At 41.4% G+C, this 72,089-nt stretch overlaps 2 long non-coding RNA genes across 2 annotated transcripts; both read left to right on the top strand.

Moving 5' to 3' along the window:
* The first annotated feature begins 54,638 nt into the window (after positions 1-54,638).
* Positions 54,639-56,027, top strand: LOC118215033. The gene is made up of 3 exons (XR_004762754.1): positions 54,639-54,916; positions 55,373-55,433; positions 55,894-56,027. It is a non-coding gene; the product is annotated as an uncharacterized LOC118215033 (long non-coding RNA).
* Positions 56,028-70,865: 14,838 nt separating this feature from the next.
* On the top strand, positions 70,866-72,080 carry LOC118215034. The gene is made up of 3 exons (XR_004762755.1): positions 70,866-70,980; positions 71,436-71,496; positions 71,957-72,080. It is a non-coding gene; the product is annotated as an uncharacterized LOC118215034 (long non-coding RNA).
* The last annotated feature ends 9 nt before the right edge of the window (positions 72,081-72,089 follow it).

Below are 72,089 nucleotides of genomic sequence, written 5' to 3'. Positions count from 1 at the left end.
TCAGCCGAAATTCCGTTTAAATACTCAGGGGGACAATTATGACTAGGACCTACTGATCAGGGGTCTAGTACAGCAAACGTCTTTAGTGGGGTTTTCAAGTTAGATAGGCAACCACAATCTGCCCGCTAAGGGATTGGTGGTATCGGTTCTGGTGTTGTTTGGCATAAGAGGACCCATGGGCGTTGTACGCCGGTTCTCTCCAAATTCGCCTTAAGGAGCCCGATAGATACGCACCGTCCTGGGCTCATAACTATCGATGCACTATCCATGTAAGCCAGGCATGGAAGGCATGTATTATTTTGGTCAGCCTCCTACCCTCTGGATTCTTCACCGAACTGAGATTTAACAATAATGCTAAACCCGGGAGCATATACTGAGGAATGATGGCACAAGATAGAGTCGAGTGTAACCACTCCCAAGTTCCACGTATAGTTAACCCCAAATTTTAAATTATCATATAAAATGGAGTCAGATTAACACGAGAGTAAAACATACTAACTGTTACGCTTTCTTGCTGTGGTCACGGATATATCTGTTGTGTTCCGCGTATTTGTGAATATTCTGATGCTCCCATTGGAATATTGACAGTCCGGCGATAGATCGGATATATCTCTGATGACAGCATAGTCCCGTTTACGAACGGAGAGTAACCAGAATGCTACTGATCCGTTTCAGGCCAGCTTTAAGCGGGATATGAAGCAGCGCCTTCATATCTAACCTGTGGCAACGGAACCAGTGCATTCTTAATTATAATTGTGCCCTGTTCTTACGAACAGAGGAAAATAACTAACATCTCCGTTTTGACTCACACCAGCCAAAGGAAAACACGTGGTGCCTTCCCCTCCAGCTACAAACCCTCATTGGTCTAGCTGTGAGGTGTTTACAGTTTTTATAGGGTATGTGGTTAGTGTGTATAAATAACCGTAGTTGTGTTGAAAATTAGTAAAAGCTTGCTAGGTAGCATGCTTGTGTTTTAATGTTGCAAACTAACTTCAACTAACTCATTACGGTAGCTAGCTAGTTAGCTACTGCTTTGAGAATGAGATTACACTGGATATTAAACTTTTCTTCTCACATGCAGTCAGGTTCAGAAGTCTGAGTCCACTACCAACTCCTTTGGTTTTTATCATTCATTAAGAACTAATGCAGTTTCAGTCATGTGGTATTTGTTACTCAAGAATGTCTTAAAATCAGTTAGCTAACTATATTTTGTGTTATGATGAGCAAATTACGTTTAACGTAGCTACGTTAGCCAGATAGCTTGTTAGTAAGCACATATTTGGACATTCAGTGTTGAAACTGCAGATGCACGTTTAGTTTAGTTGTTCATTGTAATTACAAAATGTATAGACGGGCATCGCGACAAGCCTACTTAAGATATATCAGCTCATTTAAAAATGTGTGGGTAGCTTTTATCAATGATGAAAACGAACAGCTCGGTAGTGAACTCAGACTTATGGACCCCACTGTACAGCGGTAAATTGCAAGCACGGTTAAGATAATGTTGATTGCTACTGTTTGCCTCGGTAAACATAATATGTCTGAAATTGATGTCAGGGATATTTACATTTTTCAGATACACTATGAAATTAGACTTAATCAGAAAATGCCATCAAATGTACAGGGAACTGAGTAAAACGTGACTGTCATTTGCTCAAGTATCCCCTGCCCCAAACTTTATTTTTGCTAAATTGGCAGGTGATTGAGTTTTTATTAGTTGCTTATTTTTCATTAGGTGCACTTGATAAGGCATTGGAGAGGATCAGGGAGTTGGAGAAGATGGTTTCACGCCTCACCCTCTCTGGGCCCCTCCTGGAGAGATGGTGTATTTCTGATGAAGACTTCAGGTACTTCACCAGGTTCCCATCAAAGCGCACATTTAATGTGTTTTGGGATTCCATTCAGCCATCTGCAGCACAGATAGTATATTGGTCCAAAGCGAGGAGAGTTGGCATTACCAACATGGAGAGGGAAGGAATTCATCCTAGCCCCACACGTAAGCTATACCTTATTGATGAATTTTTCATGTACCGCTTACGTGTAGCAACTGGCCTTTTGGAGAGGGTTTTGGCAGAGGTATTTGCGGTGAGCACATCAACAGTGAGCCGTGTTATCATCACATGGTCCAATTACCTGTACCTCATTTTGGGATCAATAACACCTGGCTCACCTCTCCTCTCCAGCCAATAACACCTGGCTCACCACCTCTCCTCTCCAGCCAATATCACCTGGCTCACCACCTCTCCTCTCCAGCCAATAACACCTGGCTCACCACCTCTCCAGCCAATAACACCTGGCTCACCACCTCTCCAGCCAATAACACCTGGCTCACCTCTCCTCTCCAGCCAATAACACCTGGCTCACCACCTCTCCAGCCAATAACACCTGGCTCACCACCTCTCCAGCCAATAACACCTGGCTCACCACCTCTCCAGCCAATAACACCTGGCTCACCTCTCCTCTCCAGCCAATAACACCTGGTTCACCACCTCTCCAGCCAATAACACCTGGCTCACCTCTCCTCTCCAGCCAATAACACCTGGCTCACCACCTCTCCAGCCAATAACACCTGGCTCACCTCTCCTCTCCAGCCAATAACACCTGGCACACCACCTCTCCAGCCAATAACACCTGGCTCACCTCTCCTCTCCAGCCAATAACACCTGGCTCACCTCTCCTCTCCAGCCAATAACACCTGGCTCACCACCTCTCCAGCCAATAACACCTGGCTCACCACCTCTCCTCTCCAGCCAATAACACCTGGCTCACCACCTCTCCAGCCAATAACACCTGGCTCACCACCTCTCCAGCCAATAACACCTGGCTCACCACCTCTCCTCTCCAGCCAATAACACCTGGCTCACCACCTCTCCTCTCCAGCCAATAACACCTGGCTCACCACCTCTCCTCTCCAGCCAATAACACCTGGCTCACCACCTCTCCAGCCAATAACACCTGGCTCACCACCTCTCCAGCCAATAACACCTGGCTCACCACCTCTCCTCTCCAGCCAATAACACCTGGCTCACCACCTCTCCTCTCCAGCCAATAACACCTGGCTCACCACCTCTCCAGCCAATAACACCTGGCTCACCTCTCCTCTCCAGCCAATAACACCTGGCTCACCACCTCTCCAGCCAATAACACCTGGCTCACCACCTCTCCAGCCAATAACACCTGGCTCACCTCTCCTCTCCAGCCAATAACACCTGGTTCACCACCTCTCCAGCCAATAACACCTGGCTCACCACCTCTCCTCTCCAGCCAATAACACCTGGCTCACCTCTCCTCTCCAGCCAATAACACCTGGCTCACCTCTCCTCTCCAGCCAATAACACCTGGCTCACCTCTCCTCTCCAGCCAATAACACCTGGCTCACCACCTCTCCAGCCAATAACACCTGGCTCACCTCTCCTCTCCAGCCAATAACACTTGGCTCACCTCTCCTCTCCAGCCAATAACACCTGGCTCACCACCTCTCCAGCCAATAACACCTGGCTCACCACCTCTCCTCTCCAGCCAATAACACCTGGCTCACCACCTCTCCAGCCAATAACACCTGGCTCACCACCTCTCCAGCCAATAACACCTGGCTCACCTCTCCTCTCCAGCCAATAACACCTGGCTCACCACCTCTCCTCTCCAGCCAATAACACCTGGCTCACCACCTCTCCAGCCAATAACACCTGGCTCACCTCTCCTCTCCTGGGTATGTAATTTTAAATAAAAACATTAATAAATGCAGAAATAAATGAATAATCATTAATAAATGTTTGGATTAAAAAAAATTGATTAAAGTTTGCTTCACTTTTTAGGGAGGTTTTGCCAACTGTAAAGGCAGCATAAGCCTACACTGAAGAAAGGTCTCTCTAAGAGGGCTCAAGGACAGCATCACATGCCAGGCATTTCTTGAAACTGGTACGTTCCAATTTTAACAAGATATGGAATTAGCTTATGCAGTATATTCAAATTAATTTCTAATCACTTTCTTATTTACAGTTGGGACAGTGTATAAAATGTAAATAAAAATAGAATGCAATGATTTCTAAATTTTCTTTTATATATATTTAATTGAAAAAAGTATTAAGAAAAGATGCCTGCTACATGTCCCAGAAAATTTGGGACAGGGGCATGTTTACCACTGTGTTATACATCACCTTTCCTTTAATTAACACTCAGTAATCTTTTGGGAACTGTTAATTTAAAAGTATAATACGTTTTTACTTCCCCTCTAGGAGAACTTTAATGAGCGTGCCAAAGTAAAAGGCATCAGCCTTGGCCTTGATGACTTCAATAAGCTCATCATCCCTCCACACTCTCTCCACAGTGAAATCAGTTTTTGTATCTGTGACAAAATCACACCAGGCAAGGCCAGTAATTCCAAGCTGGCCCTGGACTTGCCAGTAATGCTGGTGGCTTTTCCGAAGCTTTGTCTGACCCCTAGACAGTGCAATGTGCTTTGCCTCAATATCCGGGCACTTGACTTCCACCAGGCCATAGGGAGGATCCTCAGTTGGGTCCACTACTTTGCCATCAGGCCTGGCTCCAAGATGAGGAGCAACAGGGTGGATGATCAGACCACATCGATAGACATTCACATTAAAGGTATCAGCATACCGGCGAAGAACTTCTGGCTCCAGTTGTTGTCCCCTCTTCATTGCCTTGGTCTGATGGATACCCTTGATTATCCTTACTGCGAGTGACTTTGATGTGGACTCGGACCTCACGTGAGCAGCTTCATAAAACTTGCTGGCAGTAAGACGAAGGCGCCGCATGCTTACCCAGAGAGGGCATTTGGATTGATCCTGGGTTCCTTCCTCGATGATGACAGAAAGCTCGGGTGACACCTCCAGACTTTGCATGTGCAGGAGCTCTGCTAAGCTTCCAGGCACAAAGTGAAATTGCGGGAGTGTGTGGTGTGGAACAGGCAATGGTGGAAATCTCTGGGCATCTGGCTGTTTAATTACATCTTTGGGCAACACAGGGGGGCACTGGTAGGACAGTATTGAGCCTTTGGGGACATCTCCAAATTTTGATGGCACAAGACTCATTTCAGATATGCCATCAACAATTTTCGCTATAAGAGGCTGAGGTCTAAGGCAACTCAACGATGCTGCACCAGCAAGAACATATTGATCCGGTAACAGTCCTAAATAAAAAAAAATGTAAAAACATGTTTTTTTCTGTAAATGTGCATTAATTAGTGATATATAAATATTTTTGGATAAAAATTACCTCCATATGCTCTGTACAGTGTGGATTGCACACCGTTCCCACCAGATGCTTTAGGCTTGCGCACCTTAAGCTCATCTACTGGCTCAGGATTGATGCCCTGACAAACCAAATTTTTGGAAAGATTTGTAATTTTATCTCTGAGATGGCATACAAAATTACTGTATGAGCTCCAAGTTAGCTATCTAGTGTCATTCATTCTAAAGAACTTGTTATGAAGCCATTTGTTTTCTATTTTTACCTGGGTACGGGGCCGGTGCCAAGTCTGAGGCTTGCTTCTGCATGCAAGGGCAGCTGGAACATTTTTGATTCCCAGTGTGCAGAAATGGGCAGTCTGATACAGTAAGGTAACCAAATTGTTGCACAGGCACCTCCCAGCAGCACAAGAGCATGCATAGGCTGTCATCTCTGTCGGTAGCTTGGTAGTTTCGAGTGTGATCTGAGGGCACTGATATCAAAATTAGCTTAGCTCACCACATTAAAATAAAGAATGCTATGGTTATGACAGTTTTCCATAGGCCAGTAGTGTCAGGCATATGGCATACATTCCTGTATGGAATTCTGTTCCCGTTCCTGTCGGGGGCATGTGAAGATGGCGGCGCGACCGATGCTTGTGCCGGCCTGTCCTAGTACTAATACAGTGCCTTTACTTTTCTTATTTATTATAACTCAATTGCTGCTGACTGTTTTTTTACACTGAGTGTGCCTTCTAGTTTATATTTTTTTATCTACATTATTATTCTAGGCATATTGTCTATTTTTGCACTGTTTTGGACTGGAAGGAACAACATTTCATTTTTATGTATGCAAGTACACAAAAATGACAAATAAAGGAATCTTGAATTTATGCTGGTAGTCAGTAGTTTGTGTGACATTTATCTTCTATAAACCTCAAGCTGATGTGGCTCCTCACGTTTCCTCAAGGATCTGTAACACCTTGCCCTCACTATCACCTTCCCTGCAATGATGTTGGAGACTATAGACACATTTGTCCCCAAACACACACACACATACATACACGCACACATGCATACACGCACACACATAAACACACGAACAACACCATTACACAGGCGATTTGACAAGCGATATAAATCCTTATTAAGTACAGCGCAAACGTCACAAAATTAACGTTAATACAAAACTTAGTTCGGAGATGTTTGACTTCGTATAGCATAAGTAATTTTGTGGAGCCTAACACATTGTACTTACATAGCTTTGCCTCCCCTGCTGACCGTTACTGTTAACAGAATCGCTTTTCCTCACGGTTGTCAGGCTCCCTATTCATTCATTTTCGGGACCTCAGCGAACTTACAACCGAGAGGAACAGATGCTGTTAACGAACAGCAGATGTTGTTCACGGTACGAAAACAAAATGGAGTCGCCTCGAGAAAATAACTTATGTTATATCAAAGTGAAATATCTCTTTGATCGGCTAACTTGCTGTGGGTTAGCAAGCTAGCTATTTAGCTTTCTGGCGAACCAGAGCTAACGGTTATACTTACCTTCATAACTGAATATAAACTTCTCAAAAAATAATTTGTAGCCCTTGTCCATTTTAGACCTCTTTATGTTCACTGGCAATGTGTCCACAATGTGGCTAACATCCGACATAGTGAACTTAGGCAGAGCGATTATGGACTGTGAGAACACACGTCGCTGTTTAGGCTCCATTTTTCGCTGTCAGAAATAGACTTGGCGTCCGTAGCAACGGTAACCGGAAACAAAGTATCCCTACATCCGGTTTTGGTCGCCATCTTGTGAAATAGGCCTATGGCGGGCGCGGCCATGTTCTCGATTTGGAGCCAAAACCATAGAGTTAAGCGGTCAAGCGATTTTTACAATGTGATTGACAGTCCGGTGCGGAAAAGCCCATCAACCTGAACGAACGATCGCAGAACGAACTTGAGGCTAGCTGACTGTCTGCCGTTATGTTTTAAAATATATGATCAAATGTTTACGGAGTTTAATTTTCATCCGTGACTGTACTGTGTCATGTAATCACGTTATATGTATGACATTAATAATACAATTATGTTCAGTTATCTTCAATTTATGTTTCTCGGCAAAACGAATATGCTCAGCTAGCATATCAGCTTGCCAGTGAGCTAGGTAAGCTATCCGTGGTTAGCTCACGCATTAGCAATATTAACTACAGGGGAAGAACATCGACTGCACTGATGGTCAATCAATCAGAGATGTGTAGACTACTGGTGATTTGACTAGGCTAATTTTCATATAACTGTCTGGTAGACCTGCTGTTAAGCAAGCAAGTTATCGTCGTAGGTTTTCGCCACAGTCAGTTAATGAGCCATTAACTGCTACTACTCCATCGCCGTTTGTGGTGTTTACTTGCTGGGTGACGCTAGCTGACCGATCTTTCGCAAGTCACTTTTTACCGATTGAAAAATTAACACTGTCAGCGGTGATTAACAAATCTACCTAAGTATTTTAATAACTGATCTACAGGCGTGTAAATATGACAACGCACTTTGAAGAGCAAGTTTTCCACCTGTTGCATAAAGACAAAAATAATGTACATTGAATTTCTAATTATTATTATTTTCTTGCTAGCTTCTAGCTTTGTCACATTCGTGCAGCATAGCCCAGGTAGACTTTTACGGAATGTACACGACTGACAAGCCGTCAAACACGTTTGACAGATGGAATATTTGCCGGTTAGGGTTAGCTAGCTAGTCAAATGGCTTGGTAGCCAAAGTTGCGAACTGTTTTAGCATAGGCTACTGGACTACCACATATAGCAAATAAGCGTTAGCTGATTACGCTTTCTGCCAACTAATTATTTGGTTAAGTGGGCTAAAGGAAATAGTAAAAATGACTCGGCTACCGCAAAACTTCAGAGGAGAGTTATTTTATGGTCGTCTAATGCAGCTGTAAATAGCACACGCTATAATGAAACGCTACAAAACGGGATGCCTGCATTTTCTGACTTCGCTCAGGTGGACCGTGGTCGGAGCCACAATGTCAAGGCCAAGAGACGCCACCTCCCACCCCAATGACCACAGATTGTAGCCCCTACTGTAGCTCAGTCCTCCGTAGTAATCCGGAAGTGACGCAAGCTGTACCTCATTGGTCCAGCACAAATATTGGCACTGTGCCCAAATGACGCAATAAATCATGAAATCGACCCATGGACAGTCATAAGATGAATAAAATACACCTATTATGACTATTTGTTCTTGTGAGAAAAAATTATTGACTTTGTATTTTGATTGCATTTGTAGCCTACCGTAGACTTACATGGAAACCGGATATGAAAACACCTATACTGGAGCCATCCGTAGTGGCGCTAGTGAGCAACCAGGAACTACAACACCAGGAAATGAGCTTCAAAAACGGTTTTGGCCGCTTGAGCAGTCTGCTGTTTACCAAGCAACTGTCAGATGAATTACTGAAGCGATTCATTTCCTAAGATTTGATTTTATTATCGTGATTCATCGTGATTTGACAGTACCGGGTAATGGGACAAGTACTGAAACAATAATTATTCTACTAGCGGAATAAAGCTGTACAAAAGATTAGTTATTTAGCAGTTCTTGCATGCTAGTTTATTGTACCTAGCACTATGGAGTTCATGGAGCAAACAATGATACTCTACCAGTTGTGTCCTTGCTTGGTTTATTTAGTGTACCCAGCTTCGAAACCTGGCAGTCTACGCTGCAAAATAACAATAGCAAGAAGCGGTTTGCGCTTGTGTCCTTTTTTTTTTTTTGAGTTAGCGGACATGAAAAGGGGGGGGGGGGCGTTAAAGTTCAAAACACAATTTCACACAAATGGGCCATGCAGTGACACGTCCACACCGCCACACAACCCTGCAGCAAGGTGCTGCATTGCCTGATTTGGTGTGAATGCAGCCTTAATCCATAGAGTGCTAACCACATGCTCAATGTGCGATGTCGGCAGTTCGAATCCAACCGCCGACCTTTGTCGCACGTCTCTCCCTCTCTCTCCTCCTAACCCCGGAATTCCACCAGACGCGCCGCAGCGCATTTCAGAAGCGTCCCAGAAGTGGCTCTCCACTCCGCTAAAAATATGCGCCTCGTCTATTTTTAATGGAAGCCGCTTTTGGGACTCTTCAAGTATGAGAAGAAATGGGTAGTCAGCGCCACAACGACACCCCGATTGTATATAAATTTTTTAACAACTGAAACACAAACTTTTGATCCATGTTGTTCACAATTAGACTTAACTGTATTAACTTTGTCTGTAAGCTACAGCACAACAAAGTAGGGAATAACAAAAAAAGAAACCATTTAACTACGTAGCCTACTTACCCATGGTAGAAGCACAAAATTCAAGGAAAAATGACCAAATCAGGAAGTAAACAAAATCAAGCAGACAAAATGCTCCGCTTCTGAAATGCTCCTGGTGGGGTTTGAAGCCGTGCAAAAAATGGAACAAAACCACGTCGCAGCCGGAAAGCGAAGCAGCCACTTCGGATGGGATGGTAATTCTTCCTGTCTCTCTACACTGTTCTATCAAAATAAAAGGAAAAACCCAAAAAAACATATTTAAAAAAAACTGATTGGCCTGTTTTCAGCACAATCCTAAGGGCAGCCACAAATAATTGGCCCAAATAACCCTCAAAACTGCTACCTGACTGATATTCTCAGTATTAATATATCTGTGTATGATTTGGTCACCGCCACCTTGAATTCGCATCCATTTTCAGTTTTGATTGTTTCATATGTCCTTTCACTGATATTTACATGGTTGATTCACATACAAATTGGCATATAGATGGACAGTACCCCCAAACCCATACTCCTCAAATTTGGTGCCTGGTGTGGTAGCCAACACCACAGGAACAGACTGAGGAAAAGGATGACACGACAACAGCAGGGGCCTCATTTATAAAAACGTTCTTAGATTTATACTTGAACTTAGTCTCAAGATAATTTCTGACAGTGTGCTTACGTTCGATTCATAAAAGATACTGAGCATAAAAAACCTTGCTTACGCAGGTTCTATGAAAGGCCATTTGTAACTTACGCACCTGTGATCTATAAATCTCAAATTAACTTAAAATTGATGGCACCTGAACGTGCCTTACAATCAGCGATTTCCCCTTATATAATGCTAGCACAAATGAGGGTTTAGTCTGGAATAACCATGGACCAAAAGAGAAAAGCAAACTTTTTGCATTGTCATGTGCAAAAAAGTAATTCCAGTCTCTGAAAACTCTCTCCCTTCTAAAAGCACGATTTCCAATGTCTTCAAATTAGATAAAAGTAACCATGCGTTATTACGTAAGAACAGCCATGGTTACTTTTTTCTAACTTGACACACTATTTAAACTAACCCAACTTGGAAAAAGTTGGGACGGTATGGAAAATGCAAATAAAAAAAGAAAGCAGTGATTTCTAAATTTACTTTGATTTGTATTTCAGACAGTATGAACACAAGAATTTTCATGTTTTGTCTGGTCAACTTCATTTCATTTGTAAACATACATCCATTCCTGCCATTCAGGCCTGCAACACATTCCAAAAAAAGTTGGGATGGAGGCAATTTAGGGCTAGTAATGAGGTAAAATAATTAAATAATGATGTGATTTGAAACAGGTGATGTCAATAGGTGATTGTAATCATGATTTGGTACAAAAGCAGCATCCAGGAAAGGCCTAGTCCTTTAGGAGCAAAGATGGGCAGAGGATCGCCAGTTTGCCAACAAATGCGTGAAACAATTATTGAAATGTTTTAAAACAATGTTCCTCAAAGAAAGATAAGAAAGGATTTGGATATTTCACCCTCTGCAGTGCATAACATTATTAAAAGAATCAAGGAATCTGGAGGAATTTCAGTTCATAAAGGGCAAGGGCGCAAGCCTAAGCTGACTGACTGTGCTCTCCGATCCCTCAGACGGTACTGCATCAGGAACCGGCATTCATCTATAAGCGATATAGCCACATGGGCTCAGGATTACTTTGGCAAACCTTTGTCAAGTACTACAATACGTAATTACATCCACAAATGCCAGTTAAAACTCTACTGTGCCAAAAGGAAGCCTTATGTTAACCATGTCCAGAAGTGCCATCGACTTCATTTTGAAACGCAAAATGCGACGACGAAGACCCCGTACTGTTGAACACCTGAAGACTTGTTTGCAGGAAGAATGGGACAAAATTACACCTGAAACGCTTCAACACTTGGTGTCTTCAGCCCCTAAACGTTTTTTAAGTGTTGTGAAAAGGAATGGCAACATTACAAAGTGGTAAATGCTTTACTGTCCCAACTTTTTTTGAAATATGTTGCAAGAATGCAAATTGAAATAAGTGTTTATTTTGAAAAAACAATAAAATTCATAAGGTAAAACATCAAATAATGTGCTGTTGTATTGTTTTCAATGTAATACAGATGTAATACATTTACAAATCACTGTTTTCAGTTTTAATTTTAATTTAACATACCGTCAACTTTTTCTGATTTGAGTTTGTAGAACATCGCATCCTGTTTTTAATTCAAAACACCTTGCATCTGGCAATTAATTCCTCACACCTTTAATTGATAATTCCTATCAAATTGTTCATAAAGCTAATGCAAAGTTCACCACAGGCTTGGACGCATATGCATCCCGAACTGCAATACCCCTACATAACCAGCAGGAAAATCACTTATGTCAAGTCTAGATTTTGCGCAGAGATAAGATCATTTCCACTTCAAAGTAAGGTTTTATAAATAACTACTTATACGTGGTTTTCTGCGTAAGCCATACATAAGATTAAAATTGCCGTTCTATAAATGAAGCCCCAGGTTCAATGTCAAAAGTGACATTTACTGATCAATGAGCACACAGGGAGAGCATTGCACGGGCCGTCCAAGAGAACACTAGAGAACTATCTGATAGAGCTATCTTTTATTGGCAAGAATCAGAATCCCCACATGTTGGGCACATCCCATAGAATGTGTCCACCAGTTACTTCTCACCACTGTGACCGTCAAACACAGCTCTCCGCTCATTACCTTAACTGGCCTTGAAGTCATTGTGTCTGTCTGCACAATTAGTCACAGGATAGAGAGAAAAGAATCATAGCAAAGATGAGATCATGTTTCCTCTGGCCACCTGACCAGGGGTTCCAGTCAGTCTAAGGCTACCCGATGAGTAGAATACACAGGGAATACATAAGACATTTATGTACCAGCTTACCACTCCGGACCTCTACAAAGTATTCCCTTAGTTGACATCGGGCCTACCTACCTCCTCCTACGAATACTGCTGCAGCTGCGGCTGTGAGTCCCCCACTTTTAATATCGGAAGGCTTAACCATTCCCTCAGTATGAGAGCGAGCCCCTGTTGTGCTACATCAGTGCCGACTGGCCACACGTTGGCGCTTTATTTTATTTTATACAAATAAAATAAATCCTGTTTCATTTGACTTAGGGACCAGAAACTGATGTCACCAGATCTGTCTTTACATACAGAATACATTTTCTCATGAATTTACCTCCATTTTGAATAAATAAAAAAACACTTAAATTGAAGCTGCAAGTGGCGTTGGGAGGGGTACAAGCATTGGCACTATCGTGCCCCCTATGAAGCGATTTTAAAATGGCTTTGTACTCATGATCATATACCTTCACCCAACATATCTACTGAATATCATGGTGATAGTATAAAATATTGATGACTTATGGCCAATTATGTGCTAAGAGACGCTGTCGGATGACTTAGTTGCGTCGCCATGGATGTCTTCTGGCCGCTTCCCGTAAAGGCCTTTACTATGTCGTTACTTAGATGGCCCAGCGTGTATGTAGAGCTGCAGCACTTCCATGCCGCAAAAAAAAAGGCGTCACACTAGTGTTGTCATGATACCAAAATTTTGACTTTGATATCGATACCAGGTTTCAATATTACAATAATCGATACTGAAACGATACTGATTCAATACTCGGTACCTAACGATACTGAAATTACCTCAATAGATCAGAAACGTAATGCCCACAAGGGTTGACCTCATTTTCGAATTCACAGTTTATTAAAAACCTGGTTTATTAACAACCTTTAAGTTGAAGCCTGTTCAACATATTATTATGCATAGGCCTATAGTGTTACAACACTAAACAATAGAAAAATATTTTTTTTATATATTTCAAAAATTAAACAGTTGTAAACTAAATAATCTTTAAACAGGTCTTTCACTTTTAAATAGATCCAAAAACAGCATATTTTAATAACAATACAGCATCTTCCTATAAAATATTTCCAAATTAGAACACCTGTTGCTACTGAAGTGAACTGAGTCGAAGCTTACGCTGTATCAACGAGTGAGTGCAAAAGCGCAGGTCACCTCATTTGGCAACCTTAGTTGCTACTGCCATCTAGCGAATATTCTGACAAATTACATTTTTCATCCTCTCAATCAGTAATGCGGGAGACACATTTCCCTGGTTTTTACATTTGACACAAAACTACCGAACGTCGGAAAATTCTATTACCGAACCGTTTCGTCTTTTTTTTTAGTACCGAAAAAGTGCTGAAGTTTCGGAAAACCACGCAAAACTACGTCAGTTTAGCAGAGAATGCACATTTCAGAGCGCCTCAGGGACAGGTAGAATAATAATACATATTTCAAATAATAAATACGACATTGAAAAAAAACGAAACAAAAAACGAAATACCAAGTCACCATGGCATATTAATCTAAGGTGTAAGTTATAAGAGTGAAACTGGTTAATGTAACGTAAACTTCGGCAAGAAGTTACTATTATTCATTTGTCGGTTTCACTGTTAGTATAACAAGCTAGCTAACTAAGCTACCTTGATAGTGTATCTTAGTATGGATAATTAGCCACGTTAGCTAACTCAGCAAACGTCAGCTAAGCCCGGAAAAGAAGACAACGCACGGTGAACAGATAAACCATATAGCGGTTTGAGCTCCCGGCAACACTTAGACTTCCTCTGGCTACGCTGGAAACTTGCGTTGGAACGAACTCCAAGGATCATCTTCCTCTTCACCCACGCATGGAATATTCGCGAATGCGCCACCATTCTACTGAACTGTGAGTCAGTGCATTCTTTGTCTTTGGCTCGCAAGAGTGAAGCTGACGCTTTTCGGATATTTTCAAATCAGGCCTGCAACGGGGATTTTGAGTACTCATTTTTTAATGTTGTAAAGTGCCGGTTGTATCTAAAATGTAATTGAGCTCGTAAGTGAATACGTGTCATTGTGATTGGATTTGATAATCCGAGTGTAAAAGTCATTTGGACTAAAGAAATGGTATTTACTTGAATGTGAATTGATTTGTATTGAGCTACAGATATAACAAACCTTTAAGTGCACCTTTTAAAAACAAGTGTTTGTGATACATAATACCGCATTGAGACCTTTTATTTTATTTGAGCAACAAGTAAATATTTCAATTACTTGTCTTCTTGTTTGTTTAATTACTAAGTGAATTATTCATAAGTTAAAGAGTATTCAGTTCATGGAAATAAGCCTACTAGGGAACTCAAACTAACATAAAAGTGAATTACATTAGGGTAAACAAACCTAGGGCCCTGCCCTCAACAGCTATGGGGGTTAAAGGGGCTACAATAGCAATATGACATTTTATCTGTTCAGAGACGGAGACAGTAAATCAATGACAAAGTCCTATCCGCTTCTGATTTGCTCCAGAAAACAATGTCAGATCAGCAAATATATGGCTTAGCTATGCCCCAAAGTCCTCAATAATAATAGTAATCTCCAAGAAATTACGAAAATCGTTGACAACGTTTCGTTAGGTGCAGTGTCTTTTAATGCTAACCCAGATGCAGTGAATGCCATGTTAAAAAAAATTTCCGTTACACTGACCAATAAAAACAGTATTCCAAAAGCAAAATCAGACATGTTATACATCGTTAGAAAGCTTATACTCTCACCTACAAGCCAGGCTGTACTAAAAAGGGTGACAATGCCCTAAACAACAGGTGTGGTATTATGCACAGCTATTTTTGAAGGTGCCCAGGCATCACAGATGCGCGTATATTTCACAAACAGATTGTTCAAGACAATATATGACCACTCAGCCTCAAACGGGACACCTCTACACGTAAAACCAACGCTAAGGTTGCATATTTATTCAATGTTTAGTCCCAGATATTGACTGTAAAATGACATTGTATAATTTAAAAACTTTGTCTCGTTTATTTTGTTATTCAGTGAGCAGCATTTTCACTGCTGTATTGGCATATTTTAGGGCTAATTTCGGGTTTATCTAGTTTCTACGGAATATTAGCAATATCGGGGGACGACATAGCTCAGGAGGTAAGACCGATTGTCTGGCAGTCGGAGGGTTGCCGGCTCAAACCCCGCCCTGGGCGTGTCAAAGTGTACTTGAGCAAGACACCTAACCCCTAACTGCTCTGGCGAATGAGAGGCATCAATTGTAAAGCGCTTTGGATAAAAGCGCTATATAAATGCAGTCCATTTACCATTTACCATTACGTTACAAGCATTTGGTAGACGCTCATATCCAGAGCGATGTACATCAAAGTGTATGACCATAACCAGGAACGAGTGTGTCGAAAACCCTAGAGAGAAATACCGTTCCAAGTGCAGGGAACAACCGCTATTTCAACTTGGACCCTGTAGGTTAAACTGATTAACACTAACACAAACAAGAACAGTAACAACGCAGTCTATGCAAAAATACAAGCAGTAGATAAGACGAGTGCATTAAGTCACCTACAAAACAGCTACCTAGTTACAACCCTAAGCTTACAGTCAATTTAGAGATTAAATTGAGAATATGATTTGTCTCAGCATAATGACGGATTCAAAGACTAAACAAACTCACCCGATATTGTCTTCAAATGGATCCATGCCAAAGAAAAGTAATGATTCATCCTCTCAAAAAGCTTTTACTAACAAACTTTTAGTAGCAAGAAAAACGAAATGTCAACTCACCATCCCTGTTACCTGCACACTGCGTTCAGAGTACCGTAGGCCTATTATTTATTTAGACATTAGCAGACTACAGCATTAGTTGCATCTTTTATGTTCAATATTAGTAATTGCAGTGAGAAACTGCAGCTGTAGACACAAGATAGCTTGTTATGGTAGCAACGGAACAAAGTGGACTATATATGTATTACCCTCATTGTTTTATTATATCAGCGTGTTTTCACACGTTTGCATTGAAACTCAAAACCTATCAATAAAATGGTTTGGCTATTTCTCAGCATAATGACAGATTCAAAGACTAAACAAACTCACCCGATACTGTCTTCAAATGGATCCATGCCAAAGAAAAGTAATTATTCATCCTCTCAAAAAGCTTTTACTAACAAACTTTTAGTAGCCTAGCATGCACTGTGGCTGGCACTGTCTTCCATTACTTCCCCGACGTTGAGACCCTCCCCTCACTGCTAGAAACGAGACCCTATGGTGTCGGAGTACTTGCGTCGCCATGGATGTCTTCCAGCCGCTTGCCGTAAAGTTTACTAGATGTCGTAACACTTTAGATGTGGAGCTACAGCTCTTCCGCACCCCAACCAATAAAAAATGGCGGGCAAACAATATGGCGGACATAGGTGGTCCCAATGGCAAAGTTGTAGAGCACGTTCAGATGCATAGGTCAATTAAGTTTTGTGTTGATCTAACTTATGGTGTGGGAGTTATGGCCTTTTGCACATGACCCTTTGTTATAGTGCCACCATCTGGCCGACATAGGTGATTTGTAGGGCCTGAGTAGTGGGGGACCATAGGAACCCACCTACCAAATTAGGTTGCTCTAGGACTTATGGTTGCTGAGCCTCAGACACTTTTAGTGGAGAAAAATAAGAATAATAATAATAATAATTCTAATGATACAATAGGGTTCCACCAGCTTCGCTGCTTGGACCCCTAATAATAATAATAATAATAATCCTAACAGATACAGTAGGGTTCCACCAGCTTCGCTGCTTGGACCCCTAATGATATCTCCTAGGCAGTTTGACTGATATGTACATGCAATGCACAACTTGAAATGTAGCATGTACTAGTTAATATCTTTAAAAAGTATATAAACAAAGTTGGCACACTTCAAAATGTGCTCCGAGTAATCTAATGAATTTGCATATGGGTGTGGCTTTTTACCAAGAAGCTAATAAATCGCAGACAGACACAAAAGTGAAGAAACTTGGTAAGCCTATTTATAGCGCCATAGTGAGAACAGCTGTAAATTATTGGCCTGATTAAACCACAAGGTGGTGCTGTGGAGCTCAACTAATTTTAAAAACTGAGAAATTCAAAAAGACCTTTGAAACCCAGCAGTAAGTAGCAGTAGTAACCCGGGCATGCAGATTTTTCCTATACAACATCCGCAGAATCCGCCCCTTTCTCACCACCTACTCAACCCAGCTCCTGGTCCAAGCAATGGTTCTATCCCGCCTGGACTACTGCAACTCTCTTCTGGCTGGACTACCAGCATCTGCCACCAGACCCCTGCAGCTCATTCAGAATGCTGCGGCTCGTCTGGTCTTCAACCTCCCCAGACACTCCCACGTAACTCCCCTGCTCACTACCCTCCACTGGCTGCCTGTTATAGCTCGCATCAAATTCAAAACATTGGTCCTAGCATACCAGGCAGTCAAGGGATCAGCCCCAGCATACCTTCACAAGATATTCAAACCCTACATGCCAGCCAGATCCCTCCGTTCTGCTACCTCAGGACGCCTAGCACCTCCCCCTCTTCGCACCTGCACTTCCAGAACACGTCTCCTGTCTGTTCTGGCCCCACGATGGTGGAATGACCTCCCTGTGGAGGTCAGAACAGCTGAGACTGTGAACAATTTCAAACGACGACTGAAGACCCACCTCTTCAGGCTGCACCTCTCTCCATCCCTCCCTTCCCCCCTGTAAATGACTAAACTTAGGGTTGTAACTAGGCAGCTGTTTCATAGGTTACTTAGTTGATGCGCCTGTCTTAACGACTACTTGTATTTTTATTTATTTTTATTTTTCCATAGATTGCGTTGTTGCCGTTCTCGTTGTTAGTGTTAATCAGTTTAACCATCAGGGTCCAAGTTGAACTATGCGGTTGTTCCCTGTACTTGGACTGGTACTTCTCTCTAGGGGTTTCGTCATACTTGTTCCTGGTTATGGTTATACACTTTGTTGTACGTCGCTCTGGATAAGAGCGTCTGCCAAATGCCTGTAATGTAATGTAATGTAATGAAACCTGCATGGCTGGCTAAGCACCTCATAAGGACTACAGCAAATACGCAGGTTGTGAAAGAGTGTATCTTTGACTGCGGTTAATGGGAAGTCACATCAGGTGACCTACTTTGCCTCAAGAACCAACATCGCTATATGGCACAGGTGGGCAAATGCTACAAGGGCCGCCAGACAATAGGCCATTCAAAATGGATTATTACTCTGATCTTAAAAGGAAAATAAATATTTTAAAATTTCAGTGACCATTTTTTGTACTTTTTAATAAATAACGCTAAGCACCCATAATCCCCCTAGTCAGTAATCTCCTCCTCTGAGTGGCTATAGTCCTGTCATAGTGTAGTAGGAAGTGAATCTCTGCTTTAGTTGTAGGCTAGCGGTTATCTTATTGTGATAATGGTCAAATTGTGCACATTTCCAAAACCAGAATCAAATGAGAAAAAGTGTAGCCTCACAAAGCACAGCTATGTAGGACGGAGTGTAGCACAGTGGGTAAGGAACTGGGCTTGTAACCGAAAGGTCGCAGGTTCGATTCCTGGGTAAGGACACTGCCGTTGTACCCTTGAGCAAGGTACTTTACCTGCATTCCTTCAGTATATATCCAGCTGTACAAATGGATACAATATAAAATGCTATGTAAAAAAAAAAAAGTTGTGTAAGTCGCTCTGGATAAGAGCATCTGCTAAATGCCTGTAATGTAATGTATGTCTGCTCCAAAGTAATGTAGCAGAACCGAGTCTCGCCACTTGCACTGACAGAATCACTCTGTGCCTTGTTTTGAAATGTCTTTTATTGACCCCCAAAATGTATGTTTTTGCTAGACTGTTGTTTGTATTTTTAAATGGATGTCTGTAAATTCCATCTGCATATTGATTCCCTCTGTACTGTCAATCTCACCTTTCCGTGAGCCCAAACTCATCACGTGGCCTAAATAATAAAATGGAAATGCGCCGTTTTACACCATAGGAAAGCTAGCTAACGGCCATTACATTTTTCAGCATAATCAAATAGTCTCCATTTTGTACCTTTGGAATACGTATAGCCATGTACACATGAGATCTAAAGAAAAACACCCCTGCAACATACAAAGGCACTCACACATTACACATTACAAGTTACTCACACATTCAAAACACTAAGTAATTAATTCAAACTTGCACAATCTAGGCCTGCAATTAAAAGTAGTGACATAACAATTGAGCCAAGTTACAAGAAACAGTATTGGCTCTCATAGCTCACACAAATTAAACATGCCGTATTCCAGGGCAATACTACCCAATGTTTCCTAAATTATTTCTAGTAACTTGGTCCTGAGTTTATTCATTTTACCATCTGAAGAGAATGTGGTCATTCAAACATTATGTGACATCAAAGTGTCAAATGGCAATCATTTATAGTGGTGTACAGCTGTGTTATAACTACAATGTTTGTAAATGACTACAATATCTGAACTATTGTCTGCATCCAGTGTTTTGGGTGTATGAGAAGCACATCATGAATAAAAAGCATTGTTGCTGGTTGTTGCTGTTTTCGTGTTAGTGCTGTTGTTGTTGATCAAAAAGAATGTGTTCACAAATAACGTGCAATTATTTTACATTGTAGAAGAAATTATACTATAAATAACTGCAACCCCATAATACACATACATTCTCGCTGAAAGAAACACATAGGCATGGATTCAGTCATTTTTTCCTTTACCATGAATGACAAATAAATGACTGTGATATTTTTAAATGAAAGTGTTTTAATAGGGTATTGTGCACACGACAAATCTATTAATTGTTTGCATGTTGGCAGATGATTGCCGATTGCCGCAATAAAGGTATGTATATTTAGTGAAAGTTTTTAATTAAATGCGTTTATACGACCACTATGCATTCGTGCTGGGACAGCATATTACGTACCAAAACATTCAAACGGATTAATTTGGTTGCTGAATACTTTCTTCTGGATTTTCTTTGTTAGCCCGTTGTAATTGACTCAAAACGTTTGATACAGTTATGTGAGGTATGCGGTAGTTCTGCGTAATTCACATTGGTGATACAGTAAAAGCAAATTGGAAATCACCTTCTGTACTTTTTGTCATGGTAAAATGACAGGTTAATTCTAGTAATCGTCCCTTTAGCTTTTTCAGACTGCCGTAATTTTACTCTGCCATTCTTCAATTCCACAAAAAGACCAGGAAGACTATGGTCTAATTTATGGTGCATGGTTCGCATCTGGAGGGCACACTTTGCTGCTCGGCTAGCAGTAACTTTGAAGGAAAGCAAACGGTGGCTGTACCACTGCTAATTTAAATTTTCACGCAAGTCCGAGTTTTCATTCTATTCTTGTCATTTTGTGATTAGCCTATATGGAATTGACGATGAGAAAGTAATCAAACAGCAAATTGTTTACAACATGTGCATGTTTTCTGCTGTTGTTGCCAGTTATATTGGAAATGTGAATGCATTCTGTCGCCTCGGATGTCAAGACATGAAAGTGAATGTTCGCATAAAAACATAATGAATGTGTTTGAGAGGATATATAAAATAGTTACAATCTGACTATTGGCCTGTTATACCTTTTTGTTGCATAACAACGGTCCAAGTTCAACTACCAGCGACAGGTTTGCTTGACAACGGTAAAATATGCCCAAACGGCTGGCGAAGAATATTTCAATTCCAGGTGATTAAATAGATAAAAATCAATAAATACAAAAGTAACCATATACAGTCATTGTTGGTAGCCCATTGTATATAAGTGGAATAAACCCCTCCGGACTGTCCCGGTTATTAGAAAATAATGTCGGCTACTTTAGTGGTAGTATGGGGTTACAGAAGAAATTATAGGACAGATGGACCGATGACAACATCACTTTTTTTATACGTCAGTGGGCTAATTTGCCTAATCTTCGCTGGACTTTAAACCGTGGTGGAAACGCAGACAGCCATGGGCTGAAGGAACCCTTTAGTTCCTTGAAAAGTAGTTCCTGGGACTAAAGGTTCCGGGTACTTTTGGTGGAATCGCGGCTTTAATGTAGGGCCCTATGGAATCTGTGTTATAGCTTTTTTCAATTCTCAATTCCGCGATTCCGTCCTTGCTTCTCTTATCACATAAACTATAGGGCCCTACCTTAATGCTGCCATCAGTCTGTCGCTGGTCCGCGCCAGGCCCCCATCAAAAAAGACACTTGGCCGCCGGGCCGCACCAGGCCGCTGGGCCCTGTCAAAAGATACTTGCCACCGGGCCTAACAACTTTTCTGGGGGAAACCCTGGTGTTTATCAATCCTCATTATCAAGCGAGCGAGCTAGCTAACATATTTGGTTCACTTTAGCAAGCTAGCTGGCTAGCAAGCCTTTATGAAGTGGCAGTGAGCACATACGCAGCGCAGCATAGGACCTACATTTCCAGAGGACATCGCTGTATTCTCAAATAAATAACCAACCAAAATAAAATGGTGATTGATTGCATCATACGTTTGTTTTTTTTATCTAAGATAATGATATTAGCTACTATATGATGCTGTGTAAATAGCCAACGCGTTATTGCAAGCGTGTCATCTAGTCATCGTAGCAAGCTAACCAGGCAATAACGACCATTTTTATTCAGTAAATAGTAAGTGTTGGTGTGGCCCAGGTGCCAACTGACTGACGTCACACAGGCGACACTGGTTGGATCTGGTTGGATCTCTGGGAAGTGAGGTCCAAAAACACACATGCAATTACTGCTTTTCGCCATTGGTACCGCCAAAGAGAACGAAACGGAAATCTTCGAGATTGTAACTTTGGTGAAATTGACCATCAATATTTTGCATGTTGTTTGCATACAACCGGCAGTGTTACCTAGCAGAGTGAATCACAACCCAGATTTCCTTGCTTAATGTCTACATTTTCTCTGTCGAATCTTTGGAAAGCTAGTTGATTAAAATTGGTTAAAATTCCGAAAGCGGAACTAAACAAACAATAGGACATGCCTTTGCAAAAAAGGGACATTCTTTATTATTGTTGTGTGCTCATTCTTTTAAAGAAGGTAGACAACCATTTTGAGGCAAGCAACGCCATCCCTACTGTAAGGCTAGATGAGGACCAGGACGACTGCACTCTGTCCCTATCTACGGCTGACGTGAGGAGAGCTTTTAAAAAAGTTAACCCTCGGAAGTCACCAGGGCCAGATGGCATTCCAGGCCGTGTCCTCGGCGCGTGTGCCGACCAGCTAGCGGAGGTATTCACTTCTATATTCAACCTCTCCCTGAACCAGTCTGCAGTCCACACCTGCTTCAAACAGACCATCATTGTTCCTGTACCTAAGAAACCTGCCATCTCCTGCTGGAATGACTACCGCCCTGTAGCACTGACCTCCATCATCATGAAGTGCTTCGAGCGGCTAGTCAGGACCCACATCTGCTCCCTTCTTCCTGACACCTTGGACCCCCTTCAATTCGCATACCGCCCCAACAGATCTACAGACGACGCCATCGCACTGACAGTGCACACCACCCTCTCCCACCTGGAAAAGGGAGACACCTATGTGAGGATGCTGTTTATAGACTACAGCTCAGCATTCAACACAATTGTGCCTGCTAAGCTCGTTCCCAAGCTCAGGAACCTGGGTCTGAACACCTCCCTCTGCAACTGGATCCTGGACTTCCTGACGGGCAGACCCCAGGTGGTGAGAATGGGTAACCTCACCTCCTCTGCACTGACCCTGAGCACCGGAGCCCCTCAGGGCTGCGTACTCAGTCCCCTCTTGTACGCCCTGTTCACGCACGACTGTGTGGCCACACGCAGCTCCAATGCCATCTTCAAGTTTGCAGACGACACCACCATCTTGGGTCTCGTCTCCAACAACGATGAGACCGCTTACAGAGAGGAGGTCAGTGTCTTGGCAACATGGTGCCAGGACAATAACCTCTCTCTCAACGTCTGCAAGACTAAGGAGATGATTGTGGACTTCAGGAAGCGACGGGGGGGGGGGGTCACGCCCTCATTCACATCGACGGAGCTGAAGTGGAGAGAGTCTCCTGCTTCAAGTTCCTCGGTGTGGTCATAAATGATAACCTCACCTGGTCCAGGCAATCAGACGCAGCAGTAAAAACTGCCCAAAAGCGCCTATACTTCCTGAGGAGACGCAAGAAGTTTGGCATGTCTGCTAAGACCCTCATCAATTTCTACAGGTGCACCATCGAGAGCATCCTCACTGGCTGCATTACTGCCTGGTACGGCAGCTGCTCCGCTGCTGACCACAAAGCCCTCCAGAGGGTGGTGAAGACAGCGGAGCGCATCATTGGCTGCCACCTCCCATCTGTGCAAGGCATCTACCACACACGATGCCTTAGGAAAGCACAGAAAATCATAAAAGACTTCAGCCACCCAGGCTATGGTCTGTTCTCACTGCTGCCGTCTGGCAGACGCTTCCGGAGCATCCGGGCACGGACGACCAGACTCACAAACAGTTTTTTCCCTCAGGCCATCAGGCTTCTCAACCAGCAACATTAATCTCTGGGATCACATTGATCACATGTCCTCCTGTGTATGCTATGTACAATCTTATGCACATATTCATCAGCACTCCTGCACTTTATATATGGTTAATATTTAAATATTTAATACTCCTATTCCCACTGTCCATATCCCCCATCTGTACAGGCTGGTACTTATTTGCTGCTAATATTTAATACTATGTTTAATGTTATGTGTATTTTTATTATGTGTGATATTTCTTTGATATATTTTAGATATTTTCGATATTTTTGCTCTTGCTCCTACGTAGTTGCTGCCTGCCATGTCATAAGAATTTCTTTGCTCAGAATGACCTGTGTTATACTGTGCACTTGACAAATAAAAACACTTTGACTTTGATTTCTGGGTTAAAGAGTGTTCAAATGATAAGAGAATGGAATTCAGAAGCCTTCGTCAGACACACCTCGTCAATAATTTGATTCTTTCCAAGTCATGTATATTGGGACAACGACAATTATCCAATTAAATCTCATTTTTGGCCAAATCGAACTATTAATATAGATCGATTTCAACCGTGCATGTAAACGCACTGATTGATGAAGATAATTCCAATGGGTAATATATAATACAGTATAATAGAATGCACACTTTTTATATTTGCCTTTAAACGATTAACTTCTCTTTGACCGACCCTGCTGAACAAGAACAATGCTGTTTTAAATCTCTACATTGTCATCAACATACCACTTCATCGCTCTACTTTGGTAGGCCTATGCCGATAAGAAGCCTACACAGTGCCAAAGTAGAGCAGTGGTCTGTGTTTTCAGCATACATACACAGAAATTTATCCATTGTGTTTATCAGACTTTCAACAAATGTGTGGTCTTCCTTTTTTTTTTTTTTTTTTTGAGGTTTGGCTATTTGATGACTATACTTGGCTAAAGATAATTAGAGTTGAGAATTTTCAATCATAATATGGGTGAATTGGGGTTGGTGTTGGGTTTGAAAATATGGCTGGCCATGCCAGGGTGCTTATTTTGATCCCAATCCATCATTGCCAATCATCATGAAACTTGGCATATGCATATACATGCAGTGGTTGCTGTCAGAAAAAAGTCTTCATTTTGAATTTTATGAAAAACCTTTAAAAAACATGTCCTCCTGGACTGTTTAACATATCAACATGAAACTTGTTAATGAGAAGGGCCTCTAAAAAATGTCTGCAAATAAAGTTTATAATCCAAAAAACACCCAAGCGGTTTGACATAAATTAATGGAACTTAGTAGATATATTGGCACTCCCATCAAGAAGATAAACTTAAAATATTGGCCCAATTTATACGCATGGTGGCACTATAGAGCACATTATTTTTTAAATTCAGAAATTCACAAAAAATCACTATTGCCATTTTGGAAATTCTATTAGCCATTTTCCTCTGTCCCCAGTTTAGACTCAAATATTGAATTTCCAATATTCAAACTAAAATTACTGGCCATTTTGGGGTAGAGACTTGAATCTTGTCCTAATTGAATCACATGGTGGTGCTATGGAACAATATTTTTTAAATTAAAAATCTTTTAGACATTTACAACTTGCTGTAGTAATCAATTTCCTTATCTGGAACATATGTCTGTACCTTATTTTTCGCCACCATCTTCAATAGCCAGCATTTTGTAACTACTGTTAGTCATTATCCTTGAGCCCAAGTTCTGGCCTAATCACATTGCTGAGAGCTATAAAACTTGGCATAATAGTAATGGATTTCTCCCTTTAGGCGACATACAGGATTGTAGATGTGAATGTTCATATCATTCTATATTATCTCTTCTGACATACAGGACTGTAGATGTGCATGTTGATATAATTCTGTGTTGTCTGTTCTGACATACAGGAGTGCAGATGTGCATGTTGATATAATTCTGCATTATCTGTTCTTTGCTGGTAGCAATTTGTTGTTTGAGTTTCAGTAAGGCACACAACTTCAGGCAGATTGACTGCTAATGCATAATTTAATCAAAACTGGTTATTATCTTGAAGATCTAGTTTGTCAGGCAGACGAGATATCCTGCCTGGATACAAATTTGCCCTGAGGATTTCATGTGTTGTGACAGAGCTTCCAAACTGCGTGTGGATTCTTTAGCCTTCCCAACATGTGGCTACATGTTTTACTGCCTGGCATCTACTAATCTACAGTTAATTTCAGTTCATCTGTAACTTGCAAGGAAGATTTACACATAAAATACCAAAACCATGGAGGCAAGTATACTCAAATCCAAGATGATAAGTTAAAAAGTTAAAACAAGAAATTTGTGTCAAAAACCCATGTGACAGCCTTCAGTATCCCATCATTAAAAATATGTGCCAAGAAACCGATTAAGTCTTAATGCCTGCTACAGTGTTAACAGATAAAAACCATACTTTTTACGACACAGATTCTTCCCACACATTTTGGATTTCTATAATTTAAGAAGTTCACTTATTCTGCAGTTATTTGGTGCTTATATTCTAATGGCTGACCCTTAAGTCTTTTTTGTTGTGTTTTGAGTTTTGTGAGTTTGTGAGTTTTGTGAGTTTCTTGATGTTTTTTGATTTTTGCTTTCTTGTGTATATTTAACAACTGATTTTGATTTTGAGAAGTTTATAAAAAGAACATAGTGAAATAGTGAATGCTGTGTACCTACAAGAGTTGTGTTTGGGCTGCTGCAGTCAAAGAAAGACTACACACCCTAAATTAGAGTAGCAGAAACCTGTCTGACCAACCAAAGCATTCTGCTAGAGATAGGACAGCTTTTGTGGGATAAGTGGAGTGACTGGAACCATGCCAATGGCTCTTTATTGTAGTATGGGCTCAACACCACCACAGTGTGGATAAGAGAGAAACTGAAAAACAAGCCATTGTACCTGTACTCCTTTATAGAAGTACAACAATATTTATAGTGGCTCAAGACAAATCCAAGGACTTTTATCATTTTTATCCAATGGTAAATCCAAATAAGTTTTAATAAATGTTAAGTACCATGATAATGCCATAGGAAAATTACTCTGGTATGATATACAATGCGCTCTGTAATGTTTGTGACAGAAATTTTTTAATTGATTTGACTATGCACTCCACAATTTTATATTTGTAATCAAACAATTAACATGTGGTTAAAATACAGATTCTTAGCTTTTATTAAAGGGTATTTTGTAAAACAGTTTTCCATATAGAAAAGAAATAGTCCTCCAATTTCAGGGATACATGGCTTCACAGGTGTTTCTGAATAGTCGGGTGTGTTCAGTTGCTTCCTTAGTGCAGGAGCTTTTAGGAAGTCTTAATTCTGATTGGTGTGACTGGTGTTTGTCAACATGAGGACCAGTGTTGTGCTAATAAAAGTCAAGGAAGCCATTATGAGGCTGAGAAATAGAAGGAAAAGTGTCACACATAGGCTAAACCTTAGGCATACCAAAATCAACTGTTTGGATCATTAATGAGAAAGAGAGTAATGGTGAGCTCAGAATTCGCAAAGCGCCTGGTAGGCTAAGGAAGACCTTTACAGTTAGTGACTGAAGAATGCTCTTCGGGAGGCAGGTGTGGATGTGTCAGTGACCACTGTTTTACACTGCAAGATGTAAAAACCTGTAGCTAGCCATGAAAACAGGATGGCCAAGTTTCAGTTTGCTAAGAGGTACCTAAAAGAGCCTGTAGACGCTGGAAGATAGGCAATGACCGAGTGATTTTCTAAAGGAATGGGGAGTTCATTCCAGCACTGGGGAACTATTGTGGAGAAGCACCTTGGTCGAGACGAGTCAGAACCCTTTACGCAGATGACGGGGGGAACTGGCATGTAGAGTGGAATTATGTCCTGTAGGTAGGCGGGGGCTGTCCTTTGGACTGCAGTGTAGGCCAGGGTCAGTACTTTGAACCTGATCCTGGTGGCTACTGGTACCCGGTTGAGTGACCTCAGCAGGGAGTGACATATGACAAATATTTGGATTAATCTCATAGGGGAACATGAAAAGGGCCTTACGGTAGGTGTTTGTTAACGGCCTCCAGCTTCAGAAAGTAGTGTGAATTCAATGCTCTTTAGAAACATAAAATAAGCTTGTCAGGAAGGTGAGACTATTATTATGGGTGACTTAAATTACCCTGCTAGGGAAATGATGAAAGTGAGGAAAATTTTTTAGATGTTATAAATTACCTAGATTACCTAATTCACTAGAGAAGAGGCTACTAATAGACTGGAAGGTATATTCAGTACTCAGAATGTCTTAGCAGTTATTGAGATGGAGAATAAAGAACTACTGCATAAATTACGGTTAAGGCTAAAGGTTTACGTACACCTAAGATAAAGATATTCAAACTTCGTTTTTCACATCTTTGCACATTTCATGTTACCATACATTTCTTTTGGCAACTCAATTAGGGCATCTACTTTGTTCACATGAGAGGTCATTTTAAAACAATCGATTAGAGACAGATTTATTTCCGTTTTAATTCACTATATCTGAATTCCAGTGGATCAAAATTTTACATACACCAAGTTGGCTGTCTCTTTAAACAGTCTAGAAGATTTCAGAAATTGATGTAATGACTTTTTTGAAGCTGGTTGCCAAATTGTCATAATTAGGAGTTAATTGGCACCTGTGGCTGTATTTAACCCTCTGGGTCGAGAACTCCGCCGTCGGAGCTCGACAAGATGAAATTAACTTTCGTTTCTATTTGGATGATTAACTTCACGTGCTGTTATCATACAGGCGCAACAAAAACATTGACAGAAACCTTAGAATCGTGACTTTCCAATGCGCCCATTGGCAAATAACATGAATTGTTTTAAAAGGTTTAAATTTGATTAATTAGACCATGTATGCTTCGTTAAACTTTACTCATTACTATGTGAATTTCGCTCAGCAGGAAGTCCGCCCAAATCGCATTCACATGTTAACAACATTATAATTACTCTCCATAGAAGGAGACTAAAGGAGGGGCGATGCGAGATCCATGTGAGAAATGCCAAATCTGCGAAAGCAGGATAGAATGTCAAAGTGTCGCCTAATTCACTTCTTTTGAGGGGAACATTTCGTTTAATTTTGGAAAATGGTCCATCCGGAAGCCGACACTGATGAAGAGCATTGTCATTTCGAACAGCGAACTGATCCAGCTGAGCATCAACTTCATGCGTAAGTATATTTCTTATGATCATATTGGTAAATATGTGTACTGTTTTATGTACAACGTATCTGTGTGTTTGTAGGAATATCCAGCAATATGCGCGTTTGTAAATTCCCACACTACGAACGATTCGAACTATTGCATCTCAAAATTATAGGCTAGGCTCTCTGCGTCTGGTTGTGTTAGAAGTATCAGGTTGACTATGTTTTTCCGGTCATATTCGTAATAAATAGCTCATGCCTGGCGTGTAGTGGCGTGGCTAGGATTCTAAAACTGATGTCCTTGCACAATCGATATTAGCTTACTCTAAGTTAGTTCAGGAAATAGCAATAAAATAACCACTTAGATAAACAGACCTAGCCTACTTCAGATTGAGGCATTGTTATTGATGAGTTGCGTGTAGTTGATTTGGAATATCAGTGTTTATTTAGTTTAGCTAATGTTGTTTCGTTGTGTAAGGCCCACGGGAACAGGCATAGAGTGGAATTTCCTCTCTGACTGTCGTAAAGCAATTCGCCAGGTGCAGAGTCTGATGCTGTCGGGACAGAGTGGCCCGTAAAACCTTGGCATCTGGCTTTGCGACAGTTAACAGTTGACACCTCTTTTCTACGGGAAAGCAATTCTGAAATTACCCCAACGTCCTGGAGGTTTCAGATTGCAAGTAATAGAATCACATGACAGAAATGGGGCGAATTGCTCAGGACAGTTTAGGGACAGCCACAGTGCCCTCACCTGGTGTCACTGGGTAACTTGTCTCCATACCTTCATAAGGAGAGAAATTTACTGAAGTACACTTTTTGTTAGGAAATAATTCCAGATTTGGGTTGAACACATTGCTACACTACACCATGCAATCTGGATACACTGTGGAAAGACATTGAGTTGGCAGTTGGTTCATGTAAGAGATTGTGCAGTTATTTCATGTTTTTCTGAGTTTTCATGACAAACACAAGAACAAATATTCATATTTGGTATGGTTTTTATGGTCTCTGTGTGAGTGATGCTCTGGTTTAGGTTTGAAAACCAGCAAACCTATAGAAAATCTATTTTTAATAACTTTGGAAGTAAACTGTATTTTTGGGACACTCCTCCTAGTAAATCCATTTGTCTGACCCACAGGAAGGAACCAAATTCCAATCTTCCCCCTCCAAGTAAATTTATGATTTTATGAGCCTTTTGTGGCGACATCAACCCGCCTGCGCTGGGTTCTTATAGGAGAGGAACAGGGCCCTCTGGGAATCTGCAATCAGACTTCCCACACAAGACTCTTTCTGTGTGTAGACTGCTGTCAGGTATGCTCATCTTTATCTTTGATATTATGTACTTTTATTGCTTGACTATTTTCTAAATTCTGTAACTACAAAATGGACTATTTTAAGTGTATAACCTACCTGACATTAAAACTGTTAATGACTTGATTTGTGTGGTCTTGGTCAATGTTTCGTTCTTGTAACAGCCCTCTAAGTCGGTTTCCCGCAATTATGACTAGGGAACTGCCCGTTGAACTTGTTTGATCACCAAGTTTTCAGTTAAGGCGGGACCGTCAGCAGAACCAAGTTGATCCTGGGATGACCAATATTGGCCCTTTCGGAGTCCCTGAACCCTAATTAGGTTATACTCCCCATGAGGGAAATCTCACAACCGCTGTGTCATCTGCAAACGGCTAGTTAAATTGTCGTTACGGGTGCATCCGCGGTGCGTACCGGGTGAAACTGTGTTGACCCTCGGTGTAGAACTTCAGACGAACTGAGTTCCATTCTAAATCAAGCCTAAATTCTAATTTGGAACATAACTTTTAATTTGGAGTCAGATATAACGAGTAAGATCAGCGGGGATAGTAGAACATAGATACAGTATTCACAGGCTGCTTAAAGAATAACCTTTTTCCAACAGCAACAGAGGAAGACATTCTGCATAAACCTTCACTCCGAACTATTTCCCTCCTTGGTGTAGTTTCGAGAGCCTACAGTTGATAGCTTGCATTATTTGTAAATGTGTGCTGTATTACATTCTCTGTGTGTTTGTAGGAATATTCACTAATATGCGCGCTTGTAAATTCCCACACTACGAACAATTCTAACCATTGCTTCTCAAAATTATAGGCTACCCCTCTGCATCTGGTTGTGTATGTTTGGTTCTTTGTTTGTATGTGATGTCACATTTCATAAATTTTGTTTTCATTAGTTAGTGGTTTGTCCCTTTTTTGTAAAGTACATTTAATTTTCACCTGTTGAAGGAAATGTGCTATATAAATAAAGTTTGATTTGATTTCACATTTCCTAACAATTTTGTTTTTATTATATTTACAGAGATGTTGATCAGGAAACACGGCCTAGTTCACCACTAACTAAGAGGCCAGGCAGGTGTTGCAAGAGTACACCAGTCTCATCTCATCTTCCATGCAGTTTACTTCAATAAATGTTCTAAAATCAAAAGATGTCTTTGTTTCGGTCTTCTAAATGGCTCACTGAGTCTTTGTCTTAGTGGTGGGGAGGCATGCAGCCATGTGTGAATAGCCTACTTAGCTGGCAAGTACTCCTTCCCAATGCATATTCATTACAGAAAGGCCATTTGCCCTCCCATTCTCACCTGGTGTTGAAAAATAGTAGTCACAACACTAACTTTTAGCAATTTATTTTATATTTCTCATTGGATTTGCTAAAATATTTTGTCATCTTTTGATACCCAAGACCTTGAAGAACACATTTCAGTGACCAAAAGTCTAAGTCACAATTGTTTAGTGTGTTTTATTACTACATTCCTGTGCATGTTCAAAACCACTGTTTACAGTTTGTGTGTTTTTAGAGCAGTTTACAATCAACACATGGTTATGACATACTTACTGCTGCCATATTATTGTAGCTGAGTGTGTGCTGAAAACAAAGATATATGAAGTTGATGAAATTTGCACAAATGTCAGAGCATCGCACAATCACCAGTGTGCCTCATTTTACCCTTAGACCCCAGAGGGTTAAACAACAAACTGTTTCATAGGCCACATACAAGATGGCGTTTTAACACATCTTTACTCAAAGATCCTGATTTTGACAGTTTCCTTGAGAGAGTGGGCATCCTTCATGTAAATAAATGACTCTCCGGACACCTCACGCACACTACTCTTGGAAACCGCAAAAACAGTTATAAGGGGCAAAATTGTCATACTCATCTCATAAGAAAAAGAAAGAGAACATGAAAAATATCTGGAAGAAAAAATTATAAGCTTAGAAAATGCATGTGTTAGAAATCCATCACAAGACGATTTCAATGAACTTAAAAAACATAATTTTCAACTAAATTGTTTAATAAATAGGATAATACAATTTTTTATAAAAAAGGCTCAGATATAACAACTTTGAATATAGTAACAAATCAGGCAAATACCTTGCAAAACAGGTACAGCAGAAAAAGATTAAATCCATTATCCCAGCCATAAAAAATTCAGCAGGACAGACTGTGCAATCACTACAAGAAATAAACCGCACATTTTAGAAATTTTACAGCCGATTATATTCCACAGACATTAAACCCATCCCACTGAACATAAATTCCTTTCTAAACAGTATAATACTTCCAAAATTAACAAAAGATCATGCAGATTCATTAGACTCACCAGTTACATCATATGAATTCCATAGAGCACTTCTTCAAATAGCTAATAGCGAAGCCCCAGGTCCCGATGGTTTCCCTGATGAATTTTTAAAACATTTTTGGCAAACTATTTCACCTCTTTTTCGCAGAATGGCACAAACAATTCAACTTAACTCCAAAATTCCACATCACATGAACACTGCTATCATTTCAGTCCTCTTAAAACCTGATAAAGACTCCACCCTCCCCTCCAGCTATCTATCCAGCCACTATCATTAATCAACACCGACATTAAAATCATCAGTAAAGCCTCAGCTATAAGAATAGAAACTGTCACACCATTTATTATCCACTCTAACCAAACTGGATTCATCAAAGGTAGGCACTCCTATAACAATACTTGCAGGCTATTCAACTGAATACACCATGCAACCCTGAATAAAATGGACACAGTCATCACCTCATTAGATGCTGAACAAGCATTTGACAAGCTAAATTGGACATTTTTATTCACTACAGTGAAAACATTTGGGTTCGGAGAGACATTTGTCAACTGGATAAGGACACTGTACAACTCACCAATGGCTACTGTCACAACTAATGGACTAATCTCACCAAGTTTTATATTACAAAGGGGGACCAGGCAAGGATGCCCACTCTCTCCCTCTTTATTTGCCATTTTTATCGATGTATTATATCTCAATGGTAATCATACAAAAACGCAATATTATGTTAACGGACTGGCTAGCTAATACTACTGGTTTAATCAATTCCTGCTGCCTCTGAGCTGGTGTCATGTTCATGCACACTGTAACGGACGTTAACTGAATTTTGATGCAAGCACAGTCAGCCAGACTAACGTTAGGTTAGTTTTCTCCTCTGTGTCGATGGAAAAAGCAGCAAGAAAAGTAATGTCGCAAAAAAAGGACATATCATTCTGGAGTTGAGAAAAGAAAGAAGAAAACAGAAGATGAAAAAAAACAGCAAGATGAAGGTATGTTTGCATGACTAATTACAGTATTTTACCATAAACATTCCACTGGCTAGATAGATGCATCAAACAAGCCTTTAGTTCAGTCAAGGTATGTTCAGCTAGCGTTAGCTAGCTAGCCATCGTTTTAATCAAACACTTTAGGTATATTCCCCCGTTAAAATAGAAATTTCTCTAGCTAGCTACCTTGCTATTATACATAAACATAGGTGGATTTAAGATGTCAAGGTTATTTAGGATGTTTAATCAAACGTTAACTTTCCTAAGACAAGATATGGTAGCTAGGCTATGTTGTTAGCTAACGTTAAGTAGGTGTGCGAATGATCAAGCGTTGACAATAGTCAATAGTATTGGCGGTGCCGAGGCAATGGGGGGCCCCCAAATCAAGTTCTGCTTAGGGCCCCATAAAGGCTTGGGCCAGCTCTGCTCATAACATTATGACTATTCTCATAATATTACCTTTTTTCTTGAAATAATGACTTTATAATCATTAAATTGTGACTTTATTCTGGTAATATTATGATTTTTTCTCAATTACCACTTTATTCTCATAATAATACAACCTTATTGTCATAATATTACGTTTAATATTAATATTACCTTATTCTGGAATTTTTTCCCCCTCAATGTGGCCCTAATACTCCGTTGTAGTACAGTGTGTATGTGTGTAGCGTTATTCTTTTTTCCCACCTGCATTCTGTGAAGACCCGCCCCTACTCTGCCTCTGATTGGCTCTGATGCTGATATTCTTCTTCACTGAATGTGGGCGGGGGAAAAAAAATAAGGCATGTATGTGTTAAACCCCGCCCTGTACTCCTCCGGGAGCAGCGCACAATTTTGTTTGAGTTATTTGACTTTGATTTATTTATTTGAGTTTGTCAAGCACGTTAAACATCAGCACTTTTTAAGTTTATTTTTTAAACAATTGAGGGTATTGCAATTTCTTGTTTGTGCTGTGATTTAAATAAAGAAAAAACATTTATCTGCAACTTATTCCTGTTTACAATCATTTACACAATGTGTTCAGAAATTACCAATGTGTATGGGAACTGACATAAAAGGTAACCCTTAAAATGTATTATTGCGGTGCCAAACGGCGCGGTAAATTTTGGGTGCACCTAAATTATGTGCTGGTGCATCTAAATGAAAAAGTTAGGTGCACCAGTGCAACCAATGTAAAATTTAGTCTGGACTCTGGACTCTGGAGATCAAAACTAGGCCTCTAAGCACAAGCTTCCTAGTCAGTTGATTGTGCTCTCTACCTTAACCAGCCACACCCTTCTTCTTTCTACTTTTCCCTCCATTTCCTGGACTCCTCCCCTTCCCTCCAACCTATTTACTCAGGGTCCTAGATTGAGTGCTTATTCTAAGAATAATTGAATATGAGTATGAGACAAAGGGAAACAGAATTCATACAACACAAAACTCATGGAACATTAGGGTTACAATACCATTACCATTCAGCTGAAATTGTATACAATAAGAACATTGCTTTCAAGGTCGCCAAATTTCAAGTCTTCTGTTTATATTTAGGCAATAATTTTTCTTGCCAATCTGTAACATTTTCAGTTTGTGTACTCAAAAATTAATATTTTGTTTATGCAGGAGAAACAATGTGTACTTTCATGCAAGCCTAACAAACATAATTAGAAATGTTATTTCACGAAATGCTTTTCAGTTGTCATTATAATATTTTGCCACCGGATGGCAGTGTATTTGACAGAACTTACATTGTCGAGCTCAAGTTGTTGCTGGCACAAGGTTGGGTCTCCACTGCTATACTGAAGGACTCCTTGCCCAGTACTCATCAGAGAAGCTTGTAGGTGGACTCATCTTGTTTCAAAGAGTCAGAATCTGAACTGGAGATTGTGGCAAGTGAGTGCCACCCCTCCTGTTTAAAACACACTCACGGGAGACAACCGTTTCCGTAAGTAGCACTGCCGTGCTCTTTTATTTACACTCGCGTCTTTTACAGACAATTTTCACAATCAACCCGGTTCCGTAGCCGCCTTGTCATCAGCCCTCCTCGCTCCGGCTTCCAGTCTTCCTTTTAAAAACCCCAGGCTCACTGTTGAAAGCAATCAGAGGCAATCAGCGCAATTAAACAATTAACAATTATCGGCGCTGATTACCTCCAGCTGACAGTTGTGACGACGGATCCGAGAGCCGCTCGTCTCACACTCTCTCTCTCTGCAGCCGACGCTCAAACCACGCCCACCCCACCATATACCCCCACCGCCCGACTTAGGCCGGGGAGCCATCCGGCCGATGACCAACCCCCCCCCCTCTCCCCCCCCCCCCTCCTCCTGGGGGCGAGAGAGGAAGTCCGCCACGACCATCCGTGCACCCGGTCTATGGATCACCTTGAAGTTAAGAGGCTGCAAAGCCAGATACCACCGAGTGATCCGGGCGTTGGTATCCTTCATGCGGTGGAGCCATTGGAGGGGGGCATGGTCCGAACAGAGGGTGAATGGGCGACCCAGCAGGTAATACCGGAGGGCTCCGACCGCCCACCGAATGGCCAGGCACTCTTTCTCTACCATGCTGTACTTCGCCTCCCGTTGTGACAGTTTTCGGCTAATGTACAGCACGGGGCGGTCGACTCCCTCCACCTGCTGGGTCAAAACAGCCCCCAGCCTTCTGTCCGACGCGTCAGTCTGCAAAACAAAAGGGAGAGAGAAGTTAGGTGTGAACAAGAGCGGCTCCCCACAGAGAGCTTCTTTTACCCTCTCAAACACCTGCTGGCACGGTTCCGTCCACTGGACCGGATCTGAGGCACCTTTTCAGGTTAAGTCAGTTAGGGGGCTGGTTAGCTCCGAAAATGCCGGGATGAACCTTCTGTAATAGCCGGCCAGCCCCAAGAACCTCCTTACCTCTTTTTTTGACTTGGGTCGGGGACAGGCTGCAATCGCAGCGGTTTTGTCCACTAGAGGACCTGTCCACTTCCCAAGTGGTACCCCAAATACCGTACCTCCGCTCGGCCAATAGCACACTTCTTTGGGTTAGCCGTGAGCCCTGCCTGCCTTAAGGATTCGAGCACTGCCCCCACATGCTGCAAATGCTGCTCCCAACTGCTGCTATGGATGATTACATCATCCACATAGGCAGCAGCATAACCAGCATGCAGACGCAATACCCGATCCATCAGGCGCTGGAAGGTGGCAGGGGCTCCGAATAACCCAAACGGAAGTGTCCTGAATTGGTACAAACCATCCGGAACGGAGAAAGCTGTTTTTTCCTTAGATTTGGCAGATAAGGGAATCTGCCAGTAACCCTTGGTTAAATCCAGCGTCGAAAAAAATCGAGCCGTGCCAAGCCGATCCAAGAGCTCGTCGACCCGAGGCATTGGATAAGCATCAAACCGTGACACTTCATTTACCTTTCTATAATCCACACAGAAGCGAATAGACCCATCAGCACAATGGGGCTACTCCAGGGACTGTGGGATTCCTCTATTACCCCCAGCTCTAGCATTGCCTTTATCTCTGCCTGAACCAATTTCTTTTTGTGTTCCGGCAATCTATAGGGGCGGGTCCGCACCGTCACCCCCGGGGAAGTCTCAATGTGGTGGTGTATGAGGTGCGTGCGTCCTGGTATGGGGGAAAACACATCAGCAAAACGCTTTTGCAACAAGGCAAGGTCTGCTCTCTGATTCGGTGAGAGATGGTCATCTGAAAGGGTTGAGATCTGATTGGATGAATTTGGTACCTCCGGCCCCAGCTCATCTCTCTCCTTATCCACCGTAACCAGAGAGACAGCCACCCCCTCCTTCCACGCTTTCAGGAGATTGAGGTGATAAATCTGCTTTGCCCCCTCTCTATCAGTACGCTCTACCACATAGTCAACCTCCCGCACTCGCCGTGTGACCTCAAAGGGCCCTTGCCACTTGGCGAGTAATTTAGAACTAAAGGTAGGGAGTAACACAAGAACTTTATCTCCCGGTGAAAATTGCCGTAGTTTAGCTCCTCTGTCGTAGTGCTGTTGCTGACGTGCCTGCGCCTCGAGCAAATTCTCCCATGACAACTTACCCAGTGTATGGAGTTTTGCTCGCAGGTCCAGCACGTATTGTAATTCATTTTTACTAGGACTCAGACCCTCCTCCCAGTTTTCTTTAACTAGGTCCAATATCCTCCGTAGTTTCCTACCGAACAGTAGTTCAAAGGGAGAAAATCCCGTGGAGGCCTGGGGAACCTCCCGCACTGCAAACACCAGAGGAGATAACCACTTATCCCAATTACGGCTATCCTCATGAACGAACTTCCGGATCATAGACTTCAACGTTCTATTAAAACGCTCAACCAGCCCAACCGTTTGGGGATGGTACACGCTGGTTCTAATAGAATGAATGCCCAATAACCCGTACAGCTCGCGTAGTGTGCGTGACATAAACTGTGTGCCCTGATCAGTCAGAATCTCTTTCGGGATTCCGACTCGGGAGATTATTTGAAACAATGCCTGCGCAACACTTTTTGCCGAAATGCTGCGCAAAGGAACTGCTTCGGGATACCTTGTTGCATAATCCACCAGAACTAACACAAAACGGTATCTCTGCGTGCTCCGATCAAACTGCCCGATGAGGTCCATCCCCACTCTCTCAAAAGGGACCTCCATTAGCGGAAGGGGGCACAACGGCGCTTTTGGTATAGCCGGGGAATTTACTAGTTGGCATTCAGGGCACGACGCTCACCACCGACGCACGTCGGCCCAAATGCCCGGCCAATAGAAACGGTCCATTATCCGGTTCAGTGTTTTCTCATACCCTAAATGACCAGCCATGGGGTTAAAATGAGCCGTCTGAAAAACCATTTCCCGAGAGCTTTTAGGCACCAGCAATTGGGTGATTTCCTCATTAGTCTGAGTGTCACGACACACTCTGTATAACCTATCCCGAATTATTACAAAATAAAAAAAACCCGGTCGGCCGATGGCACCTCACCCAATTCGCCATCTCCCCCGGGAGGCCATCGATTCGAGGGCCACCAGCTCCACCACCTCGTCGGCTGACCGGAGTTTCGGTCGCAGCCACCGACGCGCCATGTCCAGCAGTCTCTGGGCGTATGCGAACGGTCGGTCTTCTCCTGCCAAGGCCATCTCCCTGAACCGCCGCCGGTGTTCTTCCGGGCTGTATCCCAGGCGGTCCAGGACCGCCTTCTTCAGGTTGACATAGACCGTCCGCGCTGTGGGGGGTAAGCTGTGTGCAGCTCGTTGTGCTTCCCCAGTTAAGAGGGGCAGGAGGCGGACGACCCACTCCTCCTCCGGCCATTTACTTGCCCTCGAGGCCACCTCAAACCCCTCAAGGAATGCCTCCGCGTCATCCTCCGGGGTCATTTTTGGCAGATGGAGAGCTACGGGGGTCCAGTCTGTCGCTCTCGGGAGCTGGTTTCTCCCGCAGCCGCCAGCTGAAGTAGAGCCTGCGTCTGGAGGGACGTCTGCGCCCGCAGAGCCTCCAGCTGTTCGGGGTGCATCGCCGCCTGCCTCTCCTGCATCGCCGCCATCCCCTCCAGCATCCTTGCCAGCGCTACCACTGGTTGTGCCGTTTCCCCCTGCTCCTGGCTGTGCTCCATGTTGTCTCCTCTGTGTACTGTGTTTACTACTGCCTCCCCGTACGGGCCACCACTGTGGCAAGTGAGTGCCACCCCTCCTGTTTAAAACACACTCACGGGAGACAACCGTTTCCGTAAGTAGCACTGCCGTGCTATTTTATTTACACTCACGTCTTTTACAGACAATTTTCACAATCAACCCGGTTCCGTAGTCGCCTTGTCATCAGCCCTCCTCGCTCCGGCTTCCGGTCTTCCTTTTAAAAACCCCAGGCTCACTGTTGAAAGCAATCAGAGGCAATCAGCGCAATTAAACAATTAACAATTATCGGCGCTGATTACCTCCAACTGACAGTTGTGACGACGGATCCGAGAGCCGCTCCTCTCACACTCTCTCTCTGCAGCCGAAGCTCAAACCACGCCCACCCCACCACAGAGATAATAACAGTCATATGTACACAATACTTTCGGCATGTTTCTAACGGCAAAACGAACAACAATGATAATTATTCAGGAAAACTGCTAAGTAAACAATGGCTATGCCATTGATGCTTCTCTGTGTTAGCACATTTGTTAAACTAAAAACTGCCATGGATTTTGTTCCCTCTACCCTTTCCATGATAAGGATACTGACTTTCCCATGATTGGTGCCATCTGTGGATTTCCAAAAGGCATAGATGTCCCCCCCCCCCAAGCCTATTTTGCCACATTGCCACTTTTTTAACAGTTAAGATAGTTAAGCACCTTTAGATAGTAAGGTAATGTCAGATGGGAGTGTTAACAATATCGAAGTCATAGAACAATTTAAAAGTGAAAATACTTTATCACGGTGGCAGGAATTCAGGAACTGCAGGACCATGCCTACTTTTGTTTTTGTCAGATCCCGAGAGTGTGTGGGGCGAAAGTTATTCTGTGTTTATTTTCGTGGGGCAGAATAAGCACTCTCTGTAAATAAAACCCAGAATACAGCTCATCTGTCCCTACCAGCGAGGTCATGTGGTGTGACAGGCATATTACTTCGAAAACACACTCATTAAAAAAAAACAAAAAACAATGCCACTGACATTTCCAATCCATCACCAAAAAGTATTTATATATTAGTGTACTTCATTGAGATCATTGTCCCGAAGTTGCAGGAAAAGTGAGTGTAGCAAGTTTGGCTTGTTAATTTCAGTTCCTCTGAACATACTTCGCTATTTATCACATTCCTTTGTGTGCCAATAAAACTGCACCCCAGACCCACAGAACTATGCACACCAGACCTACAGAACTGCACCACAGACCTACAAAACTGCACCACAGACATGTGGAATTATACACCCAGACCCACATGTTGTTACATGTTGCCCCATCCCAGCACTTTTTGGTAATTTGTATTTGTCCTAATAGCTTATTCTTCTGCCTAGTTGGCTTTGCAGAGGTTAGGTCTGAATAGTGTTCACTGTGTGAACTAAACTGTGTTCTTGGTTAGAAATAGCTGTACAAAATAAGTATTATACCTTACTGAACCTGTGTTTAGCAGTTGTCTGTGACCATGAAATGCACTTTTTGTATGTCGCTTTGGATAAAAGCGTCTGCCAAATAAATGTAATGTAATATAAATGTAATGTAAATGCACCACAGACCTGCAAAACTCTGCACCACTGACCCACAGAATTATAAACCACAGACCTACAGAACTTCACCACAGACCTGCACTACAGACCAACAGAACTGCAACACAGGCCCACAGAACTGCACCACAAACCCACGGAACTGCAATAAAGACTCACAGAATTGCACCCCAGACCCACAGAACTAAGCACCACAGATCTGCAACACAGACCCACAGAACTGCACCATAGACCCAAAGAAATATGCACCACAGACCCACAGAACTCTATGGATGGTAAATGGACTGCATTTATATAGCTCTTTCATCCAAAGCGCTTTACAATTGATGCTTCTCATTCGCCAGAGCAGTTAGGGGTTAGGTGTCTTGCTCAAGGACACGCCCAGGGCGGGGTTTGAACCGGCAACCCTCCGACTGCCAGACAATCGGTCTTACCTCCTGAGCTACGTCGCCTCCTACATTCTACACCACAGACCCACAGAACTCTGCACCACAGACCATCAGAACTGCAACATAGACCCACAGAAATCTGTACCACTGAACTGCACCACCGACCCACAGAACTCTGTACCACTGACCCACAGAATTATGCACCCCAGACCCTCAGAACTGCATCACAGACCCACAGAACTGCACCACAGACCCACAGAATTATATACCCCAGACCCACAGACCTGCACCACAGACCCACAGAACTGCTAAATATACCCATAGAACTGCACCACAAACCCACAAAGACAAACAGAACTCACCTCCTCGATTTTTACATTTCCCTAGGGGACACCTTAGTGACATCATCACCCTGTGCCAAGAATCTCGGAGTGGTGATGGACAATAGGTTGTCCCTCTCCAAGAACATTGCAGCAGTAAGCCGGGCATGCAGATTTTTCCTGTATAACATCTGGAGAATCCGCCCCTCTCTCACCACCTACTCAACCAAGCTCCTGGTCCAAGCAGTGGTACTATCCCGCCTGGACTACTGCAACTCTCTTCTGTCTGGACTACCAGCATCTGCCATCAGACCCCTGCAACTCATTCAGAATGCTGCAGCTCGTCTGGTCTTCAACCTCCCCAGACACTCCCACATCACTCTCCTGCTCACTATTCTCCACTGGCTGCCTGTTATAGCTCGCATCAAATTTAAAACATTGGTCCTAGCATACCAGGCAGTCAAGGGATCAGCCCCAGCATACCGCCACAAGATATTCAAACCCTACATGCCAGCCAGACCCCTCCGTTCTGCTACCTCAGGACGCCTGGCACCTCCGGCCCTTCGCACCTGCGCTTCCCGAATACATCTCCTGTCTGTTCTGGCCCCATGATGGTGGAATGACCTCCCCCTGGAGGTCAGAACAGCTGAGACACTGACCCATTTCAAGCGATGACTGAAGACTCACCTCTTCAGGCTGCACCTCTCCCCATCCCTCCCTACCTCCCTGTAATCTCTTAAATGACTGTAAGCTTAGGGTTGTAACTAGGTAGCTGTTTCATAGGTGACTTAGTTAATGCACCTTTTGCATAGACTGCGTTGTTGCTGTTCTCGTTTGTGTTAGTGTTAATCAGTTTAACCTTCAGGGTCCAAGTTGAACTATGTGGTTGTTCCTTGCACTTGGACCGGTACTTCTCTCTAGGGTTTTCGACATACTTGTTCCTGGTTATGGTTATACACTTTGTTGTACGTCGCTCTGGATAAGAGCGTCTGCCAAATGCCTGTAATGTAATGTAATGCACCACAGATCCACAGAACTGCACCACAGATCCACAGAACTGCACCCCAGACCCACAGAACTAAGCACCCCAGACCCACAGAACTGCACCCCAGACCCACAGAACTATGCAACCCAGACCCACAGAACTGCTCCGCAGACCCACAGAACTATGCACCACAGACCCACAGTACTAAGCACCACAGATCCACAGAACTAAGCACCACAGACCCTCAGAAATATGCACTACAGACCCTAAGAGCTGCACCACAGATCCACAGAACTGTACACCACAGACCCACAGAACTGCACCACAGACTCTCAGAACTCTGTACCACTTACCCACAGAATTATACACCCCAGACCCACAGAACTTCACCACAGACCCATAGAACTGCAACACAGACCCACAGTACTGCACCACAGACTCTCAGAACTCTTCACCACAGTCTCAGAACTATGCACTACAGACCCTCAGAACTGCACCAGAGATCCACAGAACTCTATACCACAGACCCACAGAACTATGCACCACAGACCCACAGAACTGCAACACAGATCCACAGAACTGCACCACAGACCCACAGAACTAAGTACCACAAATCCACAGAACTGCACCACAGACCCACAGAACTATGCACCCCAGACCCACAGAATTATGCACCACAGACCCACAGAACTAAGCACCACAGATCCACAGAACTGCACCACAGATCCTCAGACTTATGCACTACAGACCCTCAGAGCTGCACCACAGATCCACAGAACTCTGCACCACAAACCATCAGAACTGCACCACAGACTCACAGAAATCTGTACCACTGATCCACAGAATTATACACCCCAGACCCACAGAACTGCACCACAGACCCACAGAAATCTGTACCACTGATCCACAGAATTATACACCCCAGACCCACAGAACTGCACCACAGACCCACAGAAATCTGTACCACTGATCCACAGAACTGCACCACAGACCCACAGAACTGCACCACAGACATATTGGGATGGCAGGTATGCCATCCCGCCAAGTTACGCCTTGGCGGGGGCATGCCCCATACCTATACAGCACCGAGAGTTTGGCACTTTTCAGGGTTCAGAAATAACCACAACAGCCACAGACACTCAGCCCTTAAAAACATTAAATTCTGTACATTCTGACCCCATTTCAACAGACATATTTCATAAACAACTTCACATGTCCACACAATAAAGCCCCAAACTAAGGAGATTTTGCGTTTTCTCCTTCTTTTTCTTCTTCTCTTTCTTCTTCTTCTTCTTCTCATTCTTATTTTTCCTGCCGCCTATCCCACTAACAACGTCTCCCCATTGGACATTTTACCAACACCAGCCAAATCTTCACCTACACGACCCAATCAAAAACTCGCATACACACGCAAAATACCCATACCTTTTTACTTTGAAACATTTCCAGTGTAAACAGCTATTCTGCCTGTGGCCTAGTGGGCAAGGTTAATCTTGGGAACATGGGGTCGTAGGTTCAAGCCCAGCTAAGAACGCATTTCTTTAACCTGCTTTTACCCTCACTAATAATTGTCTACTCCTTCTCAATTATTGCTTTTGCACCATATCTACCCGCCGTTCACCGAACGTATACACTGCATTATGACGTACCGTCTGCACGTTCAGTTATTAACCGGCTACAATATTGCAAAGCCATATGGATTCAAGGGAGCTCGTCTGTGCTTACTCGGCTGTGCTCTTCTTTAAAACCACGGACAGGTTTGCTAATGATATTTCACGCATTGCATAGCTATGTCATGGTCCTGCCCTAACAAAGTGACAGACTGGTAAACCTCCGGTTGAACGATGGAATCCCGCCTCGCCCTCAGGCAGATAATTTCCTCTTTTACACTAACGTTCTCTCACGCTTATATTTGCTTCACCAAAACTCACTCACGGCCACCCATATGCATTTCATGACGGCAAATGTATTCCTTTCATTAAAAAGTTACACCCGTTCACCACTGTGCCATTTCGACTATCTGTATTTCTTCACTTGGCTACCGTACAAAACCTTCTTATCAGCAAACGCCACATTTCTACATTCATGTTACCTTGCCCTGTTCTTTATCTAGCCACATACAAACAATTACTATGTATGTACATTCTGCAATTCCTCATGAAAACATTACATTTAAAATCATGACTCACTCATAATTATAACTACTAGTACTGAACATAAGAAAAGAACATCAGTGCAATAGACTTCACACATTACTTAACCCTCCACTTTAACAGCTAATGTTTTATAGCAACTGTTATATATACCGTTCGATAAGGAAACTAAGCTCGCTCATGGTCACTTCATTTACTTCGCACTATAGTCTGTAATCGTGTCACCCTTCACCTACATGCCCATTCTGCTAAAACATATGGTTTCATCTATGCTGTTTCATAATTTCATCCTAATTTCTCTCACACGGTTGTTATTTTATCGTATGCAAAGCCTGCTGGGACATATGCGTCTGCTCCTATTCTCCACTATCATGTTTTCCGTTTTAGCAGATAAGACTATCAAAATGCCTTATGAACCTTACAAACACTAAAAGTGCATCTCCACGAAATAACAGACAACGGAGCAGGACAGAAGGGTACACAAGTTGCGACCTAGGGAGCTCTAATTCTACGGGCTTGCTGATTCTTTTGTCAATCAAGGCTCGTTGGATGGCCATCAAACACATGATCACACTGCAGTTGATGTATACCTGTAATACTGTCACATGACCACAGCCAGGGGCCACAGGGGGTCTCCAGGATGGGTGTGGCAGTTTGGCTGCTTGAAAAATGAAAAACATTTGTTTTCTGACCATCACCTCACGTCTTCAAACTCTCCACTGAATTTGAAAGCTTGAATTTCAAACTTGAACTCAGTTTTCTTTCCTGGGCAAATGATGAGGGTTTCATTTAATGTGCGACTGTAAAACAAAAACATGTGATGTCATCCAAGGAACAGTCAACATTTTGAATGAGTCTTTTGAAAATATAAGAACGTCCTTTGTGTTGTTGGGAACAAATCTTCTGTATGACACCATTATCCAAAAATCTATCTTTAAAAGCCAAGACAGCATTGTTTACTCCTGTTTCATTTCCTCCAACACTCTTTTCACAACTGTAAGGCTCTTAATACAAAGCTGTGAGCTCAATGTGGACAAAGCAAAGACTTTGTATTTCTCCAGCCCTCATTCCCAACCAATCGCTAATGCAAATATTTCAACTAGTACATATCGCCATTAACTGGGGAATGGATCAAATAAGAGAATCATAAAAATATTTGGGAATTTGGTTTGATGAAAAGCTCAGTTTTAAGACCAGATTGACAATTCTTTAAAAAATAATGCAGAAAGTGACTGTTCATTGACACAGTTACTTGTGCTTAATCACAAATGCAAGATCTCTCAATCTCCATTGTCATCTGTATAAAAGTGTAGGCTTAGCTTTTTGTCTCTGACTTACCATTGTGATCTGTATGCGAGTGCAGGCTTAGCCTCTTTACGTCTCTGACTCATCATTGTGATCCGTATGAGAGTGCAGGCTTAGCCTCTTTAAGCCTCTGACTCATTGTGATCCGTATGAGAGTGCAGGCTTAGCCTCTTTACATCTCTGACTCCTCATCATTGTGATCCCTATAAGAGTGCAGGCTTAGCCTCTTTAAGCCTCTGACTCATTGTGATCCGTATGAGAGTGCAGGCTTAGCCTCTTTACGTCTCTGACTCATTGTGATCCGTATGAGAGTGCAGGCTTAGCCTCTTTACGTCTCTGACTCATCATTGTGATCCGTATGAGAGTGCAGGCTTAGCCTCTTTAAGCCTCTGACTCATTGTGATCCGTATAAGAGTGCAGGCTTAGCCTCTTTAAGCCTCTGACTCACCATTGTGATCCGTATGAGAGTGCAGGCTTAGCCTCTTTAAGCCTCTGACTCATTGTGATCCGTATGAGAGTGCAGGCTTAGCCTCTTTACGTCTCTGACTCATTGTGATCCGTATGAGAGTGCAGGCTTAGCCTCTTTACGTCTCTGACTCATTGTTATCCGTATAAGAGTGCAGGCTTAGCCTCTTTAAGCCTCTGACTCATTGTGATCCGTATAAGAGTGCAGGCTTAGCCTCTTTAAGCCTCTGACTAACCATTGTGAAATCATTATGGGTTCCCAAATTTACACCAAACAGGGCATTCCTACGGTGCTCTCACTGGAAGTCATTCATTTTCAATGGAGAGAGACGACCCACGTAATTCCTACTGCACTCTGCCAGACTGCTTATAATAATTGTCCTTGAGGCTCTTGCTTGGTTAGCATGTTCAGCAGCGTACAAACGAATGGGTTGGCTAGCCAAACTCTGGTCACGGGAGATATCTATTTGATCGTGGCATCATGTAGTTTACAGCAGCATTTCTATGCAATTAGACTGCATGGATAAAGGTGTTAGCATTCTTTAATGACATTCTGTGTTTGTACAAATAAATGCTTAATAGAAAAAATAAAACAAGTTAAAACATTTTAATTGTTTGTATTTGACATACGATTACATAAATACCGGCTTTAATGTTGACTGGTGAATCATTCCTACCACACTCCACGAAGTGCCGATTCTACCCAATTAACTTGTTTATTTCTCATACAAGGAAAGAAAGTTAACGGCTTTAGCTAATAACCGTGATCCAGACTTTTTGTGCTTTTGACATCAAAAAATCTGTAAGATTACAGATTATTGAAATGATGGCTTTAAGGAAAGATTCGCAACATTTAGAAATATTTGTTTTTAGGTTCCCCACAGGGTTAGGGTACATTTACATTACTTTTATTTGGCAGATGCTTTTATCCAAAGCAACGTACAAAAAGTGCATTTCACGGTCATGGTGTGACCCAAATACAGGGTGAAGAACTAAGGCTTAAGGAGTATGGAGACTACAACAACAAAACAACAGTCTGACAGAATGGTAATTGTGAGAACTTTAGCAAAGCTTATCGGTTTGCTTGGGGTTTAAATAGAAGGCCAACAGGTGCAAATCGTACACAGATTAGCATGCGTATAATTCAATTAAGAAAACAATAAAACAATCAAGGGTATAATTAAATCAAGTAAATCAATCAAGAAAACTAAAAGGCCGTAATAACCAAAGGCGCAGGAAAAACAGATAGCCATAAAAAATTAAAGAATAATGCAGGATGGAAAGGAAATGGTGATAACTCATGGACAACTACAATACACAGCTTCAAAAAGATACAAGACTTATTTTGTACAGCTATTTCTAGCCAAGAACACAGTTTAGTTCACACAGTGAACACTATTCTGATCTAACCTCTGCAAAGCCAACTAGGCAGAAGAACAAGCAACAGTATTAGAGCAAATACAAATTACCAAAAAGTGCTGAGATGGGGGAACATGCAAATAACAGCAATAATTTGCTCCAGTGACCAAAGATGCTCCTGCATTCGGCAGCAGGTGTGTGCGTCATCCGTTTTAAAAACAGTCCGTTCAGCGATCTCGTTCCTGACACAGAAATAATTAACCAGTCCTTCTAAAACGAGCTTTGTGGAATTGGAAACAAAATACAAAAGGGACACGTCCTCCGAATAGATCGCGTGGGCACCGGACTGCTCTGCCCACGGCGCTGTTCGGGACATGCAGTCGGCTTGCATATCGCCAGTAAAGATGTTTAATATGCCAAATTCGCCAATAATCAACCAAAACTGCAATGACTCGTAAAATTGACATTCAGTCAATGAATTACGGGCTCTCGCAGGTGTATTGTGGACACGCAGCATTATATTTAAGGCCTTTTAATTGCCTGGGGCAAATAAAAGGGACGATTACGCTCCATGGTGAACAAAGACACTCCTGCATTCGGCAGCAGGTGCGTGCGTCACCCATTTTAAAAACAGTTTGTTACGCGATTAGCAATCTCATAAATCAGAATTCCCGAAACATAAATAATTAACCAGTCCATCTAAAACGACCGTTGTAGATTTGGAAATCTTTTACACAAAACAATTGACCAAAATACACACCTGTAATCAGCCGCAGATGGGTGCATCATCCGTTTTAAAAACAGTTCGTTACGCGATTAGCTATCTCGTAAATCAGAATTCCCAACACAGAAATAATTAACCAGTCCATCCAACACGAACGCTGTGGCATTGGATAGAATTTACACAAAACAATTAACCAAATACAAACCTGTTATTGGCAGCAGGTGTGTGCGTCATCCATCAAATACATTTGATTACACTATTAGCGATCTCATGAAACAAAATTCCCCAGACAGAAATAATTAACCAATGCATCCAAAACGAACGTTGTGGCATTGGAAACAATTTACACAAAACAATTGACCAAATACAACCTGTAATCGGCAGCAGGTGTGTGCATCACCCGTTTTAAATACAGCGATTAGCGATCTCATGAATCCAAATTTCCGAGAAAGAAATAATTAACCAGTCCATCGAAAAAGAATTATGTGCAATTGGAGACAATTTACAAGTGGTACACGTCCTCTGAATAGATCGCGTGGGCACCGGAATGCACTGCCACAGTTCGTTAAGCGAATAGCGATCTCATGAATCTGAATTCCCAACACAGAAATAATTATCCAGTCCATCCAACACCAACGCTGTGGCATTGGATACAATTTAAACTATGTTTTATTAAATTTTGTTTGGTATGAAACATATTTCATTCAATTTTTTTTAATTTTCCTGAATATGTCCATACCAAATATGTCCAGGGGATGTAATATTATGGTGCAGTTGTCATGAAAATACCCATTTGTTGAACCATTTTACATGCAAGCCATGTTATTATTACATAAGGCATAATACAATAATATAATGAAAACATGGTTTGTAAGGTTTTCCGGGGTTTGTAAACTGCTGCCGATTACAGGTTAGTATTTGATCAATTATTTTGTTTAAATTGTATCCAATGCCACAGCGTTCATTATAGAAGAACTGGTTAATTATTTCTGTGTCGGGAATTCAGATTTATGAGATCGCTATTCGCCTAACGAACTGCGGAAGCGCATTCCGGTGCCCACGCGATCTATCTGGAGGACGTGTACCGCTTGTAAAGTGTCTCCAGCTACACCAAGTTTGTTTTAGATATACTGGCTAATTATATCTGTCTCGGGAATTTGGATTTATGAGATCGCTAATAGCGTAATCAACTGTATTTAAAACGGGTCACGCACACAACTGCTGCCGATTACAGGTTAGTATTTGATCAATTATTTTGTTTAAATTGTATCCAATGCCACAGCGTTCATTATAGAAGAACTGGTTAATTATTTCTGTGTCGGGAATTCAGATTTATGAGATCGCTATTCGCCTAACGAACTGCGGAAGCGCATTCCGGTGCCCACGCGATCTATCTGGAGGACGTGTACCGCTTGTAAAGTGTCTCCAGCTACACCAAGTTTGTTTTAGATATACTGGCTAATTATATCTGTCTCGGGAATTTGGATTTATGAGATCGCTAATAGCGTAATCAACTGTATTTAAAACGGGTCACGCACACAACTGCTGCCGATTACAGGTTAGTATTTGATCAATTATTTTGTTTAAATTGTATCCAATGCCACAGCGTTCGTTATAGAAGAACTGGTTAATTATTTCTGTGTCGGGAATTCAGATTTATGAGATTGCTATTCGCCTAACGAACTGCGGAAGCGCATTCCGGTGCCCACGCGATCTATCTGGAGGACGTGTACCGCTTGTAAAGTGTCTCCAATTACACCAAGTTCGTTTTAGATGTACTGGCTAATTATATCTGTCTCTGGAATTTGGATTTATGAGATCGCTAATAGCGTTATCAACTGTATTTAAAACGGTGACGCACAGAACTGCTGCCGATTACAGGTTAGTATTCTATCAATTATTTTGTTTAAATTGTATCCAGTGCCACAGCGTTCGTTATAGAAGAACTGGTTAATTATTTCTGTGTCGGGAATTCAGATTTATGAGATCGCTATTTGCCTAACGAACTTCGGCAGCGCATTCCGGTGCCCACGCGATCTATCTGGAGGACGTGTACCGCTTGTAAAGTGTTTCCAATTACACCAAGTTCGTTTTAGATGTACTGGCTAATTATATCTGTCTCGGGAATTTGGATTAATGAGATCGCTAATAGCATTATACTCTGTATTTTAAACGGGTGACGCACACAACTGCTGCCGATTTCAGGTTAGTATTCTATCAATTATTTTGTTTAAATTGTATCCAATGCCACAGCATTCGTTATAGAAGAACTGGGCTGCGTTTCCCAGAGTCTCCTTAGCGCTACGTGCGTCGTAACTTATCCCTTAAGCTCTTCCTTTAGCTCTCGAGCTGCTTCCCAGCGTCTCCTTAGTTAAGGTATACCTTTAAAAGGGGGGTCTGGGGCACTCGTAAGCTGTCCCTTAACGCTGCGCTCCGCGGTTTCAGCCTTATTACGCCAACATTTTGCTTTTCAAATCGACAGTTGTACTACAGTGCGCATCTAGTAGCACATCTGCATGCGAAAATTACATAGATAGTTTAATATTTACTTTTTACGAAAATAAATTTTCCAATCAACGTTTCTGCATAGCACGTCGTGAGAATGTTGTAGTTTTACCTGTCTATCCACATCATGATGGTAATTAACCCTATATCGCCATTTGTATCACATATGATACATGAGTTTCTGAGACTTCTAGGTCATCAACATAATCAATACTTTCCTGAAAAACCTGTTGTAGACAACCTAATACATGTATTCTGCTCTCTGGTGGATTATCTGTGCACTGCAGGTAGTAGGGGGTCTTTCAGTTGTAATGCCGAAAATGGCTACCTCCATGTTGGGAGCGGCATGTGTTTTTCTGGGGAATCTTTTCTAATTTTGAAAAAGTTACGTTAAGAATAACATTTATTTTGTTACTAATATTTCAATATGAATATTCACTGTACTTAAGAAACTTATAATTACTTAATATTTTGTACATTATTTTATAGTAAAATCGTGTTGAAAATGTGCGTATTAAATATAATACAGCAGGTATATAAGGTAATTTATCTGTAGATTCCTCAATCGTCATTGTATTGCATTTCATGATGCAGTATGCATTATGCCTACCACAATGTAAAATACACTATTTTGATTATTTAATTTAACTAATTAAAGATTGAAATTAAGATATATTTGGAGTGGAAATTGAGATATTTAGATGTAATTTTTATATCCAACCGACACAAGCATGATAATCAGTTATGTTGCTACATAGGCACAGTACAAATGAACAGGGCAGGCCTAAAAGAATGCAACATGATGTATGAAAATGATTTGAAGAAAAGGGGAAGAGGGTCACTTGATTTACAGGCATTTAGCAGACGCTCTTATCCAGAGCGACTTACACAACTTTTACATAGCATTTTACATTGTATCCATTTATACAGCTGGATATATACTGAAGCAATTTCGGTTAAGTACCTTGCTCAAGGGTACAACGGCAGTGTCCTACCCGGGAATCAAACCTGCGACCTTTCGGTTACAAGTCTAGTTCCCTACCCACTGTGCTACACTCCGTCCTTACACTTACGTCCTTAGACTTGATTTTAGAGTAAAGGAAAACAACATCATTGTAAGATGGTGTGACAACAAAGCTGTGCACTTACTTTCTTCTTTTATTGGCATCAAACCAGTGGGATACATAATGGTTCCCAGACCAGCCAATGTTGAATCATACAACAAATTCATGGGTGGTGTTGACCTCCTTGAAATGCTGTCTGCACTTTACAAGTTCAGCTTCAAATCCCAAAGATGGTATTTGTACATTTGGTGGCACACTGTCACAGTGGCAGTCATCAATGCATAGAACCTCTCCAGAAGAGACCAGAAGAAACTGGAGCCCCAGAAGAAACCCATGGCCCTGCGAAGGTTTCAGGCTTCTGTTGGCACTTCTCTCACAAGCGCAGGAAAGGCCAAAATCAAGTGTGGCAGACCACTATCCTCTCCAGTACCAGAGGCAGCACCCCCCCCCCCCCCCCCCCCCCCCCCGCAAAAGGCCAACTGCTAGTGTACCTGCTGATGTGAGAAAGGATGGCATTGATCATTTCCCAACATGGGAAACCCGACAGAGATGCAAGCACTGCACAGGCAATCACTTCTCGCATGTCTACTGTGGGAAATGTAAAGTCCATCTTTGCCTGAACAAGGACAGAAACTGTTTTGTTGCCTACCACAATGCGATATAAAAAGGTTGTAAATGGTTCATGTTAGAAAAAAAAGAGCAAAACCAATTAAAATGTCCCAAAGGATCCAAATGCAATGAAAAATTTATGTTTTTGTTGAAAAAATAAAAAAAAATTGAAAATCAATAAATTGCCTTAAATGCCTGGCGAATCAAGTATGATACATAAAAAATATTATATATGCAAATTAGTTTTTGAATTTTTGATTTTGTCAAAGGATCTAATAAACTCTTCAATTTCAAAAAATTAGAATTTTCTGGCTATTATTTGATATGTCAGGCTTTACAGGGTTAAGTATAGGGCCTATCCATGATACTAATCCATTTCGTGAAAAGAAAAAAAAAGTTTTTTTTAAATTATATTTTTTAATATAATTTAATATAATTTAATATAAATTATAATATATATTTATATGTATTGGCGCTAACTTAGGATATGGCTTTTCTGACTGCATACCCTGTAGAAATTAGTTCGTTTGTGTGTGAGTCAATGATCACACTGACTTGGAACAAACCGCCGGTTTATTAAGAATATAAAACCTGTGTGTGCAGAAACAACGTTGAGTGAGTCTACTTGCATGACCGAACTAGAACACGTTGATTGGCCTAGCCATGAACACACATACAGGTACAGTGGCTCATAATGGACAAACATAGCCAAATGATCTACATCCCCTTCCTTTAGCTCACACCTCATATATAAAACAAAATAGCACACGGTAAATATCAACATTACGGAAAATTTTCTTACCATGTTGTTTTACGATTTTCGGTAAACAACCCAATAATGATATTCTTGGTTAAATTTAAGATTATCCAACAGAAAATTAAGGTGGATGAACAAATTACTTTTTTACTTATTAACAGGTAGACCTATTCATAAGGCAGAATTCATCATGGTCAATTTCCACAGACGCGCTTTTGCCTTTCATCTACGATCATTTTTGCATTGCAGAGAAAAGTTCGCGGGAATCAGTGCAGTGCAGTGATATGCTGCTACAGTTGCCTATATATTGTGTGACAGAAACAAATTAACATTAGACCTTTGTTTCAATAAGAACAAAATAATTCACCCATATGTAGCCTATGTCCTTTCCCCCGGGCTTCCACGAAGTCCCAGACTATGGCTTATATGTCCCGATTGATGCTTTTTTTATTTTATCCTTTGTAGCCTATATGTACGTATTTATTGAAACTATCACAAGGTCTCGTCTTAACGGACTCTTAAAGAGATTAGCAGATGATCTCTAGTAGGCATAGCTTCCTCTTCTGCAATATTAGATTGATGTAAAATGATTATGACAACACTTGTTATATTAAAACGTCATTCACAAGCCTTTACAAGTGAGACAATCAATTCGCTTGGCATCGATTGATAAACTTTTCAGCACCTCAGTGAAGGCCAGCTCCACCTTACGATGTACCTTTACGTTGTACCTTAAGAGTTGCCTTAAGGTATAATCTGGGAAACACTCGTAAAAAAGCGGTTTCCCTTAAGAAGGTATACCTTAAGAACCTTCGTAAAACGTTAAGGTACATCGAAACTCGGAAACGCAGTCCTGGTTAATTATTTCTGTGTCGGGAATTCAGATTTATAAGATCGCTATTCGCCTAATGAACTGCGGCAGCGCATTCCGGTGCCCACGCAGGTGCTTCTTCGTTCACTGTGGAGCCCAATCGCCCCTTTTATTTGCCCCAGGCATTTAAAAGGCCTCATTATTCATTAAGCTAGCTGCATTCAAAATCCGTTTTAGAAAGACGCTATGTCTACGAACACACCGTTTTAAAAGGGTGACAGTGCTAGGCAGATGAATTTGACTGTCATATGGTTTACATATGGTGTTTTTATTAAATTATGTTGTTGGGTTGCAGAATCAGGAGGCTTTTGTGGCAAGCAAGGAGCATCAGAATTAGCTTTAGGCTACTCAAGAGCAGGACTGTATGCATCTTAACCCAATCTCTCCTGGTCAACACACTTTCATCCCACGTCACATCCTTACTAGGGTAGTCTTCCAACTACTCTCGGGAAAGTAATACAGTGCCTCCTAGTGGTCAGAATACACTCAACCTGTAACATCTATTATTGAACACAACAAATTGCATGGTATGAAACGGGAATGAACTATTTTTTCTTGATAAAATCATTGTTTTCATAGAACTTACGACCAGAGATGTTTGCTTAACAACGGTGCGACTAGAACTACAAACCAGAGTGTCTGCATAAGGACGGTCCAATTAGAACTACGAAGCAGAGTTTTGCTTGACAACGGTAAGATAATATGCCCAAACGCCCGCAGAAGAACATTTCACGTCCAGCTGATTAAATCTATAAAAAATCAATAAATATAAAAGCAAACTCATTGTCATTGTTGGTACACGGCATGAAATTGATGTGAAATTACAGGGAAATTCCTACAGTAATCTGCTGTTTTATTGATATACGGCACATTGCTTAAGACAGAACAGCATTGTGGGCGTTTTGCTCTTAACTGCATAACACCGTTTGAATTTTCAGTAATTAACTGGAAATTGCTATGGATATTGGGAAGCCGTTGGTTAGTAGTGGCGACAGAGAATTTGCTAACAAAGCAATGCCAAGTTTCGAGTGTCACACCTAATAGGCTACGCGAATTTAAAAGTAATTATATCACAATTTGTTCGTTTTTGATTTCCAACAGAATACGTTGATCTGTATTTCACATAAATTTTCTTGTTCTTTTCCAAGGCAACCCTGTACTTTGAGTATTTTTTGTTGCAGCTGGCTAGAGTGTCGCCGGATTGTGCAGGTAGGCTACGTGCGTTTCGAATTCATCAAACTAGTTAGTATCATAACGGCCAATCATTCGCCAGCGATAGCTTAGTATGAAAGCATGTTTACATGTCAGTATTGTGGTCACCAATGCTTAACGAAGTATGCGTTTGTTAGGCATATGAAAGTACATGCGAGTCTTCCAACCGCGTTGTTTAAATGCGCCTTTTTTGATTGCTCCCGTTCGTTCAGAAACATGACGCAGTTGGAATGTCATGTATATCGAGAGCATAAAGATAAGAGGAGAGCACAGGTAACTGCAATCGAGTGTGTATCTTGTCATGTAGAATTTTGCAATGTTAGATGCAATGATTTATCCAGTTTAAACTCTCATTTGAAATCTCATATCGGAGAGGGCAGGGCCGTTTCTTGTCCATTTCGTCAGTGTGGGAGAACGTTTTCAGTCGTCTCTTCCTTTATTTCTAATTTTTCCACAGTACACAAGTCTTGTACAGTATCCAGTCTTCTGGGCCATGTAACAGTAGGAACAGAGACGAGACTAACGGCAACCAATGAACAAGTTGAGGATGTTTCAGTGTTGGAGGGGGATTTGACTGACGACGTAACGTAAGTGATGATAACGAGGGAGACCAAGCAGCGGTGCTGCCAGAGAGAGCAGATGAATCCCTTTTCTTGAACAATTTGGCTTTCTTTTATTTAAAGTTGCAGGCAAAACTTTTACTGCCAGCATCAGTCATACAGTCTATTATTGAGGATTTTCAAGCAGTGCATGATATCAGTCAGTCTCATTTACTTCATAAGTTGGACGAAAAGCTGGTATCATTGGATATCTCTGACCGTGAGAGAGAAAGGTTCTTAAATCCGAGGATTTGTTTCGGGCATGCAACACTGGTACCTTGAAAACTGATCAAAGACAAAAAACGGTTTTTAAAAATCAGTTTAGATACATTGAGCCAGTCCCACCTTATCTTGGAAAGAATGATATGGGATCACAGAGTGGCTTTAGTGAAAACTTCAGTAAAGGCACCCATTTCTGCAGATTATGTACTAGAGCCCGACCGATATATCTATAATATATTAATATATATTATATAATAAACAAAAAAAAACGATGATTATTTATCTGTACTTGTCTGCTTGAACGTTGTAATTGCTATTTACTACAATTATCCAGTAGAGGGAGCTCTAATACAAGTGTGAACTGCAGCAGCTGACGCGCTACTTCTCTAATAAGACGTTTGTTACTCGTGCCTCATCCAATATTCTCCACTGCAAGACTTGTCTGCACAGATTCGGTTGCGGCAATAAAGGTATGTAGATTTAGTGAAAGTTTTTAATTAAATGCGTTTATACGACCACTATGTTTATCAATCCTCATTATCAAACGAGCGAGCTAGCTAACATATTTGGTTCACTTTAGCAAGCTAGCAAGCCTTTATGAACTGGAAGTGAGCACATAAGCAGCGTAGGATCTACATTTCCAGAGGACATCGCTGTATTCTCAAATAAATAACCAGCCAAAATAAAATGGTGATTGAATGTGTCACACATTTGTTTTTTTTTTTTGTTGTTTTTTATCTGAGATAATGATATTAGCTACTATATGATGTTTTGTAAATAGCCAAGGCGTGATTGCAAGCGAGTGTCATCTTGTCACGCGTCATCGTAGCAAGCTAACCAGACAGTAAAAAAGCAGATAAAACACTTCGAACATGAATCATTTTAAGCCATGTTATCTAGCTTTGTCGTGATAACATGAGAGAAGGATTGCTGTTGGAGAACTGAATCAACCAATAGTTAGCGCGGGTAACCTGCACGAAAGCTCATACATATAAGAAAATACAATAAGAAAATATAATTAATTTAACTTACTGAGAAAATATAATAAGAAATAACGAGGCTGTGTCATAGCTAATGCGTTATTGCGAGCGAGTGTGTCATCTAGTCACGCGTCAGAGCGCATTGTAGTTATTTTCACCGTCTAATTCTTATGGACAGGGAAGCTCGTTTGATAGTCTTAGTAGGAATAAAATAAGAAAATATAATTAATGTACTGAGAATAGATACTAAGAAATAATAATAACAAATTAATAATAACAACAATAATAATAATAATAATCATAAAAATACATGTTTGAAACTGGAAAAGGGATTTTTTACATTAATTTTTTTATAGATGTTGGAAAAGAAAGGAGTAAAAGCAAGGTGTGGAGTTATTTTGATTTCACACACTTAAATATAGTGTTAATATGTATATTTAATTTAATATCATCTTTTACTTTTTTTATCTAAAAAGTTTTGTGTGTTTATTTTAATTTTTTTTTGCGTTTGCTTATAAGTTAAATGTTCTTAAATATAGAAACTTTAATAAAATATAAGTTTTTCAAATTGATTTGAAAATGTTGCACTTTTTGACAAAATATCGGTCAAAACATCGCTAATCGGTGGGCTAGGACTCTCCAAAATCGGGATTGGCACCGGACCCAAAAATCTGGCATCGGTCGGGCTCTATTATGTACTGTTGGCCATGCTCAATTTTTGTCATCTCCCTTCACAACAGGTGAAAAGAAAACAATTGCATCATACAAAGACAGCGTGCAGCACAGCATGCAGCATAACGTAAGTACATCAAAACTGTCACTGGGAATTAAATTTGATTTGATTCCAAATTTATCAAATTAACCCACTTCCATGTGTGCCAACTTGGTCTGCCTCCTTGTCTGGGCCATGACTTATTTGAGGGTATCGTCGCATATGACTTCGCTCTATACCTAAGTCATTTTGTCACAAATCAGAAATTCTTCACGTATAGAGAACTGAATGGACAGCTTAATCACTTCAGGTACCTCGGCGATGACGCCAGCAATAAGCCATGCGAAATGAATCCAGGAAGTGAGAAATTGAGTGGACATGCTGTCCAGAATTGGTGTTTCCTTAGACTTCTGCCTCTCTTGATTGGGGACAAAATTTAAAATCCAGTTGAAAATGAAGTTTGGCAATTTGTGTTGCTGCTAAGGCAAAAAGTTGAAATTGTTTGTGCTCCTGCCATTGCAACTAGTCAGATGGCCTACTTGAAAGTCCTTATTGAGGAGTATTTGCCGAGTCGACAGTATTGTTTTCCTAATCACCCACATAAGCCGAAACATCATGTAACCCGTTAGAAAAATAGCAACGTTTTAAAAGAGTCCTGTAGCTTTAAGAAAAGGGAGGCTCCCTACCTAACTGTTAGGAGGACTTGTTTTGCGTCCCTAATTAGTTTTATTGGCTGTAACAGGCAGTAATGTCTTAAGATCATTCTGGAAAATAGTTAGCCCCGCCCACTCCCAGGGACTTGGTTGAGACTGTTTGTCGCACAGCAAGAGGGGAGAACGGGAGAAAGAAAAAGACGATTAGAAGTAAAAAATCATAATCGTTAATTTAAGCAGTAAACCTAAAGAGTAGCTCCGTAAATGACCCACGGACCAAATATTTTCCAGATCGCACACTTCAATCTCTTTCCTTGGGATCTTGGTAAGTTAAATGTTAAATTTGCTAAAGTATCGTAACTGTAGCAGCAACACGTGTGCTATTGACTCTGTGTTTCCTTGAAAATAGCATTAGCCACACGTGGCGTTTAATATTTTTCAGTTTGCACACTTCAGTTTCTTCCTTTGGGATTTCAGCGAGTTTAAATTTGAAATTTAGCTAAAATATCGCCATTGTAGCAGCAACACGTGTGTTATTAACTCCGTGTTTCCTTGAAAATAGCATTAGCCACACGTGGTATGTATAGCTATTGAGTTTCTCTCATATAAAGTTGAATGTTGCTATTTGAAAGCGTGAATCGCACTGTTATTGTATCATACGTGTATGAATGTGCTATGTAACATGTGTATGAATGTGCCATGTAATAACCTTGTGTTAATTTTAAGTAGGCTATAGCTCATTCAAGGTGGCTATTAGTTGAGCCTATGCACTTAAATGAAGTTAGCTAATGCAGTACTGTTAGAAACCATGCACTAGCGCTTAGCAAGTGCGCTACATTTGGGTATATGATGTAGCCATATCTTCTATTGTGCATGACAGTGCAAGAGGGTTAGTTCACATGCATTTAAATGATTTTACAATCAACTAATGATTTACTTGATTGTTAAAGGTTTATTGCCATGTATTTATATTGAGTTCATGGTTTAAAAAATTATTTGCTATAGTTACATGGAAAATACCTTGCTCATAATTCATGATTAATGGTTAAAGAGTGATAGAATATTTGATAAAATGAAACTGTACAGTTGAACATTTATAAAGTGTACTATTTGGTTTATTAGTAACACTTTTACACTTTTGAGGTTACAATGATGCCTTAAAGAAAAAAACTAAGATTGAGAAAAGTATTCAGTTGTTATAATAGCCTGTTGTCATACAGGCTGGGTTTTTTGGATACCTGAGAAGAAACCTGTGAACCTAGGATTCTCTCCCTGACGAGGGAGATGGCGAGCCGACCAGCTTGATCAACTTGATTCATCTTCATCCATTGAGGAAGAACCCCCTGATACCCCTTGTTTCTCCCAACCCCACTCTGGTGTGGTAGGATTGTGATTGAGAAATTACACAATTTTATTTGATACTTTATTTTTTGTAAAAAGGGTACACCCAACCAACAATACTGACTTGAAACTAACTAAATTGAACTTGACCAATTGAACTGAACCAGACTGAACAGAAGACATTCAGAACTGAATGGACAGTGAATACAGTTACAACACTCAGGACATTGATATGAAGACAAATGAATGTGTTTGAATGTGATAAGCTTTACATATTGTCATTACGTTTTCTTTAATACAGTTCTAACCATTTTGCACTTACTTTCTGGCTCCGGTTGTTCATTGTGTCCATCTCTTCATTCATAACCTCTCCTTACGAACCTAGCTTTAACCTGAAAATATTTACCTACTGCTAAGTGACCCTTTAGGTGGGTTACAGTCATCATATACGTGACTATCCTGAACTGATACTTTGCTTTGGGCCTCTTATTCGCTCTTGGACCCTTAGGTTTGAGAGTAAACACACTTTTTAAACAGTGTGCTCGCAAATTACACAACTTCAAGAATTTGTGATCTGTTGATTATTTAGGCCTCCAGCTACGTAGCTCTGTGGCTGTACACAATGTCACCGTTAAAGGCACAAGCTACAAAAAAAGCCACGTGTGTTGTCTTTGAGAAGAATGATGAGGGACTAGTCTTTGGCAAGATAGAACTGATTCTTGTTTGCAACAGTTGTGTTTACTTTGTCACAGAGAAATGCCAGTCTGATTTCCTTTTTGATCAGGGGATTTACTGCCTAAAGATGGGCTCAGAGAACCCCATTTCAAATTATTTCTGCCTCGAACATGCAAGCCTGCTTGACTATTACCCTTTGCCTGTGTACAACATGTTTGGTCTGTCTCTAATAGCCCTTCGCCACTCCTTTCCTTCAGAATGTCTGATATAAGTGAGAGCATCAAGGACGCAGTCATTTCTGTCCTGCCAAGTGTGCCAGAAGAAACGATCTTACACCAGGGAGTGGAAAGCAAAGATGACTTGCAGTACATAAGAGAACAGGAAATTGCAGAGGTTATTCGACCAATTCAGTGCAGAAAACTTTTAAATGCATGGAAATGAGCAGGTACTGTATATTTACTACTTCACTACCAAATTAAAGAGTGTATTAAAAAGCTTATTGTTTTATCTAATTAATTATGGCATAATTTTAGTCAATATTCATAATGATAGATTTTTGTTTTCATTGCCAGATGCCATAAGTTGTGCTACCCCCCTACTCCAGTCCCCAGAAGGCAGTTCATCACTGTCAAGCTCCTTGAGATCCAGTAGCCCTTCACCATCACATTCCATTCCATTCCATAACTTGGCGTCATTTTGATGTCAATACTTTTGAGTAACTTGGCATTTTTGTTGTAAACGTGTTTTTTATGAGATATCATTTCTTTTTGCAAAGAGTTTTATTATGAGAGTGAGAAATGCGAAGTGACCCTGTAAGAAACGTTTGTGGATTATGGCTATCCTTGTGTGAATTTGTACAGTCTGATGAGCGTGTACTGTTTAGCAGTTTCGGTTTGCTATCTATGTAAAACAGTGGCTGTGACAAAGGGTGCGGTGGCGTATAAGTGTAAAACGTATCAGAGATGCATGTGAAATATAGCCAGTGTATGTACTCACGGATTTGACGTCCATCCAACTGACAAAAGAATCAGCAAGCCCGTAGAATTATAACTCTCTAGGTCGCAACTTGTGTAGCCTTCTGTCCTGCTCCGTTGTCTGTTATTTCGTGGAGATGCACTTTTAGTGTTTGTAAGGTTTATAAGGCATTTTGATAGGCTTATCTGCAGGTAGGAATCCTCTTCGCTGTTTTGCTAAACTAGAACCGGAAAACATGATAGTGGAGAATAGGAGCAGACGCATATGTCCCAGCAGGTTTTGCATATGAGAAAATAACAACAGTGTGAGAGAAATTAGGGTGAAATTATTAAATTTCGGAGTTGAAACAATATGTTTTTAGCAGAATGGGCATGTAGGTGAAAGTTGACATGATCACGGAGTATAGTGCGAAGTAAATGGAGTGACCATGAGCGAGCTTATATTCCTTATCGAACGGTATATATAACAGTCGCTATAAAGCGCCAGCTGTTAAAGTGGGGGGTTAAGTAACACGTGAAATCTATTGCACTGCTATGTTTTTTTCATGTTCAGTACTAGTACTGAATCATGTTTTTAAATGTAATATTTTAATGGGTAGTTGCAGAACGTACATACATAGTAATTGTTTGTATGTGGCTGGATAGAGAACAGGGCGAGGTAACATGATGTAGAAATGTGGCGTTTGCTGATAAGAAGGTTTTGTACAGTGAAGAAATGTAATTAGTAGAAATGGCACAGCTGTGAACTGGTGTAACCTTTTGATAAAAGTATTACATTTGCCATCATGAAATGCATATGGGTGGCCATGAGTGAGTTTTGGTAAAGAAAATATAAGCGTAAGAGAACGTTAGTGTAAAAGAGGAAATTATCTGCCTGAGAACGAGGCGGGATTCAATCGTTCAACCGGAGGTTTACCAGTCTGTCACTTTGTTAGGGCAGCACCATGACATAGCTATGCAATGCGTGAAATATCATTAGCAAACCTGTCCGTGGTTTTAAAGAAGAACACAGGCGAGTTAGCACAGAAGAGCTCCCGTTGAATCCATATGGCTTTGCAATATTGTAGCCGGTTAACAATTGAACGTGCAGATGGTACGTCATAATACAGTTTGGGGAACGGCTGGTAGATATGGTGCAAAAGCAATAATTGAGAAGTAGTAGACAATTATTAGTGAGGGTAAAAGCAGGTTAAAGAAACACATTCCTAGCTGGGCTTGAACTTCCAACCCTGTGTTCCCAAACCTGTAACCTTACCCACTAGGCCACAGGCGGGCTAGCTGTTTGTACTCAAAATGTTTCAGAGTAAAAAGGTATGGGTATTTTGCGTGTGTATGCGAGTTTTTCATAGGGTCGTGTAGGTGAAGATTTGGCGGGTGTCTGTAAAATGTCCAATGGGAAGACATGTTATTAGTGGGATAGGCGGCAGGAAAAATAACAATGAGAAGATGAAGAAGAAGAAGGAGAAAACGTAAAATCCCCTTAGTTTGGGGCTTTATTGTGTGGACATGTGAAGGTGTTTATGACATCTGTCTGTTGAAATGGGGTCAGAATGTACAGAATTTAATGTTTTTAATGGCTGAGTGTCTGTGGCTGTTGTGGTTATTTCTGTGGGGAACCCTGAAAAGTGCCAAACTCTCTGTGCTGTATAGGTATGGGGCATGCCTCCACCAAGGCGTATCTTGGTGGGATGGCATACCTGCCATCCCAATACCTGTCAATTTTGTTTTCTTTTTTGTGATGGTCATAATTTAGAAGCAGAAACAAATTTTGCTCAGAGGGGGTATACTCATTTGCAACATGGCTTTTTATAATGTTGGTTAAAAAAACATGCTTTCCTGTTTAGCATTGCAGTATTGCAGTGTTGCTGAAACACTACATAATATCTTTTTTATTTGTAAAGCGATAAAGCTGGATTTCCATTTTTCAGAGAGGGTGTACTCCTTCATGATGTGCACTGTAACATTGCTGTGTCCCAAGCATGGTGCCCTAAAATTGGGGGGATTGTGTATAAAAAGGGCTGTAATTCATACACTGTTCACCTGATATGCATGTAAATACTTTTTTTTATTACAAATCTCAAATTGTGGAGTACAGAGGCAAATCAATAAATGATGGGTCTTTGTCCCAAACATTATGGAGGGCACTGTATCCCTAATAATATTTAAATGCGTTTAATTTCATATTGTTTGTTCTCTGCAGGTTTCTGCCTCTGCTGCTGACGTTGAGAGGTCCTTAACTTTGCCTGACAGTCCTCGATTGATTGTTCTCGGTATGCATGTGTATGTTTAATTAAACTTTTCCTTGACCATGTGGCCACACCACAGGCCTTCCCTGTCCTCACTGCTATGCTATGTGTCAACCCCATCCCAACCTGTTCTCTCCCCTACAGAACTCGCCTCCGCAGGCGAGGACCCCGTGGCGACGGAACCTCTCCAAACTTCGCTATCCCTCACTGACCCCCCTGTGACGACTTCACGGTCGCAGGAGGGCTATGGAACTGCCAGTCTGCTACGCGGAAGGCTGACTTCATTTCAGCCTACGCGTCCCTCTTCTCCCTACATTTCCTTGCCCTCACTGAGACCTGGATCACACCAGGCAACACTGCAACCCCTGCAGCCCTCTCCTCCTCCTTCTCCTTCTCTCACGCCCTCCGCCCGTCTGGCCGTGGTGGGGGCACAGGTTTGCTGATCTCTCCCTCTTGGAAATTCTCTGTTCTCCCCCTTTCTCACCTCTCCATCTCTACCTTTGAATACCACTCTGTCTCAATCACCTATCCTGTTAACTTGTACATTGTTGTTATCTATCGCCCTCCAGGGCCCCTGGGAAGCTTCCTCGATGAGCTCAACACCCTGCTCAGCTCCTTCCCAGAGAATGGTGTAGAGGGGAGTCAAACTGGGACCCAGAAAAGGCTGGCATTTGAACGGGCCTGCAGGCTGGGACTCATCCTGTACTTCAAAGAACCCAGAGCCGTGTGATAAAACAACAAGTTACTTGGACTTCCTCGGGATAAGCAGGCCATTTGGCTCTCTGGAATGTTGCCATCTGGACACTTCTAAGATAAGGGGAACTAGTCTCTTTGTCTATGGTTGTGGGGGTATGTGTGTTCGGGCCATTAAGGGTAAAAAGATCATCAGGCCTCTGGAAAAATGGTGGGGCAACTACGCTTGACAGTTCCACAGTGCCGTTATGTGGGCGTAATGTTACACTTTTTATTTATTTTCTGGATCTGGACTCTAAACCATCTGTTTATCATATTTACAAACCCCGGAAAACCTTACAAACCATGCACATGTTTTCATTATATTACTGTATTATGCCTTATGTAATAATAACATGGATTGCATGTAAAATGCTTCAACAAAAGGGTATTTTCATGACAACTGCACCATAATATTACATCCCCTGGACATGTTTGGCATATTCAGGAAAATTCCAGAAATTGAATGAAAAATGTTTCATACCCAATAAAATTTAATAAAACATATTTTAAATTGTATCCAATGCCACAGCGTTCGTTATAGAAGAATTCGTGAATTATTTCTGTGTCGGGAATTCAGATTTATGAGATCGCAATTTGCCTAACGAACCGAGGCCGCGCATTCCGGTGCCCACGCGATCTATCTGGAGGACGTGTACCGCTTGTAAATTGTCTCCAATTACACCAAGTTCGTTTTAGATGTACTGGCTAATTATATCTGTCTCGGGAATTTGGATTCATGAGATCGCTAATAGCATTATACTCTGTATTTAAAACGGGTGACGCACACAACTGCTGCCGATTACAGGTTAGTATTCTATCAATTATTTTGTTTAAATTGTATCCAGTGCCACAGCGTTCGTTATAGAAGAATTGGTGAATTATTTCTGTGTCGGGAATTCAGATTTATGAGATCGCTATTCGCCTAACGAACTGCGGAAGCGCATTCCGGTGCCCACGCGATCTATCTGGAGGACGTGTACCGCTTGTAAATTGTCTCCAATTACACCAAGTTCGTTTTAGATGTACTGGCTAATTATATCTGTCTCGGGAATTTGGATTTATGAGGTCGCTAATAGCATTATACTCTGTATTTAAAACGGGTGACGCACACAACTGCTGCCGATTACAGGTTAGTATTCTATCAATTATTTTGTTTAAATTGTATCCAATGCCACAGCGTTCATTATAGAAGAACTGGTTAATTATTTCTGTGTCGGGAATTCAGATTTATGAGATCGCTATTCGCCCAACGAACTGCGGAAGCGCATTCCGGTGCCCACGCGATCTATCTGGAGGACGTGTACCGCTTATAACGTGTCTCCAATTACACCAAGTTCGTTTTAGATGTACTGGCTAATTATATCTGTCTCGGGAATTTGAATTTATGAGATCGCTAATAGCATTATACTCTGTATTTAAAACGGGTGACGCACACAACTGCTGCCGATTACAGGTTAGTATTCTATCAATTATTTTGTTTAAATTGTATCCAGTGCCACAGCGTTCGTTATAGAAGAATTCGTGAATTATTTCTGTGTCGGGAATTCAGATTTATGAGATCGCTATTCGCCTAACGAACTGCGGAAGCGCATTCCGGTGCCCACGCGATCTATCTGGAGGACGTGTACCGCTTGTAAATTGTCTCCAATTACACCAAGTTCGTTTTAGATGTACTGGCTAATTATATCTGTCTCGGGAATTTGGATTTATGAGATCGCTAATAGCATTATACTCTGTATTTAAAACGGGTGACGCACACAACTGCTGCCGATTACAGGTTAGTATTCTATCAATTATTTTGTTTAAATTGTATCCAGTGCCACAGCGTTCGTTATAGAAGAATTGGTGAATTATTTCTGTGTCGGGAATTCAGATTTATGAGATCGCTATTCGCCTAACGAACTGAGGCAGCGCATTCCGGTGCCCACGCGATCTATCTGGAGGACGTGTACCGCTTATAACGTGTTTCCAATTACACCAAGTTCGTTTTAGATGTACTGGCTAATTATATCTGTCTCGGGAATTTGGATTCATGAGATCGCTAATAGCATTATACTCTGTATTTAAAACGGGTGAGGCACACAACTGCTGCCGATTACAGGTTAGTATTCTATCAATTATTTTGTTTAAATTGCATCCAGTGCCACAGCGTTCGTTATAGAAGAATTCGTGAATTATTTCTGTGTCGGGAATTCAGATTTATGAGATCGCTATTTGCCTAACGAACTGAGGCAGCGCATTCCGGTGCCCACGCGATCTATCTGGAGGACGTGTACCGCTTATAACGTGTTTCCAATTACACCAAGTTCGTTTTAGATGTACTGGCTAATTATATCTGTCTCGGGAATTTGGATTCATGAGATCGCTAATAGCATTATACTCTGTATTTAAAACGGGTGAGGCACACAACTGCTGCCGATTACAGGTTAGTATTCTATCAATTATTTTGTTTAAATTGTATCCAGTGCCACAGCGTTCGTTATAGAAGAATTCGTGAATTATTTCTGTGTCGGGAATTCAGATTTATGAGATCGCTATTCGCCTAACGAACTGCGGAAGCGCATTCCGGTGCCCACGCGATATATCTGGAGGACGTGTACCGCTTGTAAATTGTCTCCAATTACACAAAGTTCGTTTTAGATGTACTGGCTAATTATATCTGTCTCGGGAATTTGGATTTATGAGGTCGCTAATAGCATTATACTCTGTATTTAAAACGGGTGACGCATTCAACTGCTGCCGATTACAGGTGAGTATTCTATCAATTATTTTGTTTAAATTGTATCCATTGCCACAGCGTTCGTTATAGAAGAATTGGTGAATTATTTCTGTGTCGGGAATTCAGATTTATGAGATCGCTATTCGCCCAACGAACTGCGGAAGTGCACTCCGGTGCCCACGCGATCTATCTGGAGGACGTGTACCGCTTGTAAATTGTCTCCAATTACACCAAATTCGTTTTAGATGTACTGGCTAATTATATCTGTTTCGGGAATTTGGATTCATGAGATCGCTAATAGCATTATACTCTGTATTTAAAACGGGTGACGCACACAACTGCTGCCGATTACAGGTTAGTATTCTATCAATTATTTTGTTTAAATTGTATCCAGTGCCACAGCGTTCGTTATAGAAGAATTGGTGAATTATTTCTGTGTCAGGAATTCAGATTTATGAGATCGCTATTTGCCTAACGAACTGAGGCAGCGCATTCCGGTGCCCACGCGATCTATCTGGAGGACGTGTACCGCTTATAACGTGTTTCCAATTACACCAAGTTCGTTTTAGATGTACTGGCTAATTATATCTGTCTCGGGAATTTGGATTTATGAGGTCGCTAATAGCATTATACTCTGTATTTAAAACGGGTGACGCACACAACTGCTGCCGATTACAGGTTAGTATTCTATCAATTATTTTGTTTAAATTGTATCCAATGCCACAGCGTTCATTATAGAAGAACTGGTTAATTATTTCTGTGTCGGGAATTCAGATTTATGAGATCGCTATTCGCCCAACGAACTGCGGAAGCGCATTCCGGTGCCCACGCGATCTATCTGGAGGACGTGTACCGCTTATAACGTGTTTCCAATTACACCAAGTTCGTTTTAGATATACTGGCTAATTATATCTGTCTCGGGAATTTGAATTTATGAGATCGCTAATAGCATTATACTCTGTATTTAAAACGGGTGACGCACACAACTGCTGCCGATTACAGGTTAGTATTCTATCAATTATTTTGTTTAAATTGTATCCAGTGCCACAGCGTTCGTTATAGAAGAATTGGTGAATTATTTCTGTGTCGGGAATTCAGATTTATGAGATCGCTATTCGCCTAACGAACTGCGGAAGCGCATTCCGGGTGCCCACGCGATCTATCTGGAGGACGTGTACCGCTTGTAAATTGTCTCCAATTACACCAAGTTCGTTTTAGATGTACTGGCTAATTATATCTGTTTCGGGAATTTGGATTTATGAGATCGCTAATAGCATTATACTCTGTATTTAAAACGGGTGACGCACACAACTGCTGCCGATTACAGGTTAGTATTCTATCAATTATTTTGTTTAAATTGTATCCAGTGCCACAACGTTCGTTATAGAAGAATTCGTGAATTATTTCTGTGTCGGGAATTCAGATTTATGAGATCGCTATTTGCCTAACGAACTGCGGAAGCGCATTCCGGTGCCCACGCAGGTGCTTCTTCGTTAACTGTGAAGCCCAATCGCCCCTTTTATTTGCCCCAGGCATTTAAAAGGCCTCATTATTCATTAAGCTAGCTGCTTTCAAAATCCGTTTTAGAAAGACGCTATGTCTACGAACACACCGTTTTAAAAGGGTGACAGTGCTAGGCAGATGAATTTGACTGTCATATGGTTTACATATGGTTTTTTTTTTAAATTATGTTGTTGGGTTGCAGAATCAGGAGGCTTTTGTGGCAAGCAAGGAGCATCAGAATTAGCTTTAGGCTACTCAAGAGCAGAGCTGCGTTTCCGAGTTTCGATGTACCTTAACGTTTTACGAAGGGTCTTAAGGTATACCTTCTTAAGGGAAACCGCTTTTTTACGAGTGTTTCCCAGACTATACCTTAAGGCAACTTTTAAGGGACAACTTAAAGATACATCGTAAGTTGGAGCTGGCCTTCACTTTGGTGCTGAAAAGTTTATCAATCGATGCCAAGCGAATCGATTGTCTCACTTGTAAAGGCTTGTGAATGACGTTTTAATATTACACGTGTTGTCATAATCATTTTACATCAACCTAATATTGCAGAAGAGGAAGCTATGCCTACTAGAGATCATCTGCTAATCTCTTTAAGAGTCCGTTAAGATGAAACCTTGTGATAGTTTCCATAAATACGTACATATAGGCTACAATGGATGAAATAAAAAGCGTCAATCGGGACATATAAGCCATAGTCTGGGACTTCGTGGAAGCCCAGGGAAAAGGATATAGGCTACATATGGGTGAATTATTTTGTTCTTATTGAAACAAAGGTCTAATGTTAATTTGTTTTTGTCACACAATATATAGGCAACTGTAGCAGCATATCACTGCACTGCACTGATTCCCGCGAACTTATCTCTGCAATGCAAAAATGATCGTAGATGAAAGGCAAAAGCGCGTCTGTGGAAATTGATCATGATGAATTATATACCGGGTGCCTTATGAATAGGTCTACCTGTTAAAGTGATTTGTTCAGCCACCTTAATTTGCTGTTGGATAATCTTAAGTTTAACCAAGAATATCATTATTGGGTTGTTTACCGAAAATCGTAAAACAACATGGCAAGAAAAATGTTCCGTAATGTTGATATTTACCCAGTGCTATTTTGTTTTATATAGGAGATGTGAGCTAAAGGAAGGGCATGTAGATCATTTCGTTGTGTTTGTCCATTATGAGCCACTGTACCTCTATGTGTGTTTATGGCCAGCCAATCAACGTGTTCTAGTTCGGTCGTGCAAGTAGACTCACTCAACGTTGTTTTTGCACACACAGGTTTTATATTCTTAATAAACCGGCGGTTTGTTCCAAGTCAGTGTGATCATTGACTCACACACAAACGAATTAATTTCTACAGGGTATGCAGTCAGAAAAGCCATATCCTAAGTTAGCGCCACTACGTATAAATTTAAAAAAACTTATTTTTATTTTCACAAATTGGATTACTATTCTGGATAGGCCCTATACTTAATTGCCATCATTATGGGAATAGACAGGTGAAACGACAACATTCTCACGACGTGCTATGCACAGAAACGTTGATTGGAAAATTAATTTTCGTAAAAAGTTAATATTAAACTATCTATGTAATTTTCGCATGCAGATGTGCTACTAGATGCGCACTGTAGTACAACTGTCGATTTGAAAAGCAAAATTTTGGCGTAATAAGGCTGAAACCGCGGAGCGTAGCGTTAAGGGACAGCTTACGAGTGCCCCAGACCCCCCTTTTAAAGGTATACCTTAACTAAGGAGACGCTGGGAAACAGCTCGAGAGCTAAAGGAAGAGCTTAAGGGATACCTTACGACGCACGTAGCGCTAAGGAGACTCTGGGAAACGCAGCCCAGGACTGTATGCATCTTAACCCAATCTCTCCTGGTCAACACACTTTCCCCTTACGTCACATCCTTACTAGGGTAGTCTTCCAACTACTCTCGGGAAAGTAATACAGTGCCTCCTAGTGGTCAGAATACACTCAACCTGTAACATCTATTATTGAACACAACAAATTGCATGGTATGAAACGGGAATGAACTATTTTTTCTTGATAAAATCATTGTTTTCATAGAACTTACGACCAGAGATGTTTGCTTAACAACGGTGCGACTAGAACTACAAACCAGAGTGTCTGCATAAGGACGGTCCAATTAGAACTACGAAGCAGAGTTTTGCTTGACAACGGTAAGATAATATGCCCAAACGCCCGCAGAAGAACATTTCACGTCCAGCTGATTAAATCTATAAAAATCAATAAATATAAAAGCAAACTCATTGTCATTGTTGGTACACGGCATGAAATTGATGTGAAATTACAGGGAAATTCCTACAGTAATCTGCTGTTTTATTGATATACGGCACATTGCTTAAGACAGAACAGCATTGTGGGCGTTTTGCTCTTAACTGCATAACACCGTTTGAATTTTCAGTAATTAACTGGAAATTGCTATGGATATTGGGAAGCCGTTGGTTAGTAGTGGCGACAGAGAATTTGCTAACAAAGCAATGCCAAGTTTCGAGTGTCACACCTAATAGGCTACGCGAATTTAAAAGTAATTATATCACAATTTGTTCGTTTTTGATTTCCAACAGAATACGTTGATCTGTATTTCACATAAATTTTCTTGTTCTTTTCCAAGGCAACCCTGTACTTTGAGTATTTTTTGTTGCAGCTGGCTAGAGTGTCGCCGGATTGTGCAGGTAGGCTACGTGCGTTTCGAATTCATCAAACTAGTTAGTATCATAACGGCCAATCATTCGCCAGCGATAGCTTAGTATGAAAGCATGTTTACATGTCAGTATTGTGGTCACCAATGCTTAACGAAGTATGCGTTTGTTAGGCATATGAAAGTACATGCGAGTCTTCCAACCGCGTTGTTTAAATGCGCCTTTTTTGATTGCTCCCGTTCGTTCAGAAACATGACGCAGTTGGAATGTCATGTATATCGAGAGCATAAAGATAAGAGGAGAGCACAGGTAACTGCAATCGAGTGTGTATCTTGTCATGTAGAATTTTGCAATGTTAGATGCAATGATTTATCCAGTTTAAACTCTCATTTGAAATCTCATATCGGAGAGGGCAGGGCCGTTTCTTGTCCATTTCGTCAGTGTGGGAGAACGTTTTCAGTCGTCTCTTCCTTTATTTCTAATTTTTCCACAGTACACAAGTCTTGTACAGTATCCAGTCTTCTGGGCCATGTAACAGTAGGAACAGAGACGAGACTAACGGCAACCAATGAACAAGTTGAGGATGTTTCAGTGTTGGAGGGGGATTTGACTGACGAACGTAATTG

Source organism: Anguilla anguilla, chromosome 16 (assembly GCF_013347855.1).
Source record: "Anguilla anguilla isolate fAngAng1 chromosome 16, fAngAng1.pri, whole genome shotgun sequence".
Classification (NCBI taxonomy): domain Eukaryota; kingdom Metazoa; phylum Chordata; class Actinopteri; order Anguilliformes; family Anguillidae; genus Anguilla; species Anguilla anguilla.
The sequence above is the reverse complement of the archived record's forward strand: the minus strand, read 5'-3'. Positions and strand labels throughout refer to the sequence as shown.